At 44.9% G+C, this 71,322-nt stretch overlaps 3 protein-coding genes, 1 long non-coding RNA gene, 1 other non-coding gene and 2 pseudogenes across 5 annotated transcripts in view; 4 read left to right on the top strand and 3 right to left on the bottom strand.

Moving 5' to 3' along the window:
* LOC125524795 (dirigent protein 5-like) overlaps nt 1–1,300 on the top strand; it is a 1,779-nt gene extending 479 nt beyond the window's left edge. The window contains exons 2-3 of the mRNA XM_048689824.1: nt 182–374; nt 1,016–1,300. Of these exons, the coding sequence (XP_048545781.1) occupies nt 182–374; nt 1,016–1,021 (199 nt within the window). The 3' untranslated portion in view covers nt 1,022–1,300. The remainder of the gene's footprint in view (nt 1–181; nt 375–1,015) is intronic.
* A 22,661-nt stretch (nt 1,301–23,961) lies between these two features.
* Nucleotides 23,962–24,033, bottom strand: TRNAP-UGG. Its single transcript has one exon. It is a non-coding gene; the product is annotated as a tRNA-Pro (tRNA).
* Nucleotides 24,034–25,769: 1,736 nt separating this feature from the next.
* LOC125520821 (glutamyl-tRNA reductase 3, chloroplastic) lies at nt 25,770–28,548 on the bottom strand. The gene is made up of 3 exons (XM_048685850.1): nt 28,016–28,548; nt 27,303–27,544; nt 25,770–27,200 (listed from the first exon to the last, which is right to left on the bottom strand). Exons 1-3 carry the CDS (start codon nt 28,242–28,244, stop codon nt 26,061–26,063), a joined length of 1,611 nt encoding a protein of 536 aa, XP_048541807.1. The 5' UTR covers nt 28,245–28,548; the 3' UTR covers nt 25,770–26,060.
* A 4,142-nt stretch (nt 28,549–32,690) lies between these two features.
* LOC125518425 lies at nt 32,691–39,951 on the top strand (annotated as a pseudogene).
* Nucleotides 39,952–39,985: 34 nt separating this feature from the next.
* On the top strand, nt 39,986–40,708 carry LOC125523239. Its single transcript, XR_007290147.1, has 3 exons — nt 39,986–40,242; nt 40,479–40,537; nt 40,624–40,708. It is a non-coding gene; the product is annotated as an uncharacterized LOC125523239 (long non-coding RNA).
* Nucleotides 40,709–43,880: 3,172 nt separating this feature from the next.
* LOC125518424 lies at nt 43,881–49,448 on the top strand (annotated as a pseudogene).
* A 4,985-nt stretch (nt 49,449–54,433) lies between these two features.
* On the bottom strand, nt 54,434–61,873 carry LOC125524038 (protein ACCELERATED CELL DEATH 6-like). Its single transcript, XM_048689115.1, has 4 exons — nt 61,766–61,873; nt 60,224–60,954; nt 59,566–60,107; nt 54,434–55,379 (listed from the first exon to the last, which is right to left on the bottom strand). Exons 2-4 carry the CDS (start codon nt 60,906–60,908, stop codon nt 54,696–54,698), a joined length of 1,911 nt encoding a protein of 636 aa, XP_048545072.1. The 5' UTR covers nt 60,909–60,954; nt 61,766–61,873; the 3' UTR covers nt 54,434–54,695.
* Between the last annotated feature and the right edge of the window lie 9,449 nt (nt 61,874–71,322).

Here is a 71,322-nt window from a genome sequence, read left to right as displayed (position 1 = left end):
GTGTTTCGTGAGTTCTTTCGCCCGCGACATTGAAGTTATGCGCTTGCCTCTATTATATTTGTAGCTAAGAATTTTACACAAGTTACTGGTGTACATACACATATTAATAGATGTGCATTTGTTCAAAGCTGCGTGCACTTCTAACCTGCTGGCGGAACTTGCTATTTTGCACATGAAACAGGTTTGCAGGGTCTACCCTTCAGGTGATTGGCATAACAGCGGGTTTGGAAAGTGGCCAGTGGTCCATTGTTGGTGGGACTGGTCAATTCATTATGGCACAGGGTATAATAAGTTTCACAAATCATCCTGCCTCTACTTGGGAAGATGGTATTAAAGAACTTAATATCCGTGCACGCTACACGAATCCGCAACCTGTAAGAATAATTCTCAAAAGTTTGTATCCAAATTGTAATGTTCTACTTTTTGAAGGGAAACAATAGGACATTAGAGAGCACCCTACTAAAAATGCAATAAATTAAGAAATTTGTGCATATGCAATGCAAATGCATTATGTCACATTCTATTTTCAACAACACTAGATGATACCATGCACTTTGTTGTGGGTATGTTCTGCAATATATATCACTGAGATTTAATATGGGGAGGCTGAATATTTGGGGTAAATAATATGAGAACTAAAACTGAAAATACATATGATTAATTGTGTCTGATTATTGTATATTTGTAAATAATTAAAAAAATAGATCCACCATAATATAATGAAAATTCACATGCATGTTTGCACGTTGAGGTGGGTTTATCCTATGCATGATTGCATGCTAAGGTTGACCTTTTCCATTGTATAATCCATGCTGATGTGACATGCTTGCATGTTGAGAGAAATTTATTGGTTATTCGACGCTAGCTATTTAGATATAGAAGATTAGCCATGTTGAACTAACCCAAATGCATTTTTTACACATTTAATCTGTAGTGGGTTGCATATCAAGTAACAAAGCTTTATGTACGCACAGATGACATGACACAAGCCATGTTTTCACTTATTTTTCTACAGGCTTGAGGCGCAGCTCGTTTGTTGAAAAATAAAGCGGACGTGAGGAACTTGATGCAAACAATGTATTTGCACAGTTTCTTGCGGCGTGATGGATCATTAATGTGGTCCGCTTGTGTCACGAGAGTATGCATTAGCATACCCTCTTTCTATATTTCATTCAAAATAAGATGTGGGTTTATAGCATGGTGGATGTCCAGTCCTTAATCCATGTCAACCCATCTGTTTGTTGGTGTCTATGTAATGTTTTGGATATGCTTTGCAAAATAGTGAAGCTTGTTTGTTTGAGAAACTGTTATCCCCAAAGAATTGTATTATGTGTATAATCATGCCACCGCCATATAAATATATAATATATGAATACATAAAGGGTAATAAATCAAGGGACACAAGACAACTATCATTCATACATTTAACAATGTCTATCCCAGAAGCATTTTACTTCAAGGGCCCTAATAAGCGACCCAATATTTCTGCCAGCAAAGATATCTCCTAGACAGCCATGAGGTCATGCAATCACTTTTATCGTCACTTTTTTGGGCATGAACTAGAAATATGCATCTATATATGCACATAAAACGATAACCATGTTATTTGGTAGCATGAACAGATGCATATACATGCCATGTACTCTTTCCAGGAGTATGCTAAAGCCTCGTGCATCAATGTATTGAAAGGAATAACGGCTGGTATTAAAGAAGTGAGGCCGTTAATCACAAGGATCAGGGCACCACATGGACTTGAACAAGGGAGGGCCGTAGGTATTGACCTGTATTCAGGTGATTACCAATGATTTGATGGGAAAAACGATTATACATACATGGCTACATGCATGTTGTCACTTATGAAACCCACAGTTGAGGCCAGAGCCCAACACAACCTAGTACTACCCCAGGAGGCCGAGCCAGGATTTCTCAGAGCCTAGAGCTAAAACTAAGCAGCTATAACGCCAAATATCAATGGTGAAAAAATACGTTAAAAATGCTTAAGAACACACATCTTGGATTCCTTTTTTCCCTCTCAATGAATAGAAATGAAATAAAGTTGACTAACATAATTTAATTTACCATCAACAACTCATTTATTTCGACTGGTACAAAGGAATTAGGTGAAATGTTAGATTTTTTATACAACAAACAGGAGATTATGCAATTTACCTGTCCAACCAGTTGTTGAGAAAGAGCAGAATGGGAGTAGAAATAGGAGGGGTGGAAGGGTCTGCTCCAACGACCTTAGATGATCCAAGATTTCAAAGTGAGATGATTCGACGAGTGGCGAGTTGTCGAGCAGGAAACGCCTGAGGCGGCTCGGTGTGGGAATGAGCGACCCTAAAGAAAACAGAAACACTAGCGATCGAACTCACCACCGAGCGTTTTGTGAGCCTATTTGGGCTGAGAAGCTATCTGGGCAGACTGGGCTGACGCATGGGGCTGGAGCTGGGTTAGTACGCCTGGGGCTTGGCCTCTGCAAGGCTACAAATCTCACAAAAAATCGTGGGAGCAACTAGTTAACGAGTGCTCCTTTTGAACGCACGGTTTGAGAGATAAAACATTTTGAATAAACGAATCTACGAAGAAAGGAAAAACTCGCTGGTTGTGATATGTGGCACGCTGCATATGCGCCACTTGTCGCAACCAGGGAAATTGGAGTGATCTTTGCAACAAGTACTCCTCAGTTAGTGATTTCGAAAAATCGTATTGGATGGATAGAGCTAGTTGCGCCACGCCTGCGGCTATAGCCCCGGTTACCTCAGGCCCAATTCCGCCCTGACTACCCCCGTTTTGGTTATTTTGATCAGATTTTAACTAATAAAATATAAATTATACATAGCAAAGATAATATTATCGAAAACTATATTCAAATACTAAGGCTGGTCGTAATGGAAAGTATCATATACTAGTATCATGCATATGATACTAGTGTATGATACTATATATGTAGTGCATAGTATCATATGTTAGTATTATAGATGACTTCATTTATTAGCATGCATGACACATAGTAGCACAACATTTAATATGATACGGTATCATGATATGATACTCAACCCTCTTTTTCTTCATTTAATTCTATGACACATCATTAAATTTGCCTAGTTGGCATGCACGATACTACCTATGATACTCCCATTACAACTAGCCTAACCCAACAATATAATTTTTTGTGACATGCATTAATATTTTGCTAGTTAAATCTTTAATTAAAATTTGACACAAAATACGAAGTGGACTAATAAACCAACCTATAACGGTGCTAAAAAAAAGTAACCTACAACGTCACATGCCATCTTTCTCCATTCTGTGCACTTACCAATGCGATGTTTGACGTTTCATTGCCATGAATCCCAGCCAAACCAAGGCGATGTACACGGAAGCGGGAAGGTTGATCCATCTAAATCTCAGCAAATATGTACTGCCCCCAGCTTGTGAGCAAGTATCATATCCCTAAAAGAATAGCGTCGGGAAGCCTACAATAATTTTGAAAAATAAAAACTAAGTCTAGGAGTTGGTTCAACCACAAGGAACCTAGCTCGGTTCGCAAGTGCACTGCAAAATTTGTAACAAACACAACATGCCGACAAACTTGATTAATACTCCGTCCCGAATTACTTGTCTTGAATTTGTCTAGATACAGATGTATCATGTCTAGATACATCTGTATTTAGAAAAATCTAAGACAGGTAATTTATGACATAGGTAATGATACTAGTCGCCCCAACCCCTGCGTCTCTCTCACGGGTGACACCGGGGAGCCCCAGCCGTCGGCCACCGCAAGCCCCCCCCCCCCCCCCCCCCCCCCCCCCCCCCCCCCCCCCCCTCACGGTCGCCGAAGGAGGCGACCGGGCTAAGCCCATGCCGCGGACGGCGGCGGCGGGGCGAGCTCTCTCTCGTGGCGTGGCGTTTTCCCCCTCGGATTCAAGGCTGAGGCGGCGGCCGGCCATGTCGTTGGTGCTTGTCCATGCGTGGATGTGCTCAGGCAGTGCGGTGGTGCGTGGCATGCTCCTCCATGGCGCGCGACGGCACGGCGTTGGCTATGAATCCCAGCAGGGGCGTGGATGTGCTCCTGATGCGGCGCCAGATCCGCGCATCCCTTGGTCGTCGTCTGACCTCCATATGGCAAGCTCGATGGGCGTCCTCGCGTCGAGGTGCAGGTGCCAGCTGATCCCTCCGATCTGATCCAGGATGACGTGGTGGCGTGGGGGCTTTGGACTCGGCCTGAATTAAAGGGGCGGTCCTAGGGTTCCTCGAGTGACAAGACGAAGATCTGCCTGACGCCTGTCCTCCTTGATCTGGTCGGATTGTCGGGTTCCGAAAGGCTCCGCCGGCGAACTCTCATGGGCGTGTTATGCCTGGAGATTGCTGGATCAGGTGGGATTTGTTCGTTCCCATTGGTTCTCCGTTAAGGAGGGAGCGGTGCGAAGTTATGCTATCTGTTGTCATCATGGGATATGTTTAGTTTCATGGTGAAGTCAGAGGCAAAGAGTGTCATGGAAGCCGAGATCGGGGGACTAGTAGTGGTGATTGGAGCCTTTGTGGCGATGAGGAACTTGCTTGGAGTTTCCGATTTTGTAGCAGCGATATGTAAGTGGGGTTGACAACACAGGTGCAATTCAAAGTCTTACCTCTTAAGGTGAAAATCTAAGGACTAGTTGAAGCAGCACAAAGGTTGTGAAGGAGCAACTCCGTCTTGCTGCTACAATGTGTACAGCACAAGTGTTGAAGAAACAGCTTCAACGTGCTGCGCTAGATATCACTCTAGAGGCGAATGTAGGCTGATAGGACAGCAAGAGTTCAATCCAGAACTCCTAGGGCAGAAGATCTACTCCAAGATCTTAGATAAGAACAACAAGTTCTATTATAGGTAGGGGTACATAGTCTGCCTACAAAATAGAGGTGACGACCTCTATTTATAGGGCTTTGGGAAGCCTTCACATACTTCTACTTATAGCTGGAATACTCTAGAAAACATTATGTAAGTTTCACCATTATACTCATAGCTACTCACAACTAGAAGACTCTAGAAAACAGTAGGTAGGATAGAAAAGAAAAGGAAAGAAATACTACACTAGACTGGAAGCATCTAGAAGTAGCCAAACAGATCTGGCATGTGTTTTCTTTCTTCTCATCTAGTGTTCCTCATCATTCTTCCCTGGTTGTTTGGAACTCACCCTCGAGTTATGATACGTCCATTTTGCATCATGCTTTTATATCGATATTTATTGCATTATGGGCTGTTATTACACATTATGTCACAATACTTATGCCTATTCTCTTTTATTTTACAAGGTTTACATAAAGAGGGAGAATGCCGGCAGCTGGGATTCTGGGCTGGAAAAGGAGCAAATATTAAAGACCTATTCTGCACAGCTCCAAAAGTCCTGAAACTTCACGGAAGATGTTTTCAGAATATATAAAAAATACTCAACGGAAGAAATTCACCAGGGGGGCACACCCTGCCCACGAGGGTGGGGGCGCGCCCTACCCCCCTAGGCGCGCCCCCTACCTCGTGGGACCCCTGGTGGCCCTCCGGTGGCCATCTTCTTCTATATGAAGTCTTTCGATGGGAAAAAATGATAAGCCATCTTCTCGAACGAAACTCCGCCGCCATGAGGCGGAACCTTGGCGGATCCAAACTAGGCCTCTGGCGTAGCTGTTCTGCCGGGGAAACTTCCCTCCCGGAGGGGGAAATCATCGCTATCATCATCACCAACGCTCCTCTCATCGGGAGAGGGCAATCTCCATCAACATCTTCATCAGCACCATCTCCTTTCAAAACCCTAGTTCATCTCTTGTATCCAATTCTTGTCTCCAAGTCCGGGATTGGTGCTAGCAGGTTGCTAGTAGTGTTAATTACTCCTTGTAGTTGATGCTAGTTGGTTTAATTGGTGGAAGATCATATGTTCAGATCCTATATTCCCCTCTGATTATGAACATGTTTATTCTTTGTGAGTAGTTACTTTTGTTCCTGGGGACATGGGAGAAGTCTTGCTATTAGTAGTCATGTGAATTTGGTATTCGTTCGATATTTTGATGAGATTTATGTTGTCTCTCCTCTAGTGGTGTTATGTGAACGTCGACTACATGACACTTCACCATTGTTTGGGCCTAGAGGAAGGCATTGGGGAGTAATAAGTAGATGATGGGTTGCTAGAGTGACAGAAGCTTAAACCCTAGTTTATGCATTGCTTCGTAAGGGGCTGATTTGGATCCATATGTTTCATGTTATGGTTAGGTTTACCTTAATACTTTTGTTGTAGTTGCGGATGCTTGCAATAGAAGTTAATCATAAGTGGGATGCTTGTCCAAGTAAGGGCAGTACCCAAGCACCAGTCCACCCACATACCAAATTATCAAAGTACCGAACGCGAATCATATGAGCGTGATGAAAACTAGCTTGACGATATTCCCATGTGTCCTCGGGAGCGCTTTTCTCTATATAAGAGTTTGTCCAGGCTTGTCCTTTGCTACAAAAAGGATTGAGCCACCTTGCTGCACTTTATTTACTTTTGTTACTTGTTGCTCGTTACAAATTATCCTATCACAAAACTATCTGTTACCACTTATTTCAGTACTTGCAGAGAATACCTTGCTGGAAACCGCTTATCATTTCCTTCTGCTCCTCGTTGGGTTCGACACTCTTACTTATCGAAAGGACTACGATAGATCCCCTATACTTGTGGGTCATAAAGACCCCTTTCTGGCGCCGTTGCCGGGGAGTGAAGCGCCTTTGGTAGGTGGAATTTGGTAAGGAAAAAATTTATATAGTGTGCTGAAATTTACTGTCACTTGTTACTATGGAAAGTAATCCTCTGAGGGTCTTGTTCGGGGTATCTTCACTCCGATCAGTAGAGCAAAGAGTTGCTCCTCAACCTACTGAACCTACTGAAAATGAAAATGTCTGCTTTGAAATTCATTCGGGTATGATAGAAAAACTGCTAGCTAATCCTTTTTTAGGAGATGGAACAAAACATCCTGATGAGCATCTAATATATGTGGATGAAGTTTGTGGATTATTTAAGCTTGCATGTGTACCCGGAGATGTTGTTAAGAGGAAGGTCTTCCCTTTATCTTTGAAGGGAGATGCATCGACATGGTATAGGCTATGTGATGATATGGGGTCTTGGAATTACAAACGATTGAAATTGGAATTTCATCAGAAGTTTTATCCTATGCGTCTTGTTCATCGTGATCGCAATTATATATATAATTTTTGGCCTCGCGAAGGAGAAAGCATCGCTCAAGCTTGGGGGAGGCTTAAATCAATGTTATATTCATGCCCCAATCATGAGCTCTCAAGAGAAATGATTATTCAAAAAAATTATACTCAGCTTTCTGATAGCAATCGCACCATGCTTGATACTTCTTGTGCTGGCTCTTTTATGATGAATACTATTGAATTCAAATGGGATTTATTGGAAAGAATTAAATGCAACTCTGAAGATTGGGACCTCGACAAAGGTAAGGAGTCAGGTATGACACCTAGTTTTGATTGTGTTAAATCCTTTACGGATACCGATGTTTTCCGTAAATTTAGCACTAAATATGGACTTGACTCTGAGATAGTAGCTTCTTTCTGTGAATCTTTTGCTACTTATGTTGATCTCCCCAAGGAGAAGTGGTTTAAATATCATCCTCCCATAGAAGTAAAAGTAGCTACACCTATTAAAGTTGAAGAAAAGATTGTCACTTATAATGATCCTATTGTTCCTACTGCTTATGTTGAGAAACCACCTTTCCCTGTTAGGATAAAGCATCATGCTAAAGCTTCCACTGTGGTTCGTAAAAGCAATATTAAAACATATACACCTTCTGAGCAAGTTAAAGTTGAACCTAATATTGCTATTGTTAAAGATCTCTTGTCTGATAATATTGATGGGCATGTTATTTATTTCTGTGATGAAACTGCTAGAATTGCTAAACCTTGTGCTAAAGATAAACCTAGACCTGTGGTAGGCATGCATGTTATTTCTGTTAAAATAGGAGATCATTGTTATCATGGCTTATGTGATATGGGTGCTAGTGCTAGAGCAATACCTCATTCCTTATACAAAGAAAGTATGCATGATATTGCACCTGCTGAAATAGAAGATATTGATGTCACAATTAAACTTGCCAATAGAGAGACTATTTCACCAATGGGAATTGTTAGAGATGTTAAAGTCTTGTGTGGGCAAACTAAATATCCTGCTGATTTTCTTGTTCTTGGTTCCCCACAAGATAGCTTTTATCCCATTATATTTGGTAGACCCTTCTTAAACACTGTTAATGCTACCATAGATTGCAAAAGGGATGTTGTTACTATCGGTTTAGATGATATGACTCAAGAATTTAATTTCCCTAAATTTAGTAGACAACACCGTGAAGAAGAATTACCTAGTAAGGACGAAATTATTGGTCTTGCTTCTATTGCCGTACCTCCTAGTGATCCCTTAGAACATTATTTGCTAGACCATGAAAATGATATGTTTATGAATGAAAGAAGGGAAATAGATGAAGTATTCTTTAAACAGGAACATATTTTGAAAAAACAATTTACCTGTTGAAATCCTAGGGGATCCTCCTCCACCCAAGGGTGATCCCGTGTTTGAGCTTAAACCGTTACCTGATACTCTTAAATATGCTTATCTTGATGAGAAAAAGATATATCCTGTTATTATTAGTGCTAACCTTTCAGAGCATGAGGAAGAGAGATTATTGAAAACTCTGAAGAAGCACCGTGCTGCTATTGGGTATACTCTTGATGATTTTAAGGGCATTAGTCCCACTCTATGTCAACATAAAATAAATTTGGAAGAAGATGCTAAACCAGTTCGTGATCATCAACGACGGCTGAATCCTAAAATGAAAGAAGTGGTAAGAAAGGAAATACTAAAGCTCCTTGAGGCAGGGATAATCTATCCCGTTGCTGATAGTCAGTGGGTAAGTCATGTCCATTGTGTCCCTAAGAAGGGAGGTATTACTGTCGTTCCTAATGATAAAGATGAATTGATTCCTCAAAGAATTATTATAGATTATAGGATGGTAATTGATTTCCGTAAATTAAATAAGGCAACTAAAAAGGATCATTACCCCTTACCTTTTATCGATCAAATGCTAGAAAGATTATCCAAACATACACATTTTTGCTTTCTAGATGGTTATTCTGGTTTCTCTCAAATACTTGTGTCAGCCAAAGGTCAATCAAAGACTACTTTTACTTGCCCTTTTGGTACTTTTGCTTATAGACGTATGCCTTTTGGTCTATGTAATGCACCTGCTACCTTTCAAAGATGCATGATGGCTATATTCTCTGAATTTTGTGAAAAGATTTGTGAGGTTTTCATGGACGATTTCTCCGTCTATGGATCTTCTTTTGATGATTGCTTGAGCAACCTTGATCGAGTTTTGCAGAGATGTGAAGAAACTAATCTTGTCTTGAATTGGGAAAAGTGCCACTTTATGGTTAATGAAGGTATTGTCTTGGGGCACAAAGTTTCTGAAAGAGGTATTGAAGTTGATAAAGCCAAGGTTGATGCTATTGAAAAGATGCCATGTCCCAAGGACATCAAAGGTATAAGAAGTTTCCTTGGTCATGCCGGATTTTATAGGAGGTTCATTAAGGACTTCTCAAAAATTTCTCGGCCTCTGACTAATTTATTACAAAAAGATATACCATTTGTTTTTGATGATGATTGTGTAGAAGCATTTGAAATACTTAAGAAAGCATTGATCTCTACACCTATTGTTCAGCCACCTGATTGGAATTTACCCTTTGAAATTATGTGTGATGCTAGTGATTATGTTGTAGGTGTTGTTCTAGGACAAAGAGTTGATAAGAAATTAAATGTTATTCAATATGCTAGTAAAACCCTAGACAATGCTCAAAGAAATTATGCTACTACTGAAAAAGAATTCTTAGCAGTTGTATTTGCTTGTGATAAGTTCAGACCTTATATTGTTGATTCTAAAGTAACTATTCACACTGATCATGTTGCTATTAAATATCTCATGGAAAAGAAAGATGTTAAACCTAGACTTATTAGATGGGTTCTCTTTCTACAAGAATTTGACTTACATATTGTTGATAGAAAGGGAGCTGAGAACCCCGTTGCAGACAACTTGTCTAGGTTAGAAAATGTTCTTGATGACCCACTACCTATTGATGATAGCTTTCCTGATGAGCAACTAAATGTCATAAATGCTTCTCATACTGCTCCATGGTATGCTGATTATGCTAATTACATTGTTGCTAAGTTTATACCACCTAGTTTCACATACCAGCAAAAGAAAAAGTTCTTCTATGATTTGAGGCATTACTTTTGGGATGACCCACATCTTTATAAAGAAGGAGTAGATGGTGTTATTAGACGTTGTGTACTTGAGCATGAACAGGAACAGATCCTACGCAAGTGTCACTCCGAAGTTTATGGAGGACACCATGCTGGAGATAGAACTGCACATAAGGTATTGCAATCTGGTTTTTATTGGCCTACTCTCTTCAAGGATGCCCGTAAGTTTGTCTTATCTTGTGATGAATGTCAAAGAATTGGTAATATTAGTAGACGTCAAGAAATGCTTATGAACTATTCACTCGTTATTGAACCATTTGATGTTTGGGGCTTTGACTATATGGGACCCTTTCCTTCCTCTAATGGATATACACATATTTTAGTTGCTGCTGATTACGTTACTAAGTGGATAGAAGCTATTCCAACTAGTAGTGCTGATCATAAAACTTCTATTAAAATTCTTAAAGAAGTTATTTTTCCAAGATTTGGAGTCCCTAGATATTAAATGACTGATGGTGGTTCACATTTTATTCATGGTGCTTTCCGTAAAATGCTAGCTAAATATGATGTTAATCATAGAATTGCATCTCCTTATCATCCTCAGTCTAGCGGTCAAGTAGAATTGAGTAATAGAGAGCTCAGATTAATTTTGCAAAAGACTGTTAATAGATCTAGAAAAAATTGGTCCAAGAAACTTGATGATGCATTATGGGCCTATAGAACTGCATATAGAAATCCTATGGGTATGTCTCCGTATAAAATGGTTTATGGAAAAGCATGTCACTTACCTCTCGAACTAGAACACAAAGCATATTGGGCTATTAAAGAACTCAATTATGATTTCAAACTTGCCGGTGAGAAGAGGTTATTTGATATTAGCTCACTTGATGAATGGAGAACCCAAGCCTATGAAAATGCCAAGTTGTTTAAAGAAAAGGTTAAAAGATGGCATGACAAAAGAATACAAAAGCGTGAGTTTAATGTAGGTGATTATGTATTGCTATACAACTCTCGTTTAAGATTTTTTTTTGCAGGAAAACTTCTCTCTAAATGGGAAGGTCCTTACGTTATCGAGGAGGTCTATCATTTCGGTGCCATAAAAATCAACAACTTCGAAGGCACAAATCCGAAGGTGGTGAACGGTCAAAGAATCAAACATTATATCTCAGGTAATCCCATAAATGTTGAAACCAATATTATTGAAACCGTAACCCTGAAGGAATACATAAGGGACACTTTCCGGAACGTTTCAGACTCCGAAAAGGAATAGGAATGTGGTACGGTAAGTAAACCAACTCCAAAACAGTTTTTAAGGCAATATTTCTCCGTTTTGGAATATTTAGAAAAATAGAAAAATAAGTAGCAGTCCGGGAAGGACACGAGGGCTCCATGAGGGTGGAGGGCGCGCCCCCCTACCTCGTGGGCACCTCGTGTGCTCTCCGGACTCCGTTTTCGTATACGACACGTATTTTGGTCGGTAAAAATTTATTATATAATCTCCCGGAGGTTTTGACTCCCGTATCATGCAAATATCTCTTGTCTTTGTTTTGAGCTGTCCTGCTGCAGACAGAGAAACATGTCGTCCCGGGATTCGGAAGGAGAAAGCTATGTGGCTGATTACCTTGCAGATCCTAAGGTCTATGGGGATGTGGAGCATTGCGGTTGGACTACGGAAGAAGAAGAGGACTATGAACCCAAGGGAAAGGAGGAGACGAGCTCAGATGAAGATGGAAGTCCCACTACCTCAACCTGGGGACATGCATGTGGAGTTCAAAAAGTCAAGCCTCCCGGATAGGGTAAAGAAACCTAAGATCGAGTTTATCCCTTTTCGCCTCTTGCAGGAAAACAAGCAGGAACTATGCAATAAGATACTGAGCCTGGAGCAGGAGATCAAGGGCCTAAGGGACCAAAATTCTGTCCTCAAGCGCAAATTAAAGAAGAACCCTACGCCATCAACAAAATCATCACCGTCTCCACCAACAAAGAAGAATTGAGTATCTGGTATGGGCACTCCCCTTGGCAACTGTCAAGCTTGGGGGAGTGCCCCGGTATTGTATCACCATCACTTTATCTTTACCGTTTTTCTTAGTTCGATCCTTTTGGTAATATCTTGATCTAGTAGAATAAAAGTTCTTAGTATGATCTAGTCATGAGTTTTCCTTTATAATTCTTCTATGTAATCGAGTTCGTGAGCTATATAATAAAGATTAGTGTTGAGTCAAGGGCTTGATTATTTTGCCATGATCTTAAGTGAATAAAAGAAAAGAGAAAGAAATAAAAAGAAACAAAGAGATCATGTGAGTCTTATGGAGAGTAATGAGCTCACATAGAAAAAATATGCTGAATAAAAGTTGTTGAGGGTTGACAAACATAGTTTTGGTCATCGTTGCAATTAATAGGAAGTAATAAAGAAAGAGAGGTCTTCACATATAGATATACTATCTTGGACATCTTTTATGATTGTGAGCACTGTTCAAGAATTCACCCGATTAATCAGTTAACGGGCAAGTTAATCGCTACTCATAGCATGGCCGAATCGAATAACACCTATTCGTTGTGTTAACTTGTCAGGCCTCTTAATTGGCCAGTTAGACCGATTAATCAGCTGTCATGTCCATTAATCCCTGCTGGCCCATTAACGGGTGGGCAAACAAAGCCCAAAATTTTGGCCCATAACTCCTTCCGGCCCCATGCCGCTCCTTAATAGATAGGATTAATAATTTTACCTCCTCTCTATGCTTTTCATATGTGTATGGCAGCATATTTTGGTATACTACATAGCTGGGAGCATGAGAGTATGGTATAATGCATTAAAAAATCTAGATATATGTTGGCAAGTTTCTATTCAATCTACCGATTAATGGTCGACCGATTAATCCAGTTAATAGGCTGATTCACCGATTAATCACTACTCCTAAACTGACCGAGCAGCTACCAGTTAACGATTTCTTGAACATTGATTGTGAGCACTCATTAAAATATGACATGCTAAAAGAGTTGACGTTGGACAAGGAAGACAACATAATGGGTTATGTTTTCTTACGTCTGAGATAAATTATATTGTCATGGATCATCCAACATGGTTGAGCTTGCCTTTCCCCCTCGTGCTAGCCAAATTCATCGCACCAAGTAGAGATACTAATTGTGCTTCCAAATACCCTTAAACCAGTTTGCCATGAGAGTCCACTATACCTACCTATGGATTGAGTAAGATCCTCTAAGTAAGTTGTCATCAGTGCAAGCAATAAAAATTGCTCTCTAAATATGTATGACTTATTAGTGTGGGAGAAATAAGCTTTATACGATTGTGTGATATGGAAGAAATAAAAGCGACAGACTGCATAATAAAGGTCCATATTACAAGTGGCAATATAAAGTGACGTTTTTTCGCATTAAGATTTTGTGCATCCAACTATAAAAGCGCATGATAACCTCTGCTTCCCTCTACGAAGGGCTTATCTTTTACTTTTATCTCCTACATTGCATAAGAGTCATGGTGATCTTCAGCGCTCCTTTTTACATTTTATCCTTTGGCAAGCACAGTATGTTGGAAAGATCCTGGTATATATGGCTAATTGGATGTGAGTTTTCATGAAATATTACTGTTGACATTACCCTTGAGGTAAAACGTTGGGAGGCAAAACTATAAGCCCCTATCTTTCTCTGTGTTCGATTAAAACTCCATATCCATAAGTATTGTGTGAGTGTCAGCAATTGTGAAAGACTATATGATAGTTGAGTATGTGGACTTGCTGAAAAGCTCTTATATGTTGACTCTTTCCTATGTTATGATAAATTGCAATTGCTCCAATGACTGAGATTATAGTTTGTTAGTTTTCAATGAAGTTTACGACTCATACTTGAAATTGTGATTGAATTATTACTCTAGCATAAGAAATCATATGACAAGAATTATATAAGTTGATGTTCTAAGAATGATCATGATGCTCTCATGTCCGTATTTTATTTTTATCGACACCTCTATCTCTAATCATATGATGAAGAATGTACTTTTCTATGCCGTAATTTTACACGTGTAATTTTCTCACATTGCCCTAGGGAAGCTAATAGAGTAGCCCATAATATGGCTAGATTTAGTGAGGGGAACCATTCTTGGCGGGAACCTCCAGATTTTATTCGTGTTGTTCTAGTTGATGATGTAACTGTGATTCCAGATCAATAAAAATTGCCATGATGGCTTTCCTCAAAAAAGGGACTGGAGTATTGGATTGCTCAAGGCTTCGGTTTTTCTTTCAGTTATCGGTTTCTTACCGAACCTACTGATTCGTGTTCGGTTATTAAAAGTAGAAACCTATTTTTTTGTACTATCAGCAAAAGCCAAAAATTCGATTTTTTCGGTATTGGTTTGGCATTCGTTGGTCGGTTTTTATGCCCACCCCTATCAGTGTGTACAGATGCAATGAGCAGGCTGGTCTCTCGGGTTTTAAGAGTTAAATGTTGCGGGAATTGCATTAGTAGCACGGAAAAACTTGGAGTTTGTCCTTCACTTGATTTGTAAAACAGAGGATTATGTAAACACATGAACTTTGCGGGATTGAGTGATTGATTTGCAGGAATGGGAAAAACATAAAAATCCCAAAAATTAATCAAATTAAGTTTAATACACATGCAAAGACAATATTAGATTGTTATAATGAAACTTATGGCATTTGCCTTGTTTTTTTACATAGGAATAAATAAGGAGATTAGGGTGGATTGTAAATGCTTTGTTGTTTCTTTGAAACTCAAACCAAAGGGAAAATCCATCAAATTTTTTTCTCTGAAGCATTCATTATCATTAGATCAAATGGATGAATATTGCCACTAAAGTTTTTTTTCCTATTTCTACATTTCCTCCTCCGCTTTGCCTATGAATCAAAGAGGCCATGCCATAGTATCCATGATAATGCACAAAAGCTATTGTAGAGTACAAACATTTTGATGTCTCAACATATTTGGCACCAGCAATGGCAAACGCTAATTAACTATACAATGGACGAACTCGCCAAGGAGGGCCAAGTAAGAGAGGGTTAACAAAATTGGAATTAGAATGTCAGGACAGATTGGGAGTATATGTAGATCTACAGGCAGAAACTAGATCGCTGATCTCAGTTTTGGGTTTTCTATTTCTCCACCTTTGTCTTGATCTTCTGCTCCATGATTGCCTTCTCGGTGTCGAGGCCAAACATCATGTTGAGGGCGTGAATGTTCTCAAGTGTTTCATCAAGGGTGCGGCTGTCAGTGCCGTCACATCTCAGTTGTTGCACTGCTCAATTGTTCTTCTCATCTTCTTGGCGAGAGCATATTCTCTGATCTTGTGCAGGCACCAGTCAAGCTCTGAAGCCGTCACCCTATCAGCGTATGATCTCAGCTTCTTGATTGTTAGAACGGTCTCCACGGAAGTTCATAGCTCTTTTTCGAAAAGGAGAAGTTCATAGCTAGAGACTGAGACCCCCACCCTGGACTGATCACTGGAGCTACGAGAAGGGAGAGGGGGTCATGGAGGGTTTGGGGGAGGAGAGGCTAAAGGCCTCTTTAGTGCAAATAAATTTGAGTATTTTTAGAGAAAGATGTAACATCTCTTGGGTGCCAAAGATCATTGAAACTTTGCAAGATCATCGAAAGTTTGATCATTTGATGTCCCAAAGTTTCAGATTTCATTTGATTTTTTTCTCTTTTTTTGGAATTTACTATTCATAGAGGGTGTAGGGGCACCTGGGTGTTGAAAGTCTTGTCTCATATTTTTACTGCGTACTAACTTGCATGAAAATTTTCCATGGAGACAAACCTGTTGCAAAGATCTGTTTGTTGTCATGAGAAATATGACATGCACACATAATTATTTAAAAATATGTCTTCATTGATGCAACCAAATAATTTCAGTTGCGTTTTCCTGCATTTATAATCCTACTGAACCAAACAAACCCTAAAAATAGGCGACAGTGATGTGGTGAACAAACTCATATATAAGATAAGTTTAGCCGATCTAGATCTGGTATGTTAAGTCAAGTGAGTATGCACAAGCTAGAGGCCGGCCATCGCTAGCATCGCAGTGAATACAATAGTAGTGCTGGCATACCATTTACAGATTTACTTGAGCCAGTTGAATGATAAATGTGGTGTTTTCAGTGTGAACAATCAAGATAGTCGAGTCATTCATTCATGGCCATGAACAACCGTTAATACGAGAATTTGAAAACATGGATTGGATGAATTGTTATTTCATCCACCGTAGAATGTGAGACTTCCATGTATCTCAATATTTTTGGTTTGATTTTGATTTCCCGCAAAAAACAATTGATTTTGATTAACAATTAGACCAAATAAATAGTATGAATTATGTAATACAATGTGGTTTCACTTAATTAAAATTGGAATCCAATGGTATTAAAAAATATGTCACAATACTTATGCCTATTCATGCTTTTGCATCATGCTTTTATATCGATATTTATTGCATTATGGGATGTTATTACACATTATGTCACAATACTTATGCCTGTTCTCTCTTATTTACAAGGTTTACATAAAGAGGGAGAATGCCGGTAGCTGGGATTCTGGGCTGGAAAAGGAGCAAATATTAGAGACCTATTCTGCACAGCTCCAAAAGTCCTGAAACTTCACGGAAGACGTTTTTAGAATATATATAAAAAATACTCAGCAGAAGAAATTCACCAGGGGGGCCACACCCTACCCACGAGGGTGGGGGCGCCCCCCTACCTCGTGGGCCCCCTGGTGGCCCTCCTGTGGCCATCTTCTGCTATATGAAGTCTTTCGATGGGAAAAAATGATAAGCCATCTTCTCGAATGAAACTCCGCCGCCACGAGGCGGAATCTTGGCGGATCCAATCTAGGGCTCTGGCGGAGCTGTTCTGCCGGGGAAACTTCCCTCCCGGAGGGGGAAATCATCGCCATCGTCATCACCAACACTCCTCTCATCGGGAGAGGGCAATCTCCATCAACATCTTCATCAGCACCATCTCCTTTCAAAACCCTAGTTCATCTCTTGTATCCAATTCTTGTCTCCAAGTCCGGGATTGGTGCTAGCAGGTTGCTAGTAGTGTTAATTACTCCTTGTAGTTGATGCTAGTTGGTTTAATTGGTGGAAGATCATATGTTCAGATCCTATATGCATATTAATACCCATCTGATTATGGACATGTTTATGCTTTGTGAGTAGTTACTTTTGTTCCTGAGGACATGGGAGAAATCTTGCTATTAGTAGTCATGTGAATTTGGTATTCGTTCGATATTTTGATGAGATGTATGTTGTCTCTCCTCTAGTGGTGTTATGTGAACGTCGACTACATGACACTTCACCATTGTTTGGGCCTAGAGGAAGGCATTGGGGATTAATAAGTAGATGATGGGTTACTAGAGTGACAGAAGCTTAAACCCTAGTTTATGCGTTGCTTCGTGAGGGGCTGATTTGGATCCATATGTTTCATGCCATGGTTAGGTTTACCTTAATACTTTTGTTGTAGTTGCGGATGCTTGCAATAGAGGTTAATCATAAGTGGGATGCTTATCTAAGTAAGGGCAGTACCCAAGCACCGGTCCACCCACATACCAAATTATCAAAGTACCGAACGCGAATCATATGAGCGTGATGAAAACTAGCTTGACGATATTCCCATGTTTCCTCGGGAGCGCTTTTCTCTATATAAGAGTTTGTCCAGGCTTGTCCTTTGCTACAAAAAGGACTGGGCCACCTTGCTGCACTTTATTTACTTTTGTTACTTGTTGCTCGTTACAAATTATCCTATCACAAAACTATCTGTTACCACTTATTTCAGTACTTGCAGAGAATACCTTGCTGGAAACCGCTTATCATTTCCTTCTGCTCCTCGTTGGGTTCGACACTCTTACTTATCGAAAGGACTACGATGGATCCCCTATGCTTGTGGGTCATCAAGTTATCTTCATAGAGCGCTTCTTCTGGATGGTAGAGAGTCAAGTCCGCAACATTGAAAGCCTTCACATACTTCTATTATTTAAGGTTCACCATTCTACTCATAGCTACTCACAACTAGAAGACTCTAGAAAACAGTAGGTAGGATAAAGAAAATAAAAAGAAATACTAGACCACAACAGAAGTATCTAGAAGTAGCCAAACAGATTTGACATATGATTATATTTTCATGTTCCTCATCATTCTCCCCTGGTTGTTTGAAACTCGCCCTCGAGTTATCTTCATAGAGCGCTTCTTCTGGATGGTAGAGAGTCAAGTCCGCAAAATTGAAAGTGTTGGAGATACCCATATCACTTGGAAGATCTATCACATAAGCATTATCATTTATCTTCCTCACAATAGAGAAGGGTCCATACCTTCGCTGCCTAAGTTTCCCTTTAACACCTAAAGGCAACCTCTCTTTTCGGAGGTAGACCATCACCTTATCACCAGCTTGGAATGATTTTGGCCTCCTTTTGCAATCAGCAAGTTGTTTATATTTCTAAGTTTGTTCTTACAAAGAATCTCTTCAAATAACTTGGTGTAATTATCAGCAAAGGACAATGCTGATTTTGAGTTTCCCCTTGATGGTAGCTTCACCAGGTCCACCACATGTGATGGAACTTTAGTGTAGACAATGGAAAAAATGGCTCCTTCCTGTGGATCTATGCTTGGAGTTATTGTAGGAGAATTCTGCAAGAGATAAAGCCAAATCCACCCTTTCTTTCTCCACAAATGCAACGGATCAGATTACCCAAAAACTTGTTCACCACTTCCGTTTGTCCATCTGTTTGTGGATGAGCAGTGCTAGAAAATTTCAATTCAGTGTTGAATTGCTTCCACAAAGTGAGCCAAAATGCAGCAAGAAACTTGCTATCACGGTCTGAGACAATGGACCTTGTAACTCCATGAAGTCTGACCACTTCTCGAAAGAATAGGTTTGCCACATGATGAGCATCCATTGTCTTGCGGCATGGGATGAAATGAGCCATCTTAGAGAATCTATCCACGACCAAAAATACATCATCACTTCCTCGTCTTGTTCTTGGCAAGCCCAAGACGAAGTCCATAGAAATTTCCTCCCATGGAGCAACAGGAACAGGCAAAGGCATGTATAACCCAGTGTTCTAGACTTGGCCTTTGCAGGTCTGACATACGGGGCACCTTTGAACGAACTTTCCAGCATCTCTCTTTAGTTGTGGCCAAAAGTAGCGAGCTTCCAGGTTAGCGATAGTCTTGTCCCATCCAACATGGCCACTAAGATCACTTGAATGGAGCTCTCTAACCAGCTTGTCACGTAGAAAACTTCTTGGAATGCACAAATGATCATTTTTGAAGAGATATCCATCTTGCATCAAATGGTCATCACCTAATGGTTGGCCCCTTGCATGCTTTACCCAAACATGGCCAAAGTCTTTGTCACCCTCATACAACTCCTTTATTTGATCCATGCCCAGAAGTTCAGCTTCAAAAGAAGTCAAGAGGCATGCACGACGACTCAAAGCATCGGCCACTCTGTTAGTTATTCCAGATTTATGCACGATGAGATTGTTAAACCTCTCCAGATATGCTGCCCATCTTGCTAGCATGCGGTCAACATGCTTTTGATTTCTAAAATGCTTCAAGGATTGATGGTTGCTATAAATAATGAACTCTTTAGGCAGCAAATAGACTTCCCAAGTTTTCAACGCTCTGAAAACGGCGTATAATTCTTGCTGGTAGGTACTCCATTTCTGTGTAGCTTCACTTAACTTCTCACTAAAGAAAGCAATGGGCTTCCTTTCTTGAGATAGGACAGCTCTAATGCCTACTCCTCTTGCATCACACTCCAACTCAAAAGTCTTGTTGAAATCAGGTAGTACCAAGACAGGAGCTTGTGATAGCTTTTGTTTAATCTCATTGGAACTAGCTTCAGTTGCTTCTGTCCATTGGAACTTTCCTTTCTTCAAACACTCGGTAATTGGTGCCATGATAGTGCTGAAATTATTCACAAATCGCCTATAGAAAGTTGTAAGGCCATGAAAGCTTCTTATCTCAGAAATGGTCTTAGGAGTTGGCCATTCTCGGATTGCTTCAACCTTAGAATCATCAACACGAATGTCGTCACATGTTATGACGAATCCTAGGAAAAGAAGTTGTGTTTGTAGGAAAACACATTTCTTCAAGTTGACGTATAGCTCATTTTCCCTTAGTACTTCTAGCACCTTCCGAATGTGATCAAAGTGTTCATCCTCATCCTTGCTATAGATCAAGATGTCATCGAAATAGACCACAATAAAGTGGGATAAGAATGGTCTAAGGACTTGATTCATTAAGTGCATAAAGGTACTTGGTGCATTTGAGAGTCCAAATGGCATGACTAGCCATTCAAACAACCTTTCCTTTGTCTTGAAGGCGATCTTCCATTCATCCCCAGGTCTTATACGGATTTGATGATATCCACTTCTTAAATCTAGCTTTGTGAACACTCTTGCTCCACTAAGCTGATCCAACATATCATCCAGACGGGGAATAGGGAATCTATACCTTACGGTGATCTTGTTAACGGCTCTACTGTCCGTACACATGCGCCAAGATCCATCTTTCTTTGGCGCGAGTAGGGCTGGTACAGCACACATGGGCTAATACTTTCTCGAATGTTCCCCTTTTGCAACAATTCCTCCACTTTCTCCTTCAATATATCATGCTCCTTTGGGCTCATTCGATAGTGTGGAAGATTAGGAAGACTTGCTCCCGGAATTAAGTCAATTCTATGTTGAATTCCTCTCATCGGTGGCAAGCCATGTGGCTCCCCAAGTATGTTCTGAAATTCTGCCAATAAACCACGTACCTTTGCTGGAATTTCAACAGTCAGGTGCTCTTCTCCCTTTACAACAAGTGCAGCACACAAATCTACCTCCTTCAGGTCTTCCATAAACTCGTGAGAGGTATGGGAGATAGTTAACATAGTTTTCCCCTCCCCCTTAGAGGTATTACCTTCGGTTTTGTTTGGTAAGATAATGATCTTTCTCTTGTTCCAAATGAAAGAGTAAGAATTTTCCTTGCCCTTGTGTGTAGTATCCACATCAAATTGCCAAGGCCTCCCAAGAAGAACATGGCTGGCATCCATGTCAACCACATCACACAACACATTTGAGCGATAATGCTTACCCAAAGAAAGTGGCAGGTTTCATTGTTTGACGATCCTCATATTCACTTCTTTCTTGATCCATCCAATAGTGTATGGATTTGGATGATCATGGGTTTCAAGCTTTAAATGGTCCACCAACTTCTGGGAGATAAGATTCTCGCAGCTGCAACTATCAATCACTAGCTTGCATACCTTGCCATTCACCATGCATTTCCTCTCAAATATTTTCTTCTGTTGTGTGTCATCGAGTTGTGGTGTGGAACATAGGAGACGCTTGATCACACGTACCACCTCTTCACCTTCTTCTTGACAAACCTTTTGTTGGTCTACATCTTCAGATTCGTATTCTTCCCCATCGCTTTCACCATCATGGATAGTCGTGTTAACAAATTTCCTTAGTGGGCAACCGCTGGATATGTGTCCCTTTTTACCACATTTATAGCACTTTGGGCCTTCATTTTCCTTACCCTTGCCTCTAGTTTGTTTCGGGATGGGCTGTTTTGTCTTTGGTGGAGTGGCCTTTTCTTCCACTCTATTAGGTTGGCTCCTAGATGAGCCTTCGGTATGAGGATATGGAGGATATGGAGCCTTAGTTGTCTTTCTCATCCTTACAAACCTCTCGGCCTTTAAGGCTAGAGCTTGTGCTTGATCAACGGACCAGATTTGTTGCATCATCAATCGATCTTGAATAGCATCATTGAGACCATTGATGTACCTTGCAACTTGTTGCTCTTCAGTTTCAGCAAGGTTGCACCTCACTTGTAGCCTTAGAAACTCCTTTGTGTAATCTGAAACAGTCCTATTTCCTTGAGCACAATTTTGAAATTGGATAAATAGGATCTGGTCATAATCAGCGGGCAAAAACCTCCCTTTCAAGAGGCCTTTCATTTGTCGCCAAGTTCTAACATGAGGTTCTCCTCTCAACCTGCGCTCCTCTTGAACATGATGCCACCATGCACCGGCTCCTCCTTTCAGCTTGTATGCGACCAAAGGAACTCTACGATCTTCCGAAACCTCCACGACCTCAAAGAAAGTCTCCACTTCATATAACCAATCCAGGCACCCTTCAATGTCAACATTTCCATTAAAACTTGGGATCTCAGCTTTCATCTTGTATGTATCTCTTGCATATGTAGGGTTGGGTGCTCTCTGATATGCATAGAGATTTGGTTCTTTAAGGGCATCATCATATTCTTCACCTTTAGAAGCTTCAACATAAATTGGCCTTCTTGAAGCATGTTGAATAACATGTTGTTGTGGCGGTCTTTCTCCAAGATTACCTCTCCTTCTTCCTTGATGAACATCTTCCTCTTCTTTAGATGAATCTCCTTCATTGGTAGCAGGAGGACACCCTTTCTTATCATCTCAACCAGCTGGTCAAATCTCCTATTAAGATCTTCACGCAGCTCTTTGATTTGTTGTTCAGCAGCATCGATCCTCTCCTCCAATTGCTCCATTGCTTGCTCCAACTTGCTCTCGAAGAGGACGGCAAGAACGATTATGGGTCAACGAGGCTCTGATACCACCTGAAGCAGCACAAAGGTTGTGAAGGAGCAACTCCACCTTGCTGCTACAATGTGTACATCACAAGTGTTGAAGGAACAACTTCAACGTGTTGCGCTAGATATCGCTCTAGAGGCGAATGTAGGCTGATAGGGCAGCAAGAGTTCAATCCAGAACTCCTAGGGCACAAGATCTACTCCAAGATTTTAGATAAGAACAACAAGTTCTATTATAGGTAGGGGTACATAGTCTGCCTACAAAGTAGAGGCGAGAACCTCTATTTATAGGGCTTTGGGAAGCCTTCACATACCTCGACTTATAGCTGGAATACTCTAGAAAACATTATATAAGTTTCACCATTCTACTCATAGCTACTCACAACTAGAAGACTCTAGAAAACAGTAGGTAGGATAGAAAAGAAAAGGAAAGAAATACAACACTAGAGTGGAAGCATCTAGAAGTAGCCAAATAGATCTGGCATGTGTTTTCTTTCTTCTCATCTAGTGTTCCTCGTCACTAGCCTTAATTTGTTTTGCCTGGCAATGGCCTTGTTAAAGGCGTTGTTTTGAGAGTAGGGACTATCTTCAGGGTGAAAATCCAAGATCTACGATCGAGTGACGACAACGCTTGTGCATTGTTTTCTTGTTTGAGGCGTCGCTTTTGGAGAATTGGACTTCAGGTGTTGTTTTGGTGGTGGTAGTACTGTTGTTGCAAGGACTGAAACTCTGTTGGGGGGCTTTTCCTTTTGTTTAGCTTCTTCTTTTTTTGGTTGTGTGCATCCCACTGATGCATCGGTAATGACACTAGGGTATTAGGTTGTTGCAGAGGCTGGATGTAATTGGTATCTTCATAATATTAATATATTCTCTTTATCGTAAAAGGACGGAGGTAATATTAAAGAGAAGAAGAACAAGAGTGCATATAATGTGATTTGTTTCAGTTGCAGAGAAAGAAACTAATTTTGTAACACATACAAGATGCTAGCAAACTTGATTATAATAAATAAATAGGAGAAAAACAAGACTACATATAATGCGATTTGTTTCAGTTCCAGAGAAACTACTTAGCAATTAGAGATGAGAAGTGGAGAAAAAAATGGGGCGTTGCGAGAATCGAACTCGCGACCTCTCGCACCCAAAGCGAGAATCATACCACTAGACCAAACGCCCTTTGTTGCAACTAATTAACAGTTCATCCTAATAATCTTTATTTAGTTGTCCACCTCAAGGAACAGCTGACCGGCCTGCTCGAGGCAGCACAGGAGTACAAAAAAAACGTGAAGCTGGACCACATCGGCACTGACGCTGCAGCGGTGGATGCCAAGGTGGTAGGTCTTGAAGCCGGCTCTTGTTGGTCTCTCGCACAGTTAACTCGTCTTCGTCAGATGGGAACTGTTCCCGAGTTCGCAGAGCAGTTTAATCTTGAATTCAGATACGTACGTAACTTCTGCGTACCACTCAACTTGAGAACACTTGGCCAACAACGTGCTATCTGCCATTTGGTGCATCTGCGCTATGTCAAAGACAAGCCCGAGAGTGCACCTACTCCTGCTCATGCTCAGCCCCCGTTAACTGAATTTGCATCTTCCTTTGAGGAACCCAAAGGACTGCCACCGCAGAGGGATTTCCTCCATCACACAATTCCTCTGGTGCCAAGTGCTCGGCCAGTGAATTTGCCCCTACTCTGCCTCATGTGTTTCTCAAGAAAAGAAAAACCCTGCTCTGTACCTCTCTCTTCCTGCCTTGGCTCTCCAAATTGGGATTTGTAAGGGAGATTTGGTGTTCGAATCAATACATCCGAGAGTAGTCGTGACATAAGCCGAGATAGAGGACATTGTTTTCACAGGCAGTGGCAGAGACAGGGAGGTGCCAGCCAGGGCCCTACCCCCCCCCCCCCCCCCTAACATCTGTGATTTAGGCCTAATATATGAATCGTAGCAGTGATTTTTTTTGCTAAAATGGGTGTTTTTGATGGATTGGCCCACCCCAACAAGGTTGAACAATAATCGGCCCTCCGCATCCTATTTTTCTGGCTCCGCCATAGTTCACAGGCATACTTAGCAGACATCATTTTCCCTTTCACACCTCTGTCTCCGAAGCCACCAGGCACTAAAACGCCATCTGCACTCTGGAATGAAAAATATTCAGACAAGTACAAAACTGTAAACTTGGAAATGTTTTTAAGGGCATAAACTCCTCACCCTCAGTAAACTCCATGTTGTGTGTGTTGTAAGCATCAGGTGCCTGCAAAATATAACCACAGACAGGTAAGGAAATATGATGCAGATTAAAGACTAAGCATACTACTATGAGTTGTTCAAACCTCGGTGGCAGTTGAATCCTCAAGATCAGTGGAAGCAACCCGATCTACAACATTTTTTTACGGCAAGAGACAGAAGCATGCAAAAAGAGCCTCAGAAAAAAAATATTGGACACTAACAAAGAGATTTAACAACAAGACTGAAACAATGACCACACTGTGCAGCAGTGTCTATCCATGAATAATTTCAGTGCGAGACCGTAGGTCTCTCAGGTTTTAAGAGTTGAATACTGCAGGAATTGGATGTAGTGGCATGTAAAAACCGGATGGAGCTTGTCCTTCTTCACTTGGTTTGTAAAACAGAGGATTATGTAAACACAGGAACTTCATGGGATTGAGTGATTGATTCGTAGGAATAGGAAAAACACAAGCACCCTAAAAATTAAACAAAATAAGTATAATACACATGCTAATATAATATTGGATCGCTATTATGCAATTTAGGGCATTTTTTACATAGGAATAGAAATAAAGATTAGAGTGGATTGTAAAAATGCTTTGTTGTTTCTTTGAAACTCGAACCAAAGAAAATCCATCCATTTTTTGTCTGAGTCGTCATTTGAATGACATGGATAAATATTGCCACTAAAGAAAAAACAAATCTATTTCAATGTTTTTTCGTTCACTTTTCCTGTGAATCAAATAGGCCATGCCGCAGCATCCATGATAATGCACAAAAGCTGTTGTCTGTTGTGGAGTACAAACATTTTGCTGTCTCAACATATTTGGCGCCTACAATAGCAGGCGCTAATTAACTATACATTTGATGAATTCACCAAGGAGGGCCCAGTAAGAGAGGGTTAAACAAAATTGGAATTAGAGTCAGGACAGATTGGGAGTACATGTAGATCTACAGGCAGAAACTAGACCGCTGATCTCAGTTTTGGGTTTGCTGTTTCTCCACCTTTGTCTTGATCTTCTGCTCCATGACCGCCTTCTCGGTGTCAAGGCCAAACATCCTGTTGAGGGCGTGCATGTTCTCGAGTGTTTCATCAAGGGTGCGGCTGTCGGTGCCATCGCATCTCAGGTGCTGCAATGGGCCGTGGAGAAGTCTGTTCACTATGCCGGTACTGAGCTGCTCGATGGATTTTCTCATTTTCTTGGTGAGAGCATCTTCTCCGATCTTCTGCAGGCACTTGTCAAGCTCTGAAGCCCTGATCCTGTCGGCGTATGATCTCAGCTTCTTGATGGTTGGAACGGTCTCCATAGAGTCCCTCCAAGCCTCGAACCGCTTCAGTTCTTCTGAAATGATTGTTTGGGCCTCCATTGCTTTCCTGATCCGGTCTTCCTTGTTGGCTTCCACCACCTCTTTCAAGTCATCGACATTGTACACTCGTGCATGGCCAACATCAGACACGCAGGCGCTGACATTCCTCGGCACGGATATGTCGACGAAAAGCCTAACACCGCCAAGGGCACAAGAAACAGGAGGAAGTGCTTCTGCGTGCTCCTTGGTGAACAATGGAGATTCAGATGAGGTGCTCGTGAACACGACATCTGCATCGGCGGCAGCTTCATACATCTCTGTGAGAGGCCTGTACACAATCTCGATGCCTTTCATCTCTTCACGGATGGCATCCACCCTTTCAACCGAGCGGTTCACGATAACGACCTTCTTGCATCCTTTTGCAGCCAAATGCTTGGCCACTAATCTCCCCATTTTGCCAGCACCAATCAAAAGCATCCTAGCTGATAAGCATTCAGACTTTGGAAGCTTCATCAGGGCTAATTCAACCGCAGCTGAGCTAACCGACACGGCGCCACACGATATGTTGGTCTCGCTGCGGACGCGCTTTCCTGCTGTGATTGCATCCTTGAACATCCTATCAATGTTCTTTCCCAAGCCTCCATTGTTTTGCCCACTTCTGACAACCTGCTTAACCTGAGCAAGTATCTGTCCTTCTCCAAGAACCAAAGAGTCGAGCCCAGAAGAAACCTCAAACAGATGGCGTGTCGCATCACTGTCACGCAACATGAAGAGGTGTTCCCTGAGTTCCGAAGCAGGGATCCCGCTTTTCTGCAAAAACAAGCAGTGCAGCATTAAAGCTTCTACCCAAACTGTGTTCTTGAACAACAACAAAAAGACAAGCAAATGATCAGTTGATAAAAGAACCCTTACCTTTGACATCCAATCTACTATCTCTCTAATGCCTCGGTTCCAGGATAAAGCGACCACATAAATTTCCATTCGGTTGCAGGTGCTAAGAACAGCAGCCTCTTCGATATGATTAAGATTGGTTAGTTCTGAAACAGCACGGGGCCATAGCTCTTCTGCGACCGCGAGCTTTTCACGCATCTCCACCGGTGCTGTGTGTACACTGAGGCCTATTACAGCAATGCTGCTCTTTTCTTTCATGTAGCCTGACAGTGAAAACAAAACATTGTCAGATCCCCAGAAGCTTCTAATTTTATAAGATAATAGAACTGAAATCAAACTGCAAGTCATCATAAACTCTTGAAATTTTTGAAGATCCTGATGTATACATGATTGTAATACAGAAATGAAGCATGTTCCAAATGTGTATTATGTTAGTGACAGATTCCAACTGCAGAGTAAAAACGACAAGGGAGACAAGCTTTCCTGTGCTGTATACACTTGGAAAATGTCCGGTTCCCACCTACTGGTCAGTACACCGAAAATGTTGACCAGCCCCCAACTTTCGGAAAAAATGTTGACCAATTCCCAGCGCGACGACGGAGCACCCACGGCAAAGATCCCGCAATTCGCGCACCGCAAAACGAAATTATACATCGCGACATCGCGTGATTACAGGAATCGCATCGACAGCAGCCAATTCGAGGCGGGGAGGAAGAGAGAGGGGAGGAACTCACGGTCGGAGGAGATCTTGAACTGCTCGAGCGCGGCGACGCTGGCGGCCTTGGCCGCCGCCTGGGCCTGGACCCCGGGGCCGGCGTCGCACCGCACGACGCAGGACAGCCGCGGCCGCCCGCCGGCGGGCGCCCTCGGGCAGGCAGCGGAGCCCCGCGGCCTGTTTGCACCGGCGGCGGCGAACGCGCCGGCCACGGCCGTCGCGGAGGCCGTGCTGGTGCTCGCCATCATCAGGCGAGGAATGCAGCAGGCTGCTCCTCTCTCTACGGACCAGATTGATGCAGGCCGATAGCCGTGGATAAATGAGAGAGATGTGTCTCGGAGTTCTTGGGCTCCGCGGGCTGTGGAGAGGAGGGTGGAGGGGACGTGGAATTGGTTTTCGCCTCGGGCTGGTGGGAGGACGAGTGGGAAGGAAGAAAGGCCGGAGCTTTTGGAGCCGGAGGGGGACGGTGGTGGTTGGTGGTGACCCGGTGTGGTGCCGGCGGCGGTATGGCGTGTGCCGCGCACAACGCGACGCGCTTCGGGCTCGGTCTACGGTCCGTCAGTTCTCCCCGTTTTCTATCGGCACTGTTTTATTTCCACGAGGGCCCTCGTGCTCTATTTCTTCTCTAAAAAAAATCTAGATGATGAGAAAAAATAACAAAGTCTTATCTACTCCGTAGCTGCTATACATTTGAATAAACAATTAAAAATCCACACGAATCTTCATGAAAATCAAGTGATGTAGAAATTAGATGTGACTTTAGTTAAATCTCTGAATAAAGGCTGGACACGTCAAAAAATACTACAGAAGTTCTTTTTTTACGGGGAATACTATAGAAGTTCTCACGAACCTTTTTCAAGAGTGGCTGCATATAGCTAATCCGGTCTCTTAAAAGTTGGTGTACGCGTCCGCAGACAATGACCGATCATCCCTTAAATGTCCAATTTTCTACAACCAGGTACCTCATTAGCTAAATGTCAAATCGATACAATCACATGCATCATAAAACTACATTTGTGCAAATCACTCTCAGACCCGGAATAAAATTCTTCAGCCATATTGCCTGCCCAGTATCCTCAAAACATGCCACAAATTTGACCAGCATTGTCAACAATGCAGTGACGGTTTGTTTGGAGCTTTTCCACGATATAGCTCCTTTTGCAAGGGTGAAAACATGACCTGGCATGGATTTCTTAGTATTAACACACACCCCGCAAAATCAGCATCTGAATAACCCATCACTTTGAGGTTATCAGATTTCTTACACGTAAGGATGAGGCCTTTAGTGCCTTGCAAATAACGCAAAACCTTTTTAGCAGACTTGATCTAGCCCCGGATTTGACTGATATCTGCCAAACATCCCGGTCACAAAGGCTAAATCAGGGTGAGTGCATACTTGTGCATACATAATGCTTCCAACAATTAAGGCATAAGGAATTGACTTCATCTCGGCAGATTCATAATCATTTTTTGGGCATTAAAAACTCCAAAATTTATCGCCCTTAACAATAAGAGTTGGCGAGGCCGAGCACTTATGGATATTGTACTTTTTCAATACCTTATCAATATATGCTCTCTGAGATATCCCCAAGATCCCTCTGGATCTATCCTGGTGGATTTCAGTTCCTAAAATATAAGCTGCTTCATCGAGATTCTACACATCCAACTTAGAGGATAAAGACCTCTTAGTCTCCAACAACATATCTCTATCACTGTTGGCTAGAAGTATGTCATCAACATACAGTATCCGAAAGATAAATTTACTCCCCATGAACTTAACATAATCACAATTGTCCGCTTTGTTTCCTTCAAAAGGAATTTCATTATGACTTGATCAAATTTGAGATACCATTCCCTTCACCCTTGCTTCAAGCCATAGATGGATTTCCTTTGAGGTGACATCCTAAATGCTCATTTCCTTCCACAACAAAACCTTCTGGTTGTGCCATGTATACACCTTCACTTAAGTCACCATTTAGAAATGTCGTTTTGACATCCATATGATGCAGCGCCAAATCATAATGAGCCACGAGTGCCATAATTATTCTGAATGATTTTTTAGAAGAGAATTGTGATTTTTTTGGGGGGGGGGGGGTTCATAACCAATCCCTTCTCTTTGAGTGAAACCTTTTTGCCCCAAGCCTTTGCTTTAAACCTTTCGATATTCCCCTTGGAGTCACGTTGAGTCTTAAAGACCCATTTGCATCCAACTGTTTTGGCTCCTTTAGGAATTTGTACTAAGTCCCATACATCATTAGTGCTCATGGACTTCATTTCATATTTCATAGCATGGAGCCATTCAGATGAAAATTCACTTTGTATGGCTTCTCTAAATGAGTGAGATCATTGTCCAACACCGACTCATCCATATCTTCACTCGTGCAAGTGAGATAATCATCGAGAATAGCATGCTTTTCTAGTCCGTTGTGACCTTCTGGGATATTCATTATTTGGCACATCATCGACAAATTGAGGTTTCTAAGTATTTTCAATAGAAACATCATCAGGTGTGACACGTGAAATAGTCACATGAGTCTCAGCAGGTGTTGCATTAACAATCCTGTCAACAGGAGGTGCAATACCAGCAGGCACCGGGAAAACAGGTTCTTGAATTGTTGGCATCGGGACATATTCCCGTTTTTCCTCCAAAAATTTTTCTCGAGGTGTCATGCTTCCCCTCATCATACCATTTTCCAAGAACACAGTGTGTCTTGTTTCAACAAACTTTGTTTCCTGATTTGAACAATAAAACCGACATGCTTTAGATTTGTCAGGATAACCAATAAAATGGCAACTAATTGTCTTGGGGTCTAATTTTCCCATAACTGGATTGAAAATCCTTGCTTCAACAGGACAACCCCATACATTAAAATAATTCAGGGTCGGTTTCCTCTCAGTCCATAATTCATACGGTGTTTAGTGCACCGATTTACTGGGAACCCCGTAAAGAATATGTGTTTTTGTTTTAAGGGCCTCCATCCATAAATTTACCGGCAAAGTGGAGTGGCTTAACATACTCCGCACCATGTCCATAAGCGTGCGGTCCCGCCTTTCAGCCACCCCATTTGCTGAGGTTTGCCCGGTGCTGAATACCATGCCATGATGCCATTTTCCTGTAAGAATTTTGCAAATGGTTTAGGAATTTGGCCATAAGAAGTATGTCTGTCGTAGTACTCGCCACCACGATTAGATCTTACAACTTTAATTCTTTTATTACTTTGATTTTCAACTTCACCTTGAAAATCTTGAACTTGTCTAATGACTCTGCTCTTTCTTTAATAGGATAAATACTCCCTCCGTTCGGAATTACTTGTCGCAGAAATGGATGTATCTAGATGTATTTTAGTTCTAGATACATCCATATTCGAGACAAGTAATTCCGAACGGAGGGAGTATATCCATAACGGGAGAAATCACCGGTGGACGTCATGAAGAATTAAAACCATCCACCAATCTCACATTAAATGGACCACATATATCCGTATGAATTATTTATAAAACTCACGCGCTTCCATTTTCACCTTTTTTTTAATTTTCTTGGCATATTTTCCTCTGATGCAGTCTATACAATGATCAACATATGCATCCTAAAAATTGAGAGAAGGAAGAACTTGATCTTTAATGATACGCCCAATCCCCCCTTGAAATATGGCCTAAACGATAGTGCCATAATTTTGAAGAAGTGTCATTATCATCTCGTTTACGTTTAGTACTGACATTTATATTTGAGGTAGAACCCACATTATCATAGAGGAAAATTACATAGGTGCATACTGGCTCCCCTCACGCTTTGTGTAATGGAACCCTTTATCATCATAAGGCTTTGCAATTAGAGTCATCCCACTTAGCCTTCATAACATCATATTCCTTCTTAAGGGCATCATAATTTTCATTATCTTCTTTAGGTGTCTCAGGAGGATCATTAAGGATAGCATAATCAATATTAAGTAATGCCATCGTAATTTCAAGCTTCTCCTTCCATGTAGCATAATTGTCACCATTAAGTTGCTCTATGCCATTATACATCCTAGTAATATGAGAGACATTAGGTGATCCAAAATAAAATTCAAAGTGCTTTAGTAAGCATCACCATCATCATAATTAAATTTATTGATCACATTCAAATCAGCTTTGGCCAGAAATGAACATGAGCACCAAAAAATTGTGGAAAAAATATTCATAAATTATACTTGGCCAATATTCATCAATTAGCTTTGACAAAGCATAAAACCACACTTCAGTTTGAGGACCCATTTAAACTCTATGTTGTAGAGGAAACTTTATGACATAATGACCATAGTAATATTCAACATCAAAATAAAACGCCATAAAATAAAATTAACTAAACATAATTCAATTGCAGCATAAATAATTTAAACATGGAATACTAAAACATAATAGGGATTACAATACTTAAGGAATTAAAATGCCAAAATAAACATAAAAATTCATGAATAAGCCCTAAAAATGTTCACTTTATTTACTAAAATTCATTAATTTTAAGGAAAAATATTTAGCTTTTTCTAAAAAAATCTTCCCATAACAGAAATGTTTCCCAAAAGCATAAGGTTTTTTTGGGATAACAATTTGCTGCTGGTCCGGGCTACGATGGCCTGCCGGGCTGGCTGCCGCCGCTGGCTCGGCCTAACCCAAGCGCGCAGCCCAGCTCCCCCCGAACCCTACCCACATTTCCCCCGATCTCCTTTCTCCTCCCACGGGCCACGACGCAGCGGCGATGCCAGCTGCAGCGGAGGAAGGTGACGGCGCCGGTGAGCCTCACTCGCTGGGTTTCCGTGCGGCTTTGGCCTGCGCGAGATTCCGTCGAGCGGGGCTTGCTGGCGTCCTGAGCATCGCTCCCACGCGCGTGCAGGCGTCCCTGCAACGGCGACGGCGAGCCACATCAAATCCGGCGCGGTGGCGGGCTTCCAGCGGCGAAAGGCGCACAAGGATGCCCCTGCATCCACCGGTCGGTGCAGCGGACGGCCAGCCCGCTCGAGCGCGAGCCCGAACGAGCCTGCCGGCATAAGGAGGCGGCCATGGCACCACAGCTCCATGATAAGATCCGCTGCCCTTTAATTCATGATCATTAGAGTTAGGGTTCGTCTGATTTGGGGGATTTTTTTTTTTGAAAGATCCAGCATTTGCTGGCCTCATTAGATTGAGCAGAAGCAAGAGGGGTACAAAATCTGATCAAGTGATCATAGTTACAGTTAACAGAGATAAAAAGGAGGAGGACAGCGAGGGGTTAGAAACTTGAACCAGCGAGGGGGAAATTAGGATTAGGGTTTCGGCAATTGGTGATTTTGCTTTGAACTTGCACAGATGCTTCAAATCCCTTTATTTCATCATGAAAAGGAAACCCTTAGTTAACATACAATCTGCTAGGGCTAGAAACTTAAGAGATTTAGGGATCAAAAAGTTCAATGTCAGAGTAATCGACCACGGGTACCCCGAGGACGGCAAGACGATATTTCAAAACATCGGGGCTAGCAAAGCCCCTCAGTCCGACTGTCCGGCCGCTCCTGCCGGCTCCCCGTCCGACTGCTCTGCCCGGCCGGCTGCCGACTGCCGGCTGCCGACTACGCCAACCAGCCGGCTGCCGACTGCAGCCCGACCCAACACCGACAAGACACCGACGAGACGACCGTACCCGACACTATTGATAAATAGTAGCGACGACATCATCTACAGTGTATCCGTCCCTGGGCACTGTCTTATAAAGTGCACCAGGGACAAAGAGGCATGCACATCATGTATGATGCCCCATGCCCACTTGCCCCCCACGCCACTACCTAGCTTAGGTAGTAAGCTACCCCCATGCTATATATAGCTAGCAACCATCCATCCATGGGGCGGCCACAATGTCTCCCTGGACTCTCACGCACACACCCACGGCCAAGTGCCATTCGGCCACTAGAGCTTGCATGCTCATCCGGCCACCCGCATATATACGAGGCCAGATGCCTATGGCACTGACCTCAGATACAGCTCTAGAAGCGACTCTGTACCAGATATATCAGATACACTCAGACATGCAGCAGTAGGAGTATTATCTCTACGGAGAGCTCCGAAGCTGGGTAAACTAGAGCGTGCTACTCGCATACCCGCTCCCGGTCCTATCAGCAGCAGTCTTACCCACACACTAAGCCCTTGTGGCATCTGTCGACTCGCAAAGCCCCCCGTGAGAAATACCACGACATTCAAGCTGTGCTCAATCACGAGGAACAACTTGAATCTAAATTTAGACAGGAAGAACCCTTTGATTTTTAACATAAACTTAATGGATCAAGCATGAACTTGAGCATGTAGGGCTCAAACTTGATGCTATATGGCTCTGGTGCCATTGTTGCATTGCCAGGATCAAAATAGCACAAGTTTGAGCCATAAATAAATCATTAGGGGATGGATTAGCTTGGTCTGATGACCCTCCCATCTCCTCCTCTTAATTCTACACCACCAACAGCTCGATCTGGTGGTTGTGAAGGTCCTTCCCAGTGCTCCAGCTCAGGGCTTGGTCAGTAGCCTTTTCTTGAGTGATTGAAGTGAAAAATAGATAGCTTAGAGCAGCAGCAGTCCAGCAGCCGTAGTTGCTCTTCTCTTCTCTCTTTTCTTTACAACAATTCCACTGCGCACCAGGGGGGCCCACACCCTGAGTTTGCTGATGAGCTGCCCCTGATCGGGGCAGTTCATGGGAGTAGGTAGGCACGCCCTACTGTAGCAGCATTTGGATATTTTCTTCAGTTTCTTAATGAGCCTCGGTTCAGTTTTAGATCATAATATTTATTATTAACTGAACTTTACTCTTTAGATCATAATATCCAACCATTGCTAGCAAGTTGAAACCCCTTTAGCAGCGGTTGCTACGAAAGAGAGCATAGCCTCCTAGCCATGGAGAACCAGCGTGGCCATGTTATTATTATACCTCTATCTGCAATTATATATGCTGTATGCGAATGCATATGGCATGTTAAAGGCTCAAAGCAAGCAATTGCATTGGTGCGGAACTAAACATGCAAGTGAGCCTCATTAAAATAAGAAAGATAAAAGATGCGCGTTTCCCACCCTCCATGCCACCACTCACTTCAGTTTTTTCTTTTGAACACAGAAATTTTCATCAATTTAACAACAACGTTCATGTACAATCTTGCACTGCATGATGCATGAAACTGCAGCTATATCTGCATTTAGGCATGTATCTATGACTGAATTTAAACACCTGTAGCTAAAAGATGCACTCTGAATCTTCAGTGCCAACTTGGCTTGATGATGAGCTCTGAAGTTATAACCTCTGTTGACATGATATATTCTGGAAGCATCACAGGCTGTGGAGGCTGCTGTTTGAGCGAGTTGTGGTCTGATGGACCAATATCCAGGAGCAAGCATCAGGTTCTGCGATGCTGCCGCAATCGCCAACGTCACACAGTCTGTCAAAAAAGGTAGCATGCTGAATCTGAAGTGTTCCTGCAATCTGGGACGCTAACATCAAGCAGAATGCCTCGGCCTGAATGGCAGATGTTGTTGGTGAGGATATGGCCGAGATACACAGCTAAGAGCAACGCCGATCAGCTTCGAACTGTATGAAAATACCTATGCCAGCAACTGTGGATCTGCCATACGGACTTGGAGGCCAAGCTGCATCCAAGTAAATGATGGGGCCTGAAATGGTGGATATATTCGTTGATAGTTCTTCCCGGCCTGGGTGACGTATGTTGGTCGACATTGCCCTGTCTTTGCTGTCCTTGCACAGAAGCGTCATCAAGCTCAAGCATCCTGGAGATTGAAGAGCAGCCTGTATCGTCCATCCGAGGGGAATTTGTACCTCCATACTGGAGCCCTGCATGATCGCCGTTGCTGCAGCATAAACCTGCGAAGGGGCACTTATTTTCCTGCAAAAACGAGCATCGTTTCGAGCTTTCCAAATACACCAGAAGAACATATAGAGGGAACTTATGCTTATTTCGGCTGAAGGGATCCCCATACGTCTAGTTTAGAGTAATTGTGAAAACGGAACATACTAGCCAGAATCTTTCCACCACTAACACTTGGGACCCACTGCAATTAATATCTAGGAATTGCTATATAACATCCTGAGATTAGAAAAGTATTTCCTTAGGAAATTCAACAAGAACCAGATCTTTGTACATCCTTTGCGTGGACATGGAATTTGTGCAGACAAATGCAGTCAGGGACTGCAAACAAGGCATCCTGCGGCCAGAAGTTTTCTTTTATTGTGTGGCCACCCCATGTTATTGTTCGTATAAAGAAGCAGACGTTCAGTGTTGAGATAATATAAATCCAAACGAACGGTAAAAGCAGTGACTCTGCAGGCAAAAGAGTCCTGCTGCACCAACTTTATTCGTTTCTTGGTCCTTTCATCAAAGGAAATCAGAAAAGTGAGCTAGTAATGCAAGTTTAGCATCTCTTCTTTTCCCTTTGCCTCTCTTCGTCTTCCTCTTCGTCAGCTGCATGCAGGTGCCTTCACTTCTCTTTTCACCAACGGCAGCATCCCATTCCTATAGTAGCCTTGGCGAGAAAGCTCCAAACCGGGGAGCCGACGGCGCGTTGGATCTGATCGACTTCGTGTGTTGCTGAGGTGCATTCTCTCCTCCATTCTGGGGTGTGTTTTGTTCTTCTTCGGTTGTTCCTGATCTGCCAGTGCTGAATCTCTCTTCCCTCTTTCATATGCATATGCTGCAGTTTCTTCTTCCTCCGATCTGCAAGGTCATGGCCGAATCACTGCTTCTCCCTGTGGTGGAAGGCCTGGCCGGCAAGGCCGCAGACGCGCTCGTCCAGACCATGACCCGCATGTGTGGCCTGGACGACGACCGCGAAACGCTGGAGCGCCATCTGCTAGCCGTCCAGTGCAAGCTGGCCAACGCGGAGGAAAGGAGCCAGACGAATGCCTACCTCAGGACCTGGATGCAGAAGCTCAAGGACGTCGCCTACAAGGCTGGTGACGTGCTCGACGACTTCCAGTACGAGGCGTTGCGCCGCGAAGCCCAAATCGGCGAGTCCACCTCCGCAAGGTACTCAGCTACGTCACGCGCCGCAGCCCGCTGCTCTTCCGTTTTGCCATGAGCAGAAAGCTCAAAGGAGTTCTCGAGAAGATCAAGGGGCTCGTTGAGGAGATGAACATGTTTGGCCTTGAGAATTCTGTCAATCGGGAGGGGCCGCAACTTCCTTGGCGGCAGACACACTCCAAACTGGACGAGTCTACCAACATCTTTGGAAGAGATGATGACAAGGAGGGGGTGGTGAAGCTGCTGCTAGACCAACAAGATCAGCGGAAGGTGCAGGTGCTGCCCATCTTCGGTATGGGAGGTCTTGGCAAGACGGCACTTGCTAAAATGGTGTACAATGACCAAGAGGTCCAGGAACATTTCCAGTTGAAGATGTGGCACTGCGTGTCAGACAATTTTGATGTTTCTGCCATTGTGAAATCCATCATTGAATTGGCTACAAATGGAAGATGCGACCTGCCTGACCGCATCGAACTATTGCAGAAGAACCTTGACGAAGTCATTGGCCAGAAGAGGTTTTTTCTTGTTCTTGATGATGTATGGAATGAAGAAAAGAAGTTGTGGGAGGATGAACTGAAGCCACTGTTGTGTTCTATTGGTGGACCAGGAAGTGTCATAGTGGTCACATGTCGAAGCAAGCAAGTGGCCTCTATAATGCAAACAGTCGATCCCGTTGAGCTAGCATTTCTGAGTGAAGAAGATTCATGGGAATTGTTTTCAAACAAAGCATTTAGCAATGGTGCAAAGGAGCAAACAGAGTTAGTCACAATCGGAAAACGTATTGTCTACAAATGCGGGGGCCTGCCTCTTGCTCTGAAGATAATGGGTGGTTTGCTGAGTTCAAAGCAACAGGTACATGAATGGAAGACCATTGAAGAAACTAACATTGGGAATAATGTTGGAGGCAAATATGAGGTCATGCCCATACTGAAGTTAAGCTACAAACACCTGTCATCTGAAATGAAGCAATGCTTTGCATTCTGCGCGCTTTTCCCCAAGGATTATGAGATGGAGAAGGATATGTTGATCCAACTATGGATGGCAAATGGCTTTATTCAAGAAGAGGGAACAATGGATTTAGCACAAAAAGGAGAATTCATTTTTCATGAATTGCTTTGGAGGTCCTTCCTACAAGATATGAAAGCTGCAGACAAATCTGATGGCTATGCATATGGGATAATTGTATGTAAAATGCATGACTTAGCCAAAGATGTTAGCAATGAATGTGCCACCATAGAAGAATTGATTGAACAGAAAGCATTGGTAAACAATGTATGCCATCTGCAATTACCAAAATGGGTTGAATTGGAAAATACTTCCAGGTTGTTTGATGGCAAAACATCTCTCCACACTTTGTTAGCTCTTTCATGGGTGCAGCAGGATTTTGACTGCCACATGTATCATTACGAGCATTGCATTGGCAGGGTTCTAGCACCAGTTTGAAAGCCGTAAATGCAAAACATTTACGGTACCTTGACCTCTCATATTGCAGTGTCAATTCTACATTGCTCAATTCAATATGTCTATTGTACAACATGCAAACTTTGAGGCTCAATCATTGCGTGGGGCTACGGCAGTTTCCAGAAGACATGGTGATGAGCCTGAGAAAGCTCATACATATTTATCTTTATGGGTGTTTTAATCTGGAGCGGACGCCTCGAAACATTGGTCAGCTGAACAACCTTTGCACACTAACAAGATTTATTGTGGATACCAGAGATGGTTGTGGTATTGAGGAGCTCAAAGACCTGCGACACCTTAGCAACAGGTTGGAACTGTACAGCTTGAGAAAAATAAAGAGTGTAAATCATACGAAAGAAGCCAATCTCCAGCAGAAGCAGAATCTGAGTGAGTTGTTGTTCTCTTGGGGCCTTTCAAGATATGACAAGCCCCAAAATGAGGCATGTAATGATGAAGAAGTGTTCCAGCATCTAGAACCTCATAGCAAGATCAAAATATTTGAGTTGTATGGATATGGTGGCCCAGAAATACCACGATGGATGAGAGACCCTCAGATGTTTCAGTGCTTAAGAGTACTCACCATTTCCAACTGGACAAGGTGTAAGAATATACCTGTATTATGGCTCTCACCCTCACTGGAGTACTTATACTTGTGCAACATGGGTAAACTGAAGACATTGTGTGATAACCTTTGCATAGGTGGAGGATGCAGTACCCCTCTACAAATTTTCCCGAAGTTGAAGGAGATGGTCTTGGTAGAGCTATGCAGTCTAGAGGGATGGGCAAAAAACAGTGCGGGTGTGGCCATTGATAGCTCAGTAATGTTCCCGGTGCTTGAGAAGCTACAAATCAGCCGCTGCCCTATGCTTGCAAGTTTTCCACTGAGCCCCGTTCTCAAATTCCTGGATTTAGAAGGATATTACTTGGAGGTGGAGTGTTCATGGGAGATTCCAAGGTTGCCTACATCCCTTGAAATTTTGTGGATTCAACACTTCGGAGGTTTGGTGGCGCTGCCGTCAAATCTTGGAGATCTGGCAAAGCTGAGCGTCCTAATGGTGAGTGACTGCAGCAGCCTGAAAGGGTTACCTGATGGGATGGATGGACTCACTTCTCTTCGGAAATTGACGATCTATGATTGTCCAGCGACGGAGGAATTCCCAAATGGTCTCCTTCAGCGGTTGCCAGCCCTTGACGAACTGCGCATATCTAGTTGCCCTGAGTTGCAAAGACGATGCAGAGAAGGTGGGGAGTATTTCCACCACTTGGTCCCTATCCCACATAAAAGCATTCCAGCAGAATCATCAGAGGAATCAAAACCAGAACAGGAAGCAGAATCCAGCGGAAAGAAGTTTCTAAGAAGGCTCCTCCCCTCGTGTGTTAACTCGAAGTCTGACTCTGAGTCTGACAATAACTGAGGTGCATATGCCACAAGTCCCTTCATAATTCTATTATGGTTTAAGTAACTCCCCACTGATTACCTTTTAATTTTGTTTTGTAGGAGCAGCTTACTCCGGTCTGGTTGCAACACTCTTCGCCTATTGTTTTGGACAAGTATCTGCTTCTTTTTTAGGACAAGTGTATCTCGTTGCTTACTGCTCTGTGTTCATCTCAACAATCATCAAAAACAGCATAAAGAGGCGACCCAACCTAGGAGCAGAGCTTGGTCATGAAAAATCTTTTAATTACATCACTCATTTCTCCGACCGACGTTCCTTCTACAAATATATTTTCTCCAAGTGCTCAAGGTGATTGGTCCATTTGGAAGGTACGCTCCATCTTTGTTTAATTTTATTTCGTAAACTGTACTCGAATCAACTCAGCACTGTACTTAATCTAGCTAAACCTCTGTTCTGCTCCATATATCAATGCCAAAATTTCTTGGATGAATATTTAATTAAATATGGCGAGGAAATGCTTTCATAATCTTTATTTGCCTCTAGTTTCTCTGTCATCGTCAGGAAAATTGGTATTCAGACTCTATACTGATATTGTGTCTGTCAGGAAATCAAGTGCCGGATGACAGTCAGCTGCAACACCGTTTCATTCTTAAGCATACGCCGGTAAGCACACAACTACTCATTCATCATGCTCACTAATTGATGGATACCCTTTGGTATAAACTTATCTTGCTTTGGACTCCTGCCAGAATTCAGACACCACTGTGATGACAGCGCAGGAAAAACCCAAGCTGTGAAGCAAATCCGGATGAATGTGTGTCCAGGTAAATCTCTCTGCAAAACGAAATCGGGTCCATCATATGCTGGTAATATTCAGGTACAATGTATATGACTGAAAGCAATCAAAGTACCTGCAGGTTGGAATCTCTGAAAGCACCCACAAAATGAAGGAAGCAATGCTCGTCAAGCTACGTCGGAACTCCATCATCACGGCATGTGATGAGTGTTGTCTGGAAGTAGATGTAATAACCGGAGCTAGATCATGTTGTGACCGTCGTAGCTCTCCCTACATGTGTGCGTCGTCAGTATATGTCTACCTGTAGTTGTCGGTAGGTATTTTTATTTGCCTACCAATTTTTCAAAATGTCCGTTGGCTCTGAAGCCCATGTCGGTGTGCACAGGACACTGTAGTGGTAGTCTGGCATGTGAGTGAGAGCCTGTCTGGCATGTCGTTGTTGGGCATTGGCCCGGATCGATAGGAGGTGTGTAAACCTTGTAAGTGTTTCGTCAGTCAAGGAAAAGGCAAAGTCTGAATTCCCCTGTCTTCTCTGTTCACGCGTAGCATGCAGCTTGAGTGTTACAGGAACTTGTGCTTAATCGAGGAGGAGCAGTGTAACTGGCCCTGATAGCAGTTTGCCTTCATATCTTTGTTATGAATATTACGAAGCATAAAGTCTGAACTAGTACTAGTAATTCAGATTACCACTTCAGTGTCCTGGAATCCAAACATGTCAACCCAAGGGATACCCAAGCTTCTAAGATTTTCTTTTCCGTCTTCTTTGTCTGAATTTTTTTTATTCGGGTTGACATGTTTGGATTCCAGGGTCTCAACGCACTGTGCATAACATAGTAGTACAAATGTACAATTCTAGCGTGCAAGTATGACTGGAATGCCAAAATTAGTGCCCCGGGATATGTGCAGACATTCAAAAATATTTAACTAGGAGTGTATTCTACCAGTAATTCATTTCCCAGCTTGGAGAAAATGAAGGCTTTATTATCATAGCTATGGATGAGCTAAAAGGCTGCCCTTCATGTCCGGACAGGCTTTTCTGGGAGCAACTAACTAACGATTGTCCTCTAGGGGCTCCCGCAAGGGTCATTCTTTTGCCCAAGACCGCGCCAAGTTGTACGCCCAGCCGCTGCCACGTATCGCGTGTTGAGCACTTCCTCCGATTTTGATTTTATTTATGTGTTTCCAGGTTTTAGACAGTTTTTTTTCAGTATTTCATTTTTTGCCTGGCTTTCGCTAGGTTTTGGTGCAATTTTCTTAAGCACATATGTGCTTCTCGAAAGCATGTGCTTCCACGAGAAGTATAGATAGGCTTTTCATGGATGCACATATTTACTTCCGCGAGAAGTACAATCGATGCTTCCATGGGAAGCGCAGTTTGTGCTTCCGCCAGAAGCACAACCTATATTTTCACTAGAAGCATAGCATTTGCTTTCATGAGAAGCACAACTGGGCTTCTCATGGATGCACAGATTTGCTTCTACGAGAAGCACAGTCAATACTTCCATGAGAAGCACTTTCCTGAAAAAAATATGAAAAAAAACACAACTTGTGCTTCTATGAGAAGCAAAACCTATGCTTCCCTCAAAAGAAGAAAAAAGTACAGCTTCTGCTTTCAAAAAGGTGAAAACCACAACCGTTCTTTAAGGCTCCGTTTTTTTTTTGTCTTTTTTTGTGTGTTTTATTTCATTTCCGGTTTCCAATTTTTTCTGCGTTTTTTGTGGAAAAACATTAGGTGAAACCTATTAACATGAGGACCTAGTTTTTGAAATCTCAACGCGAGAAATCCAACGATGAAAACGGTTCGATATTTAGATGCACAGTTCAAGAGATAAAACATTTTGAATAGATGAATCTACGAAAAAAAAGAAACTCCCTAGTTGCGGCAAATGACGCACATACAGTGTGTCACTTGTTAGTGATAGAGAAGATGGGGAGTGACCTTTGCAAAGGGTAACCCTTAACTAGTGTTTTTGAGCTTTTCAGCTTCACGTTCTTACTGTGTTGACTTTGAAAACTGGGCGCAAATTCTGACGAAGAGTTGATCCTCTTTTGGCCCGGTCGAGCTTAGTGCACCGACTGAGGCCCAACTCAAAAACATCTATCGCCACCCCCGAGGCCCTGACTGAGGCCAGACGAGAGGACGCCACTTGCTCTTCATGCCGACGGATCCTATTCTCCATGTAGGTTGGGGAATAGCGATCAATCGCGCACCCCTCCCTCCCCGTTTTGCGAAGGTTAATCTACCCAACCTGTTTTTCTTTTCTTTTTCTGTTTTTTTTCTTTCTGTTTTTTCCTCTTTAATTATTTTTCTATTCTTTTTCAAGTTTTAATTTTTAATTTCCCCTTTTTCTTTTCCTTCTTTCATTTCGTGAACATTTTTTGAAATTGTGAACATATTTTGAATATTTTTTAAATCATCAACATTTTTTTCAATTCAAGAACATTTTGTAAATTCATGAACATTTTTTTCAAATTATTGAATGCTTTTAAATGTGGGAACAGTTTTCAAATTTATGATCTTTCTTGGAAATTCAGGAACATTTTTTAAATTTGAAATATTTTCTAAAATTATTAAAATTGTTTTGAAATTGAGGAAAAAAATTGAAATCCAAGAACATTTTCAAATTCATGAATATTTTTTAAAGCTGAAAACATTTTTTGAAACCTAAGAATGTTTTTCAAATTTATGAGCGATTTTCAAGTTTCAAGAACATTTTTTGAATATATTTTTTTTAAATCCCGAAGATGTTTTTCGGATTTTGGATTCATGGAAAAAATTCAAAGTAAAAAAAAGCAAAAAAAAAAACACAAAGAAACGAATAAAAAACAGGGCGCTCCGCGCCGCACCACGCAAGGAATAGGAGCACTCCCATCCCGCGGCCGCCGCCGCCAACCCCATCCCGCCGTCCTTTCCAGGCCAATCGCCGCCGTCTCCGCCTCAGTCGCCGCCGTCTCTCATCCAGTAGTCAGCCCTCTCATCGCGTCCCTCCTTGCCACAACCAGAACCCCAGGACGCGTCGGACTCGGCTCTGACGGGGGTCGCCGCCGGTACTCGCCACACCTGACGCCGCCGGTCGTGGCTCTCCTTGTTCCTCGTCGAGCGCACCAAGGACGAGTGGGCAAGGCTCCCACCCTTCGCCTCACCTCCATGCCCTCCACCGACCACCAGCGCCGCACTCACCGGCACTCAGCGGTCAATCACACGCACTCATGCAGAGCCGTTCGACGGCGGCGAGCAAGGTGAGCGCACCATCGACCACCCCCCATCTTTTCCCTTTTCCTCTCTGTTGATATATGATCCTGATGTATATAGAGTGGTCCAAAATGCAGTTGCTGTCCAAAATCCAGTTGCTCTGATGTATTGATCGATTGATGATGTCCAAAATTCAGTTGCTCTCATGTATTTGCACTATCGGTCAATTGATGTATTGACATTGTAGTACTGTTGAATTGATCTAATGACATGTAAGTTACATTTTTTTTGATGTCCAAAAGCTACAAGGAAATAAAATGCAACTACAGAACTTCCAGTTGCCATACTTCAGTAACCACAGACTATTCGTTGGTTGAAAACAGGCGGCAAAATAAGCCTTTCACCTCATGAGTTTCTAATTTAGTAAGAAACACTTTTTTGTATAATCAAGGAAGTTAATGAAGAAGTTACAAGTTACAAGTTACAAACTTGCTAGACGGCCCAAAAAGAATTAAATTCTACTCCCAACGCATGATAGAGCTCAGATTAGAGTAATATAAAGTACGTGACTAGTGAATGATGTTTCGCTTGAAGATTTGAACTTACCTCCTCAGTCAGATACACAGGACGACCTTCTGCTGTAGCCTTAACAGGATTAAACAAGCTTCCATTTTCATTGAAAATCTTATCGGCCGACCATTTTGATGAAGATCCTTAGATGCATGAATTACACTAGACTTAATAAATAGAGTTGCAGTACCAGCTAAACATATTTAAATAAAGTATATCAAAAGTTATCTCACAGTAGATAGACTCATGCAAGAGAGCATACAGAGGATTTTGATCAAAACCTAACCACATGTCAAACTGCAGAAAAATATAATGTTTGGTTAGGTTACCTATTAGGAATACTAAAGTGGAAGAAAAACTATGAAATACTTCCCACTAGGAACATGCTAAATTCTAGAGATCAACATTACAGTCGAATCTGGGTAGCATGCACTAGCCATAACTGAATTTGGGTAGTAACAAATGGCTAGTCTGCTGCAAAGGGTCTAAAGTCTAAACATCTACCAACAGGAAGACCTTAATTTTGCTTTGTATGTTTAGTTAACATAAATCTGCTTGGTATTTTTACCTTTCTTCTTTTTATGAGGCTCACACGCATGCTTAGCTCTGCACCAATGCAATGCAATGCGCATACCCCGACGCAGGTTCAGCATATATAGCGGCAGACACACTCCAAACTGGACGAGTCCACCAAGATGTTTGGAAGAGGTGATGACAAGAAGGGAGTGGTGAAGTTGCTGCTAGACCAGCAAGATCAGCAGAAAGTGTAGGTGTTGCCCATCTTTGGTATGGGAGGTATTGGCAAGACAACTCTTGCGAAGATGGTGTACAATGACCAAGAGGTCCAGCAACATTTCTAGTTGAAGATGTGGCACTGCGTGTCAGACAATTTTGATGTTATTGCTATTGTGAAATCCATCATTGAATTGGCTACAAGTGGAAGATGTGACCTGCCCGACAGCATCGAACTATTGCAGAAGAAACTTGATGAAGTCATTGGCCAGAAGAGATTTTTACTTGTTCTCGATGATGTATGGAATGAAGAGAAGAGGATGTGGGAGGATGAACTGAGGCTACTATTGTGTTCTGTTGGCGGACCAGGAAGTGTTATAGTGGTCACATGTCGCAGCAAGCAAGTGGCCTCTATAATGTGCACCATTAAGACCCATGAGCTAACATTTCTTACTGGAGAAGATTCATGGGAACTATTTTTGGACAAAGCATTGGTGTAGAGAAGCAAGCAAGGTTAGTCACCATCGGAAGACGTATTGTCAATAAATGCGGGGGGCTGCCTCTTGCTTTGAAGACATTGGGTGGATTGCTGAGTTCAAAGCAAGAAGTGCTGGAATGGAAGGCCATCGAAGAAAGTAGCATTGGGGATAATGCTTATGAGGTCATACCCATATTAATGTTAAGCTACAAACACCTGTCAGCTGAAATGAAGCAATGCTTTGCATTTTGTGCTGTTTTCCAGAAGGATTATGAGATGGAGAAGGATATGTTGATCCAACTTTGGATGGCAAATGGCTTTATTCAAGAAGAGGGAACAATAAATTTAGAGTGAAATGCGTCACTAGTCCATCAACTCAAACCGATTGCACACTTTAGGTCAACAACTCGAGAAGTGATCGAATTTAGTCCAGAAACTCATTGATTTGATCAAATAAGGCCAAAACCGGCCCAAGAGTTAAAAAACCGGCCGCATGGATGCAATGTCATCATTCCGTTGACTGCTCGTGCGTTCACTATTTTTTACAGGGGTCTATATATAAATTTGATGATTTTTTTCTCACAAATCATAAAAAATAGTAGAAAAACTTGTGTTACCCAAGATTTGAACATGGGCTGTTCAGAATTTGGACTGCGTCACTGACCACGGAACCAACATCTGGTTTGCACACTAGCATGCTGCCCACAGGATATATTTTCACATAGAATCATGACAGAGAAAAAACAAATCAGAAGGTCCCTCCAGATCGTTTTTCAATCAGGCGATCTTTTTCCTTCTGTTTGTCAATCTGCAAAGATAAATAAAGTAGGCTGCCTGTTGGTGCATGAATGAGTTCATGGTGTATCTGTCTGGAAGCTGATTTCTATCCCGACGACCTGGGCTCAAGTCCGACAGAACTTGCGTTAGTAGACAATTGCCCGTGCGTTGCAACGGGAGTATAAACATTCTAATAGATTAGCCCCTGACTGCACGTCTATTATTGTATTATTGTTTTTGAGAATCCACATATATTATTATATTGATACGCTAAAATCTTACCAAATATTTATATACAATTGCCATGATTTATCTGCCATTTTATTGTTAAGCACTTATTTGGTAAGAATTTAATGACTTGCCAATAAAATATGTGTTTATTTTGGTAAGTTAATAAACATGAGACAATTGAATGGATGGTAGAAAAATCAAATATGGGAGGAAGAAATCAAAAAGGATAAGGAAAGAGTGGGACGTATATATGAAAGGTCGTACGAAAGAGAGGTGAAATGAAAACCTTACGTTCTTTTTAAGTAGGGAAGAAATCAAAAAGAATAAGGAAAGAGTGGGACGTATATATGAAAGGTTGGACGAAAGAGAGGTGAAATGGAAACCTTACGTTCTTTTTAAGTAACTTCTGATTCTAAGTGTATACATATATAGACCCTGAGTTGCAGGTTAGTGTGCAAACGTGGTGTTGGTGTGGTGGTCACTAAGGCATGCGAAACTCCAAACGGCCCATGTTCAAGTCCGTCCTGGTCAATGCAATTTTTTAAAATATTTTTTCTCCCTTCCAAACGCCCTTAGCATGGTTGTGAGAAAAAGCTCTCGAATTTACAAACAGACCCTTATAAAACATAGTGAAATCACCAGCGGGCAACGAAGGATGACATGGCATCCATGTGGCCGGGTTTTTACTCTGGGGCCGGTTTTGGCCTTATTTGATCAAATCAACGAGTTTGTAGACTAAATCAGATCACTTCTCGAGTTGTTGGCCTAAAGTGTGCAATCAGTTTGAGTTGTGGACTAGTGGCGCATTTTACTTATAAATTTAGCACAGAAAGGAGAACTCATTTTCCATGAGTTGGTTCAGAGGTCCTTCCTGCAAGATATTAAAGTGGTAGTCAAATCTGATCGCTATTATGGTGGCACAAGATATGAGACAATAGTTTGTAAAATGCATGATTTAATGCATGACTTAGCCAGAGATGTTAGCCATGAATGTGCCACCATGGAAGAATTGATTGAACAAAAAGAAATGGTAAAAAATGTCTGTCACCTGCAAATGTGAGAGGTTGAATTGGAACAGATCAATGGGTTGTTGGAAGGCAAAACATCTCTCCGCACTTTGTTAGCTCCATCAAGGATATGCCTGGACTTTAACCGGCTGCCACATGTATCATTGCGAGCATTGCATTGGCGGAGTGTGTCGGACGCCAGTTTCAAGGCCATAAATGCAAAACATTTACGGTATCTTGACCTCTCTTATGACCCAATGCTAGATTGCTAGGTTCAATATGTTCATTGTATAACCTGCAAACTTTGAGGCTCAATCATTGCGAAGGACTACTACAGTTACCAGAAGACATGATGATGGGCCTGAGAAAGCTCATACATCTTTATCTTTTTGGATGTGATAAGTTGGAGCGGATGCCTCGAAACATTGGTCAGCTTAACAACCTTCACACACTAACAACATTTGTTGTGGATAATAGAGATGGTTGTGGTATTGAGGAGCTCAAAGAGTTGAGACAGCTTCACGGCAGGTTGGAACTATACAGATTGAGAAAAATAAAAAGTGTAAATCATGCAAAAGAAGCCAATCTCCAGCAGAAGAAAAATCTGAGTGAGTTGTTGTTCTCTTGGGGCCGTACAAAATATAACAAGCCCGGAAATGAGGCATGTAATGATGAAGAAGTGTTCCAGCATCTAAAACCTCATAGCAAGATCCATTTTTTGGAGTTATACGGATATGGTGGCATAGCAATACCACAATGGATGAGTGTTCCTCAGATGTTTCGGTGCCTAAGACAACTCGTGATTTCCAACTGGATAAGGTGTAAGAATATACCAGTAGTGTGGTTGTCACCATCACTGGAGTACTTATCCTTAGAAAACATGGGTAAACTGAAGACAGTATGTGATAACCTTTGCATAGAAGGTGGAGGACACAGTACCCCTCTACAGGTTTTCCCAAAGTTGAAGAAGATGGACTTGAAAAAGCTATGTAGTCTAGAGGGATGGGCAGAAAACAATGCGGGAGTGGCTATTGACGGATTAGTGATATTCCCGGTGCTTGAAGAGCTCATAATCAGGGAGTGCCCTAAGCTTGCAAGTTTTCCATTGTGCCCCGTTCTCAAAGACCTGTGTATTCTGGGGGAGGCTTCATCGAACGAGATTGAGACCCTTCCGTTGTCGCAGATGCAACGTCTTCCAAGGTTGTCTACATCCCTTGAAAGTTTAACGATTGAAGACTTCCAATGTTTGGTGGCGTTGCCTTCAAACCTCGGAGATCTGACAAAACTGAGCGTGGTAACGTGCACTGGCCTGAAAGCGTTGCCTGATGGGATGAATGGCCTCACTTCTCTTCAGACATTGGAGATCTTATTTTGTCCAGCAGTAAAGGAATTCCCGGATGGTCTCCTTCAGCGGTTGCCAGCCCTTGACAAGCTAAGCATATATGGCTGCCCTGAGTTGGAAAAACGATGCAAAGAAGGTGGCGACTATTTCAGTATTGTACATAAACTCCCTTCCCCAGTACCAAGAGCCTACTTTAGAGACCGACCACGAGGTCCACCACAAGCACAATTCAACGAAAAGAAGTTTCTAAGAATGCTCCTCCCCTCCTGTGTTCACTCGAAATCTGACTCTGAGTCTGACAATAACTGAGGTGCATATGCCACTAGTCCTTTCCTTGTGCTATTCTGGTTTAGCTATCTTCCCTCGGTACATATAATATAAGTAACTCCCCACTACTGGTTGCCTGTTTTTTCACTTTTTAGGATCCACTGACTCTGAGATCTGTTGATCTTCGGTCTCATTGCCACATCCTTCGCACTTTTTTTTTGGACAAGTATCTGCCTTTTATAGGACAAAATTTTTTTATAGAAAAGGAAGAATAACCTCGGCCTCTGCACCTGGACGATGCATGCAGCCATTTTATTAATTATTCACAAAGACCTTAAAAGCAGTACATTAGGTAGTCTGAAGCCACCATCTTAGCAACAACTGTCGCTACTCCTATCCACCTGATGAAGGTGTGCCCATAGCCCGAGCCTAATACCAAACAGACATCACACAAATGCCTAACACCTAAAGACAGAGGCCCTAACCAAGCCACATACCGGATTTGGGACACAAACTGTTCCGACGCACTCTTTGTATCGTCGCCGCCATCTTCCACCAATCCATCTTCAGAACAGAAACTAATGCATCGACCTTGCCAGGCCTCTTCTGCCATCAATGCCACCATGACGCCAGACAGCATCCTCCTCCTGACCGAGTCCATCTCTGCGCATCGGACTCCGAATCTCCACAGCGCCACGCTGCCGAGATCCGCTGCCATCAATGTATAAGATGAGGTACCGCTCCACCAAAGAAGTCGTCCTCTGTTCCCCGAGCCCATGTGTACCTCCAGGAATGACGCCCCCAAGGGGAAAACGACACTAGAGCGCCGCCGTCATCCTATCAACTGATCTAGGATTTTCCCCGGAGGTAGCAGAAAGTGGTCTTGAACTTCTCCACGACGATACCTTCAAGAAGTGAATGACGCAGACAGCGCCGCCATCGTCGGCCTTTGCAGTAGTCAAAAGCAAGTTTTCACCCAGATATGTTCGAAGAAACTCCATCTCTCGTGCACGGGCCGCCGCGTCCTGCGACGTCCCCGGGAGCGGGATCCCAAGATCCGCCGCCACCGGCGCCGCCACAAGGACCCACCACCCGGCCGTCATCCCTGAAGGGGACGGCGCCACCACCGTGCTCGGATCCGGCATCACGCCAACTCCTTCGCGGCCGCCCCCAATCACATCCGTGAAGGAGGATAGCCAACGCGAGCGCCCGCCACCGCTTAGGACCGCCGGACGGCGCCCGAGCCCGACCACCCGAAGGAGAGCCGATCTGGGGTGGGAAACCCCAGATCCGCCGCCGCCAGCCCCCGCAGCGTCGCCGGGATCCCATCGGGCCGCCGCCCGAGCGCGGCAACTCCGCCTCCATGCTGTACGCCCAGGGACACCGACGCATCTCAGCCAGAGGATCCCCTCATGAAGAAAGGAGGAGGGCCCGCCGTCCGCCGTCCGCCGGGCGAGCTTCGCTCGCCGGCCTCCTTCGGCGGCGGCGGGGAAGAAGGGGAGGAGGGAGGTCGAGGGCGGCGGCGGTTGGGGCGCCTGAGTCGCCCCCCTGGAGGCGACGCGAGCAAGCGCTCCGTTCCTAATGCCCCAAAAAAAGAGAGGATGAGACACTGATCTTTGCCACGGTGCCTATAGGACAAGTATATCTCGTTCCTTACTGCTCTGTTCTCGCTCAAAAATCACCAAAATTAGCATAAAGAGATAAACTTCCAATCCAGTGGCATCTCCAGTTCTTCCTGATAGTGCCTAGTGTTAATCTGTTAGGTGCAATGCTCCAGCTGAAATTCCTAATGATAATTTATCAATCCTTTCAGGCTGGAAAGTTAAAATCCATCAATGCTCTGTATGTTGGCGTAACTGCTGTGATGTGGAGTCCACAAAGGCTTCTTTCATGAGCATGACCGACGCAGTGGCAAATCAGATCACAGCACTCTAATACTGCAAATCCATAGAGCAGCATGAATGACATAGTGTTTCAGGTAAATTTGATGGAGACAAAACTCAACTTTGTACTTTCCTCATGCATGCATATAGCACTCTCAGAATCTATATATTATGGTTGATGTTATTTTATTTTGTAGCCTGGGCGAAACCCCCATTTTTATTAGCTTTTGGTAAACGAAAATAGTATCTCAAGATCTATTATCCTTGATTACTTACCTGCTAATTCCCTTGAGCAGGACAACCAGAAGTATGGTAGCAGCGGCGACTGCTGGTTCCTCTTGAGATCAGGTTACGTCGACCCAACCTACCAGCAGAACTCGGTCATGAAAAATCTTTTAGTTACATTTCTCATTTCTCCGACCAACGCCCCTTCTGCAGATATATTTCCTCCAAGCTTTCAAGGTGATCGGTCCATTTGGAAGGTATGCTCCATCTCTGTTTAATTTCATCCCCAACAATGCTCAAATCAAATGCACAAAGTACTTGATCTAGCCAAACCTCTGTTTTGCTTCACAAATCGATACGTAATTGCTTTGATGGCACTGCTTAATCTGAGGCGGAGAAAAAAAACGCTTCCATCATCTCCCCTCTCTGTATTTGTCAAGGATCACACTAGACACTGATTTCGTGTCTGTCAGGAATCAAGTGCCGGATGACGTCAGCTGCAGCACTGTTTCGTTCTTAAGCAAACGAGAGTAAGCAGATAACTACTCGTTCGGCTGCTCACTAATTTATGGATACCCTCTTGTGTGTATAGAGTACTTGTTTGGTATTCTGAAAATTATCTTGATTTGAACTCCTGTCAGAGTTCAGATACCACTCTTTGATGGGAGCGTCAAGAAAGTCCGAGCTGTTACGCAAATCCGTATGAATGTGTGCCCTGGTAAATCTCCCTACAAATTGGGTGGATGATATGCTGATAATATTCAGCTAAAATGCAACGCTAATGTGATCAATCAACGTAACTGCAGGTTGGGATCTCTGAAAGCATCCACAAAATGAAGGAACCAATGCCATGAACGTCAAGCAAAGTCAGAACTCATCACCACGGCATGTGATGACTGTAGTGTGGAAGTAGATGTAATATGTCAGAACTAGATTATGCTGTGACGACCGTCTCTTTCCCTAGAGATTTTTCTCTACATGTGTTGTGTCAGTGCAGGCAGATTTTTCTCGACACGTAGATGTCAGTAGGAATTTTTATTAGCCCTGCAAATGTGCAGATTGTACCTTGGCTGTGAGAGCGTCTGTGTGTGTTGGCATAGCCTGTCCGTGTGCGTGTCGTTGAGAATGTTTGGAATGGGAGTGTTTCGTCAGTTAAGGAAAACGCAAAGTCTGAATTCCCCTGTCTCCTTCTCTGCCCAGTCCCCTTTCTTCTTCTCTTCACGCATAGCAGGCCGAGTGTTAAAGGAATGAAGCAAAACTTGGGCTTATTTGAGGAGGGATAGTGCAACTGGCTAACACCGAGATACTTTCAAACTCTGGTATACTGAAGCTTGCCCCTAAAAAAATGCAAATCTGTAACGTGGAAGCAGAACTTACAAAATGGTCCTTCACAATTTACTTTGCTGCGATAACAATTCGTCTTCAGATCATGTTATTACGACTCTAAAACATAAACTATCTTTGGTGCGTTGAAAAATTCAGCTCCATCAGAATTCAGATACCCTTTCCTGGGCTTCATTTTTTTTTCTCCCTCTTCATTTGAAGTTCTTTATTCCGGTTGACATGTTTAGATTCCAGGATCTCAACGAACTGTGCATAACGTAGTGCAGTTCTAAGCATGCAAGTATGACTGGAGGTCTGAAGCGCCAAAATTAGTTAGGCGGCATATGTGCAGTGCAGACGTTCAAAATTATTTAACCGCGTGGACGTCGACTCCTCAAAACGGAGAGAAGAAAAGGTACGAGCTATAACCCTGAGGACGCACACGCTCTTGAGGAATCGGCAGTTGTTCTGGCGTGCTTCAAAACTTAGAGCCTTACTGAAGGTTGAAGACATAGTCTTTTTCTAGGGGGTTAGGTCTTCAAGGTAGAAAATGAAACTTGGTTGTGTTCTCGATCTAATTCAAAATATTTTCAAAACAACCCGCTTGGATCAAGAGCTAAGATCTTTACTCATGTGAAAGATCCAATGGACCTACTATAAATAGGGGACCATTGCGATAATTCGATCTGGAACCTGAGCTCAGATGCACCCAGTGAACAGTAAAATAAAAAAAGTAAAAAATCTATTTATTTTTTTTTGTGGTGAAAGATGCATGAGTGTGATGTTTCGTGCCAAATTTCAGAGCATTTGGGCATTTGAGCAGCTCTCAACAAAGAAGACAAAATCAAGTCTAAAGTCTAAACAGTAAACTTTTTTCTTTTTGCTGAGAGCTTATCAGATGTCCAAATGTTCTCAAATTTGGCATGAACATTACACATTCAATCATCTTTCACCACAAAAAAATGATTTTTTTAAATTTGTATAATATTTTAAATGATTTTACTGTTCATGTTGAGCCCGGGAACCAAATCGCTGCTTGTGGACCATTGCCTCTTTCCTTGCCTTCGTATGAGAGCAAAGTTACTAGAAAGAGTAGTTGGTCAAGAGAGGATCCACCCGAGTAAGTGTGTGTACACTCTTGTGTAATTGTTCCCGGTTGTAATAAAATTAAGAGCACTTGAGAAGTGCAAGTCTCGCTGCGTCCTCTTAACTTTTGTTTGTTTGTTTGAGGGAAGCGTCCTCTAACTATTTTTTAGTACACAATTGAGTTGTGGTTCAACTTGAGTGGCTCGGCCGCCCAAAATCACAAGAGACTTGCTCTAACATGAGCGGCCAACCGCCCAGAAGATAGTCTCGCTCTGACGTGAGTGGCTTGGCTGCCCAGAAGCTAATAGTGCATTTAGCAAGTGGAGTTTGTGGGTCCTCATATAGTGGGTTTAGGGTCACCACAAATCTCCACCGTTATCATAAATAAAATCACTAATAACTGGAGTCAGTGTTTATATTCCAATAACCTTATAATTGGAGTCGACATACTGAAATATATAGGTTGCAACCAAACATTTAAGCTAGCCGTCTTTGCTGGAATTCACGTGTATAGATAGACAGCTGCAAGCTTTGCGATTGAAGATAGAACTTTGAAAGAGAAATTGCACGCAGTTACAAACACAATAACTAACAGAAGAATAATTTATTACATATATACCGTCTGCAGCCAAACAGTAAGTCTTATAGAAGAGGAAACAGAAAGGATGACTGTTTGTTTCTTGGCTTGCATCAGCTTTTAATCATACGACACATACAGCTACATAAAAATCCAGTGGTCACAACGCAACTCACAGCCAACTTAGAAAGAGCAGAACCAAATGGACATAAGGAAACGAACATTGTGCAGATGAAGGTGTTGATGAAGTAGGAAACTGGCCAGTTCAGTGATCTTGAGGTACTTGAAGCTTGCCATGCGCGCACGTATGAGTGATGACCCCATCGTCAACTAATTAAAGGAATGATAACCCTATAATAGTCCCGGAGAGTACCAACACAGAAATTATCGTTCGACTAAATAGATATACGCGCGGAAGCACGGTGCGGCACCATTTTCGGGCACCAACCCTTTTGATCAAGGTCCGTACGCTAAGAAACAGCATGGCGGACATTGCGAGGTGCGGTAAAGTGGCTAGAATGGCAAATGCACAGGCAGTGATGGCGAACCTGAAACCAACTGGAGAAGCGACCACATAGACCCCCGACATAAAGACGGCGAGCATACACAGTGCGGCAAGCTCGAGTAACAGCCATCCAACTGCAAGGTGGTTGAAGCGTGTCCTCCTGTCCGCAACAGAAAAGCCTGCCAATGTGCAGCAAGACGTGGCTGCCGCCGAGAAGACAAATGCTAAGGCGTCCGAGACCATGAACGCTTTGTACACGTGCATCCTTGCTCTCCTGAGTGTGCTGCTCGGGTTGCTGGAATCGATATAGATTTTCGACACGTTGAAAGGGGCCGCAAATGCTACGTTCAGGATAAGCACCGCACAGACGGCCATGAGCCCAGCTGACTTGCTAATTGCTTCGGAATTCTTCTCCTTGTCAGCTTCTGTGAAGTTGGTAGAAAAATGATCCCGCCGACCAGTGCCATGTTCAGCCTTAGCAAGTAGAAGGTCATACGCTATCCATCGCCGGGGCTGGAATAAGAGGTGTAGTATAAGTCAGAGAACAGATGAATGTGATTGTAAGAGCATTCCAAAGAAAAAAGATACACGAACGAGTTACAAGAAGAGAGAAAATCCTAGCTACAAGATCATAGCCGTCTACTTCCTAAGGCTGAACGTACAATTAATAGGTGAAATTTCAGTTTTATATATGAAAAAAAATCCAAACTCACAATTATCTGCAGAAACCCCCTCTTGGTAGGGTTTCTACCTCCCACCATAGTTATATTCAGTTTTCTTGTAGTACATGAAAAGTACGTATGAGTATTCTTACGTGCATGACTCTCAAAGAACATTTGAACAGCCATGCAATAAATTAATCTTTTATATGACAAAGTGGCAAACACATCTCAATGGCAAACCAACTAGGAAAAATCTTGACAACACACGCGCGCACACCTTGAAGAAGATAAAACACGGTAGCTGTGCGGCACCAACGATCCACCACCACGGACGTGCCTCGTCCCACGCCGCCCTTGGACAACCAGCTCCCGACATATGGACACAGCGCACAGAGAGCGTGGAGCGCTGCCTTGGCCACTATCGTGTGGACAAGCGCTAGCGCGACCAGATCGCCGCCACCAGAAAGAACCTCCAAAAGAAGAACGGCCTTCCGCCCTTCCGCCGCAGTTTTCACATGGAAGCCCGCCATGCAACCATGTGGGACGCGTCCAATCTCAGGGTTGCTTGATGTCACCAGCGATCTCATGGAGATTCACGTCGTCAAACGTAGGCTTGAATTGATTAATGGAATTCTGTGTGCTTTTAGCGGTGTGTAGCCGTTGTCCACTAGAGGAAATAAAAACCCTAGAGCAGCTGGGGGCAATGTGTGAAGTGAGGGGCAAATGTCTGAATTTTGTGATTGTCTGATGGATTGCAACCTCACCGACTGGACTTTTCGGGTTAGGGCATCTCCAACGCCGGCCCTTAAACCTCCTGCATCCGTCTCGACCGCGCTGTACGGACCGTGAAAACCATCCAATGAAGCCCTGTATAGGTCCGCGACGTGGTCCGGACGTACTTTCTCTCGCAAACTGAAGACAAACGTGTGTGTGTGTGTGGGGGGGGGGGGGGGGGGGGGGTGGAGGGGGGCTTTGCGGGAGTCCGGGTCGCTCCCAAGTTTGACCACACTAGCCCATCAAAAAAAACCACCCGCCCCTCCCGCACTTTCCATCCCACACGCTGCGCCAGATTCAAGCCGGTATTGATGCAGTGGTGATTTGACCGGACGGGAGGGCGGCGCTGACAGACGTGACTTCTCGGGCATCGTCGATTCAATGGGGACACCGCGTCTCGAGGAACCAAATGTGGCCGTTGTGCCGCATTGATGCGGGCTGGTCGTCCATTCGCATGGGCCTTACCGTGGCTATTTAAGCCGTGCGCCGGTGACGCACAGAGACGCACTCCCCCTCCCCCATTTCCATGCCCGAGCCCCTCCTCCTCTCCGACCCCAGCTGAGGCGATGTCAAAGTCGTGGTGCTCCGCGCCGGCAGGCGGAGTAGGTGGAAGCTCCTCCTCGGATGGTTCTTGGCACCGCCACCCTCGCTCTCCAGGCCCGTCGGCGCTCACGGCAGCCGGGTCCTCCATTGATGAGGAGGACCAGGTGCCGCCGCAGCAGCTGCCCCAACTCCTCAAGGAGGCCGCTCTGACGGACGAAGATTTCATCCATCAGATCAAGATAATGACGGAATGGTCGCTCTGTTACATGGGCCTGTCGCCGCCATCGCCGGTGTGCGTGAAGGAGTAGCCGTCGTGCCCGCCGCGCCGTTGCGTGAAGCGCGAGCCGGCATCCCCGCTCCGGCCTATGAAGGAGGAGTCAGCCTCACTCCAGCACAACCGTGGCGTCCAGATTGGACACCGCGTGAAGGAGGACCCGGCCTCGCACCGTGGCATCCAGATCGGACGTTGGGTCAAGGAGCCGGCGTCCCTGCCATGCAACCGGTATGGCCGCATGGACGCACCATCGTCGCCACCGCATCGCCATCAAGGAAGAGTTGCCGCCTGCGATCAAGAAGGCGCGGGGCCGCCTCCTCCACTAACTCGGAGGATGCAGTTACGGCGGTGCCTCGGGCTCGAGGGTCCTTGTCTCCAAGACAAAGCGTGCGGCTCGGAAGCAGGCGAGGTACGACCGGCGCAATGCATGTCGTCGCTCCGCGTTTGCCAAGAGCGACGTGGCGCCGGACTGGGTCTGCAACGACCCTAACATCGCCACCGCGTGGGCGCTCGACCGCTCCGAGACCACCGCGGAGACGGCCGCCAGGCGATGTCGCCGCCTTGACAGCGAGCTTGCCAAGATCGGCGAGGAGTGATCGCTTAACAACTGCTCCGCCAACGCCAGTGCGGCAAGGCCATCGCAAGGGCTCTGAAGGACATGTCGGCAATGGCCACGACGGCACTCCGCACGATGCAAGAGGAGGCGGAGCGGCTCCTCCACGAGCGGTGGGCAGCCGCCGAACAAGGCTACCATGGCCCTCCGGCGCCGTTCAGCCGCTGGAGGGACCACGACGACGACACCATTGGAGACAGCGGTGCGGCAAGGCAGGTTGGTCATCCGATATAGGGTTTTTTTTTGTTTTTTTTTAAACTGTCAAAATATCGACATTTTATGTAAATTATGTCCGAACTCCAATGAAATCCGTCTGGTTCGATCGAATTTCGTCCAATTAGTTCAAACTGTTAGCTAGATGTATGCAGGCAACGTTGGATGACGGCCTCCCGCATTCATGTCCACGGTCCCTCCCTGTCCGCAGACGGATGCGAAAGAAAATTTACGGGTCGCTGTTGGAGATGCCCTTATGACTTCACTTGGAATAACAAGAGAGAAGGTGACATCTGTACAATATAACCAAGGTTGTGAAATCCCTTTGGCTCCTGAGTTGCTCTCCCGGGGCGACTCGTGGGTGACTAAACCCACACCGCCGTCATGCCTCTTCTCTCCCCCACTCCTTCCCTAACCCTCCACTAGTTTATAGAATACGCTTGCCACAACTACATTTTGGCAAGCCGCGCCAAAAATATTCTAAAATTTGAAGAAGAAAAATTCAGTGGCGGGTGTTGTCACCCGCCCGCCACACTTGCCTTCAATAAGATAATTCTTGCGAAATGTAGCAAAACAACCAAAATAGTTTGAAATTTGACCATGGGGCTTCCAATGGTGTACGCTAATCATGGAAAAAGGTTTGAAATTGAATTGATGTATAAAGGTTGACTTCAGTTAGGCAGACGGTGATTTTCGTTCAAAACCTTACACTTCGTCGAGGGTGTTCAGTTTGTATATGAAGTGCATCAAGTTTTACCCTAACGCTCAAAAAATTTCACTACAGCCCACAGGGGTCCTATGAAGGCACCATAGGATCTTCTCCGTGCTTCCCTTGGGGCTGGACGTACACGTCATCACGGTTGGTAGGTGCACAACCGGTGATGTGAGTGGTTGGCGTTGCGACTCGTGCAGTGACGATGGTGCTAGCGTGAAGACCTAGGTCGCGGCTTGTCCTTCTGATGTCGATGGTCTGATTCGTCAATGGGTGCGCCTATACTTGTTTCTCACTGTGACAGAGAAGTTGGAGCTGTGTGCGGCGGGGCCTCGGCGGCAACAATGACTCCATAGGGTGGTTTCATCAGAGGATGTGTTGGACTAGGTTGGTGCGAGGCTTCCAACTTTCTCTAGTGAAGCGCATCAACAAAATCGAAGTTGCCGGTCCTTGACGTCGGTGATCGACGTTTGGCTATGGCTGACGAGGTCCTTTCCTTGGTTCAGAGGGGTCTCGATGGGTCGTCGGTGGCGAAGTCGGAGTCGCTTGCTCGCGGAGAGGTGATGACAATGACATTGCAGACAACCTCGATGGTGTCGTCTCCTCGGTGGTGTGTGTGCTCTTGTGGGTGCCAGGTCGGCCGTAGTGCCCTTTTATGTAGGTGTGTTGTAACGGTATTCACCCGGGTTTCTGTTAATTAACCGGTCAACTTTATCCTATTTTTTTATTGAATCGCGCACTAAGGACAGCGTTTCAAAAAGAATGGCATGGCATTTTGTGGGATTGTTTTTTTAAAAGCGATATGATATCTTATTTCTTTGTCAGAAGTGCATGATGCAATCACACATTGACCATCTCTCCTCTAATAGAAAAAATATATTTAACAGAGAGAGACTATATGCACATACTTGCATAAATGACACGCCAGGTGGGATGCCCAAGGATGCAAGATCTCGAGGCGTGCACTCCTCCTTATTTATGGGACTCAAAAAGATCTGCCTCATCCCCAGTAACACTCGGAAGATGGACACATTTCCTTTCAATACAGCCAAATGAAGAGCCGTATTCCCATCTGCATCTCTGGTGTTAAGAATTCCTAGGAACCTTTGCCCTGAGCATACATACCTTACTACATTGTAATTTTTTTGCTGGACAGCAATGTGGAGGATGGTCTGGCCAAAGTTACTGCATGGCCAATAGCAATCGGGGCAATGCTCTAGCAACAGCTTGATCATGTCAAGACATCCATTAGCAGCTGCGACATGTATGGGCAGTGCTCCCTCGGCATCCCAGAGGTATCCAGCGCTTGCGTCCCTATCCAACAGAAGTTTTGCAGTAGCTGCGTACCTGGTCCTCCAGCGTGATGCCAAAAGGTGAAGTGGCGTGTTCCCATATAGATCAGTCTTCTTTATGAGGTTAGCATTCCACGCCACGAGATGTTCACTGATCTCTGCAATTGAGGAAGAACACACGCATATGCATACAGTGAGAAGAGAGTATGGTGTCGAAAGGAAGATGAGAAGAATTAGCTTATGTTTTGATTGGCGGTCGAGCTAGCACATGCACCTGTGCTGCGGTATCGAAGAAGAACTGCAGCATGCAGAGCTGTCTTCTTTTCAGGCCCAGCACAGGATGCCGCATATCTGTGATCTTGTGGCCTTTCAGTGAGGAGCTGAACCATTTCAAGGTTGCCTAGAGTTGTAGCCAAATATAGAGGAGAAACACCTTCGTTATCCTCTATTTGCACTAGAGCACGGCATCTGCATCTGTCCCTAATGTATTGCACGTTGACATCCGCCGCGATCAATCTACTCGCGACTTGTCTGTTCCCCCGCCGCACTGCGTCGTGCAAACATGTTTCCCCGTTGCACTTTCTTTCACTGAGAAGTTCCATTTGCTTCTCAGGGCTTCCAGACATCGGTATGAGAAGATTGATCATCTCGGGTTCCTCGGTGGCAGCCGCACAGTGCAAGGGAGTCTCCCCTCTCCTGTTCTTCGCTGCTACATCCACTAACATGGCCCATCCATTGGAAATGGCACGCACTAGTTCAACATGCTCTAGTCTTGCTGCAATATGGAGCACTCCGTCCCAATCAGATGTCACTCCTTGGAGAAGCCTGGATGTCCTTGGAGGTGGCTGGTTTTCATCTTGCAAAAGTTCATTAAATCGCTGTACATTGCCTTCTGTTACTGCCCTTCGCAGATTATAGTCCATCATGTGCCTTTCTGACTTGTGCTGAATGTCTTCCATTCTCACGTCACCTTCGCTATTGAACAGAGTGTCTGCGATTCAATTACTGAAGAACTTGTGTTAAAATAGCACTACGAGTAATTACAGTTACAACCATCATGATTCATGGTAGACAAGTAAAAGATAACTCGTTAGGATGTACTACTACAATCTGAGTCAATTGACTTCAAACTACAAAACATACTATTCCTCTAGCTAATTCCCCGTCCTTCCGTAGAGGTATCCAATACTAAGAGCCTGATTCGTCTGTAGCCAACTTTTGCCATGCTAATCTTGAGGCAAGCCAAAGTCAGGGCTCGCCACTATTTCGCAAAAGAAAATCAAGCACAGGCCCAACTAGCTGCTAGCTCTCTGCTAGTTCCTGATCTTGTCTTCGATGTTCAGTGCATAATACTCCTTCTTGGAGCTTGCTTGAAGAGATCAAGGAGGAACACATGGTTCCTGGCCCCTTGTGGCTACGATTTGCTAGTTTTAGATCACTACTTTAGTGATCTAGACGCTCTTATATTCTTTACGGAGGGAGTATATGCTAGGAAGACTTTATTTCGCCATTTCGATGAAACATCGCCACGAAATTTCAAACTAGAAGCAGATCATTACGACCCTACCAGAAACAGCAACAAGATAAATTTTGAGACAAACTCACCGATATATATATATAGAGCTCTCCAATCCTATATCCTAGAATCCATACTGAATAGGAAGGAAGCCTAACATTTTACAAGATGCAAAGCAATAGTACAGGACAATAATATTTTTCTGGTGGCCCTGTTCACAAAGGCAATTGATCTGCATTGAGTATAAAGATAGCACAAATCTTTTGTAAGAAGAGATATTATGAAGTTCAAATAACTTACAAGGCAGCTTTGAGGTAGGAAAGAAGAGCGTCCGAAAGTCATAACAAGCCCGAGCGCGGCACCTCTGTTAAACGTAGCAAGTTGCAAAGGCATGTTAGCAAGTACAAATCTCTTGGCCTTTCAGATCTTAAGTAGAGTCAAGTAGCCAAACAGCAAGGATAACAGTGGACGGACGTTTAAAAAAAGATGCTTAAAGATATTATTATAACTTGATTAGTTTAACCATCTTCAGTACCTAACACCGAGGGCCAAGATGCAAGACAAACGCGCGGTAAACTGTGCACATGTACACATCGTGTGAGAATAATCAAGCATCATTGTTTTAGCTAGGTGATAAGGACGTAGGGTTGTTCCTTAGCTTTTTTTTTTAAAAGGAGGGTTGTTCCTTAGCTAGCTAAGTCAGTTTCCTAATCTGAAGCATCTCAAATTGACGGTGTTTTTAGGACCATTGAGCTAGCCCTGAGATCCAACAACCTATCAAGACAAAATTAAGGGTGGTGATTAGGGCTGAACACGAGCCGAGCAGGTCCAGCCCGAGCAGCTCGTCTTGTGCACAGCTAATGTGTGTGCAAGCCGGTGCTTGCGTGCGTGGGGGCGGCGGACACTTGGCTAGGCACCATACGAGGGACGAACGGCAGCATCGGCGCGTCCGCCGTCAGTGCCGAGAGCGAGCCGTCCAGTGTCGGGCGCGGCGAGGACGACGGCGACATCCGGCGCGACAAGGAGGACGACGGCTACACTCTACACAATCAAGTAGAAGCATTCATCCCTTCATCCTTCTAGCTAGCCCTACATCCATCCATGCATCCATCACATGCGTGCGCAGGCATGCAGGGAGCATGTGTGGTGTCGTCTGCCGTTCGTGCGCCTGCGCAGGGGAGCGCGCGTGAGTGCCGAGCGTACGTGTGTGCGCCGAGTTACTACTAGGGATGGGGAGGAAGGAGAGAGTACCTGCTCGTCAGGCCATCTCCATCGCGACCCTAAAACATCCGGGTCTGTCCGTTTGAGTTTAAACGGACAAATAAAACAGCCTAACGCGCAACCCTTCTGTAAAAAGATGCCCGCTTTTGGTCCGTTTTGCCTCATCCCAAGCCCAAATTTGATTCGGCTTTGCGGTCGAGCGGACATCGAGCAGACGCTTTCTCGTCTGTCCCGTCCGCTCTTGTCCAGGCCTGGACCTATTTATCATCCACTCATCACTCCCACCGGTCTCTCTCTCTCCCTTTTTCTCTGTCTCTCTCTCCTCGTCACAGCAGCTACAGCAGCGGCGGCTCCTCGGCAAAACGCGGCAGGGCCGGTGCTGCTGGGGGCGCGGCACGGGCGCGTTGGCGTGCGTGGCCCCAGCGAGAGAGCGAGGTGCGGGCGAGCACGGGAGGCGGGGGCACGTGCTGGCAGGCGAGGCGGGCGCGCGTGGGGCGAGGCGGCCGACAGGCGAGGCGCGAGTGGGGCGAGGCGACCGGCGGCGAGGCGGGCGCGCGCGGGGCGGCTGGTGGTGAGCAACGCGTCCGCGGCCCCGCCGCGACGGGAACAGCGGAGGAGCGGCTAGGAGTGGGTGCGACGCGACAGGCGGGGCGGGGCGTAGGGCGCGAGGACGGGACCTGCAGCGCGGCTGCGAGTGCGCGGGCGAGGGCGAGCGTGGCGACGACTTTTGCGGCAGCTGCGGGCGCGGCCACGCGAGCCGCTCGCAGGCGCAGGCCGGGCGTGGCGAGCTCGGGCGCGGGAAGGGCCCGGGGCGAGCAGGGGGCGAGGCTAGGGCGTGGTGGACACGGGAGCACGGACGAGTGCGCGAGCGCGGGCGTGGCGTCAGGGCGAGGCAGGGCGGGCGGCGAGCGTGGCAAGGCAACGCAGGGCGAAGCGTGCGAGCCGCGGCCGTGCCAGGCGGTGGGCGAGCTGCGGGCGCGTGCAGCCTTGCTCGGCTGCTGCTGCCCAGCGGGCACGGCGGGCGTGCGCGCTTGCCGCTGCACTTCCACCCACGACGCGGCGCACGCGCTCCAGCTCGTGCAGCGGGGGCGGGGGCGGGGCCGCCGCGGGCGAGGGCAGGGCCACGAGCGGCTGGGTGGCCCCGTGGGGAGTGGTGGTCGGGGGAGCGGGACGGCGCGGGCGGGCGGGCTCAGCGAGCGCGCCGCGGCGACGAGATTCCAGAGGCGGTGGGGCGGACGTTTTGGGTCATTCTGCCGCGGTGGATGCCTCAAACATAAGCCGGACACGCATGCTCGTTCTCGTCCTCTTTACCATTTCAAACGGACGAAATCTAGACAAAACGAACGTCCGTTTGAGGTCCAACTGATTATTATGGTTTAAGTAACTCCCCACTGATTACCTTTTTATTTAGTTTTGTAGGAGCAGCTTACTCCGGTCTGGTTGCAACGCTCTTTGCCTATTTTTTTTGACAAGTATCTGCCTTTTTTAGGACAAGTTTATCTCGTTGCTTGCTGCTTCTGTGCTCATCTCAACAATCATCAAAATCAACATAAAGAGGTGACCCTACGAGCAGAGCTCGGTCATGAAAAATCTTTTAATTACACTACTCATTTCTCCGACCAACGCCCCTTCTACAAATATATTTTCTCCAAATCTTTTAGTTACACTACTCATTTCTCCGACCTACGCTCCATCTCTGTCTAATTTAAGTCCGTAAACTCTACTCAAATCAACTCAGCACAGTACTTAATCTGGCTAAACCTCTGTTCTGCTCCATATATCAATACCAAAATTGCTTTGATGAGTATTTAATTAAAGAGAAAAATATACTTTTCATCCCTTAATTCTTGGCGAAGTCTAGATTTGGTCCCTCAACTTCAAAACCAGACAACTTGCGCCCTTAACTACTGAAACCGGCCAAGATTCATCCCTGGTCACGGTTTTGACCGGTTTTGGTGCTGTCCCAACCCGGTTTTAACCGTGCCGACTCAAATTCGCATACCTTTTCCAAGTCCGTTTAATGTTTTCAAATTCGGGTATTTTTTTCAAATACGTGAACTTTTTAAAAATTTGTGTACTTTTCCAAATCTGCATACTTTTTCCAAGTTCACGTACTTTTTTTAAATCCACGTACTTCTTTAAAGTTCCTGTGGTTTTTTCTAAATTCATGTAATTTTTAAAAATTGACATACTTATTCCTATTCACGTATATTTTTTTGGGTTTGAAAATTTTATGTGAAATTGAAAACGTATGCGGATTTGAATATCTTCGTGAATTAGAAAAAAATGTGTGGATTTGAAAATTTATGTCAACTTGAAACAAGTATGTGAATTTCAAACAAAGTTCATGGATTGGAAAGGAACACGGATTTGAAAAAAATACACGAACTTTAAAAAGTATGCGGATTTGAAACAAGTACGCGAATTTTAAAAACAGATGGATTTGAAAAAAAAATACTTGGATTCGATAAAATTACACGAAGTTGAAAAAATACACTGATTTGAGAAAATTACGCAAATTAAAAAAATCATGGATTTGGAAAAGTACACAAATTTCAAAATAGTTCACAGATTTGAAAAAGGTATGTTTATTTTTGAAAAAATTGCACGACCTTGAAAAACTATGTGGATTCGAAAAGAGTATGTGAATTTTAAAAAGTTCACGGATATGAAAAAATTACGCGAATTTTAGTCGGCACCGGTCAAAACCGGGGTCAGTCAGCACCAAAACTGGTCAAAATCGAGACCAGGGACAAACCTTGTCCGGTTTCGTTAGTTGGGGGTGCAAGTTGTCCGGTTTCGGAGTTGAGGGACTAAATCTAAACTTCACCAAGAGTTGAGGGACGAAAAGCATACTTTTCTCTTAATTAAATATGGTGACAAAATGCTTTCATCATCTTTATTCGCCTCTTTTTTCTCTGTAATCGTCAGGAAAATTGGCATTCAGACTCGATACTGATTTCGTGTCTGTCAGGAAATCAAGTGCCGGATGACATTCAGCAACAACACGGTTTCGTTCTTAAGCATACAGAGTAAGCACACAACTCTCATTCGCCATGCTCGTTAATTGATGGATACCCTCTTGTGTGCTTTGGACTCTCATTCGCCATGTTCACTAATTGATGGACCACTGTGATGACAGCGCAGGAAAATTCCAAGCTCTGATGAACATGTGCCCTGGTAATTCTCCCTGAAAGATTTAGAGAATATTTGCCACACTTGGGCTTTTCCATTACATGTCAATATATAGACATATTTACAATCCTAACCATAAATGGAAGATCACAACAATATCGATACTCCTCAATTTAGGGGATTAGGAGATATGTCACGATACGTGACATATTAGTCTAACACTCCCCCGCAGTCACAACGGGAGGAGAGCGGACGTTGAGACTGGACCGAAAATCCAGAAACAACGGCGACGGGAGGCCCTTCGTCAAGATGTCGGTGAACTGGCGTGACGAGGGAACATGCAGCACACGGACCTGACCCATGGCAACACGATCGCGAACGAAGTGGAGATCGATCTCGATGTGTTTCGTACGCTGATGCTGGACGGGGTTCGTGGATATGTAGACGGCGCTGACGTTGTCGCAGAAGACGATCGTCGCAGGAGGAGATGGTCGATGAAGCTCCTAAAGAAGTTGCCGAAGCCAACTCGCCTCAGCCACGGCGTTAGCCACAGCGCGGTACTCGGCTTCAGCGCTCGAGCGCGAGACCGTGTGTTGTCGCTTGGAGGACCAAGAGACGAGATTATCTCCGAGGTAGACACAGAAGCCTGACGTGGAGCGCCGAGTGTCAGGGCAGCCGGCCCAGTCGGCGTCGGTGTAGGCAATCATGGAGTCTGGCGAAGTCGAGTAGAGCTGAAGGCCATGAGAGATCGTGCCCTTGACGTAGCGCAAGATGCGCTTGATGGCCGCGAGGTGCTGCTCACGCGGGTCGTGCATATGAAGACAAACCTACTGAACGGCGTACGCGATGTTGGGGCGCGTAAAGGTGATGTACTGGAGAGCTCCAGCAAGACTGCGGTACTCCGTGGGATCGGCCACGGAAGAGCCGGCAGTAGCGGTGAGCTTCGGCGAGGTGTCAACCGGTGTCGAGTCCGACTTGCAGGAAGTCTTGCCGGCCCTGTCCAGAATCTCCGCGGCGTACTTAGCTTGCGAAAGATGCATGCCAGAGGAGTCGCGGGTGACCGCGATGCCGAGGAAGTAGTGAAGGCTGCCCATGTCCGTCAGGGCGAACTCTGCTCGGAGAGAGGCCGTGATCCTGTCCAACAAGCGGGTCAAGGAGGCGGTGAGGACGATGTCGTCCACGTAGAGCAGGAGGAAGGCCGTGCCTTCCGCACACCAGAGAACGAACAACGAGGTGTCCGAGCGGGAGCACACGAAGCCGGTCGAAGTGATGAAAGTCGCGAAGCGCTGGTACCACGCACGGAGAGCCTGCTTGAGACCGTATAGAGAACGGTTCAGCCGACAGACGTGCTCGGGGCGAGTGGAGTCGATGAAGCCGGTGTGTTGACGACAGTAGACGACTTCAGCAAGAGTGCCATGTAGAAAGGCGTTCTTGACGTCGAGCTGACGAGTCTCCCAATTAAGAGAGAGCGCGATGGAGAGGATGACACGCACGGTGGCCGGTTTGACAACCGGGCTGAATGTCTTGTCGAGTCGACACTGGGCTCCTGAGAGAAACCCCGAAGCACCCAGCGAGCTTTGTAGCGATCGAGGAGCCATCGGGTTTGAGCTTGTGGCGAAAAACCCACTTGCCGGAGACGATGTTAGCATCCCGAGGAGGGGGCACAAGATCCCAAGTGTTGTTGCTGAGGAGAGCGCGGTACTCCGCAGTCATAGCATCGAGCCAGTTGGGATCCTTGAGAGCTGCACGGGCAGAGGTGGGGACCGGCGAGTACCTGCTGACAGATGAAACATGCAGGTTAAGCCGCTCGCGAGGGCCCTTGTGGATGCCGGAGGTGCTGCGTGTGCGATGAGTGGGTGGGGCGCCTGGTTCGGGAGGGGCGCCCGGTGAGGGAGGGGCGGGTGGTGAGGGTGGTGCGGGTGGTGATGGAGGGGTGGGTGGTGGGGTGGGTGGCGGGGTAGGGGCAGGAGTGGCGATCGGAAGAGGCGGGACAACTATGGATAGTGTGTCATCGTCGGCGAGGAAGTCGTATGTGGCTGCGGTGGTGGGCTGTAGGGAGGCAAATGGAAAGGTCATCTCATCGAAGATGACGTGACGGGAGATGATGATGCGGTGGGTAGTGAGGTCCATGCACCGATATCCCTTATGATGAGAGGAATAGCCCAAAAAAACGCAAGACTCGAACGCGGCGACAGTTTATGTGGCATGGTGGAGGCGGTATTGGGATAGCATAGGCAGCCGAAGACGCGTAGTGATGAGTAATCGGGATGGTTGCCGTGAAGGGCAAAGTATGGAGAGGGAGCCGCAATGGTTTTGGTGGGAAGACGGTTAAGAACGTGAGTGGCGGCGTGAAGTGCTTCGGCCCAAAAACGAGGAGGTAAGCTAGCCTGAAATAAGAGAGAACGCACAATGTCATTGACGGTGCGAATAATGCGTTCAGCTTTACCGTTTTGTTGGGATGTGTATGGGCAAGAAAAACGAATATGAATACCGTGCGTGGCAGCAAGAGAGTGGAGTTTGTTGTTGTCGAACTCACGACCATTGTCACATTGTATGGACACGAGAGCTAAGCCAAACTGAGTATGAGCGAATGCGCGAAAAGCGAAGAGCGAAGCGTAAGCATCAGATTTTTGGCGAAGTGGAACGGTCCATAGAAAATGTGTGAAATCATCAAGAATGACTAAAAAATATTTATTGCCAGAAACACTCAAGATTGGTGAAGTCCAAAGATCACAATGCACTAACTCGAATGGACGAGTGGTACGAGTAGTAGAAGCAGAAAAAGGCAAACGGACATGACGTCCTAGTTGACAAGCATGACATAAAGTGGAGTGATTTATTTGTCTAATACAAGGGAGGGAAATATGCTGCGAGAGGCGACGGTAAGCATCATGGCCGGGATGACCGAGACGACGGTGCCACACGTCGTGAGGGGCGGTGAGCGTGGCGAGGGCGCGAGGAGGCGGAGGGCATGTGAACATGTAGAGCTCCCCCGTACTATTGCACCGAAGGATCTCGCGCCGGGAATGAGGGTCCTTCACAGAGAAACCAAAGGGGTCAAAAGCGACGATGCGATGATTATCAGTAGTGAATTGACGAACGGAAATAAGATTTTTGATAATGCTAGGTGTTACTAGGACATGGCGTAAGTGAAAAGGTCTGTTAGGAAAAAGGGAGGGAAGGGAAGAATGACCGGATGTGGTGACGGGAACGGTGGAACCGTCGCCGACCACCACGTGACGATATATAGGATGAGGAGAAAGGGAGGATAAGATACCGACATCGGAGGAAAGGTGGGCGGTCGCGCCACTGTCCATGACCCACTCGGGAGCGGGCTGCTGCAACGTCATGTTGGTGAAGTGTTGGGCGAGAGCAGCGGTGTCCCATGATGGTGCCGGTGTTGGTGGTGCAGCGTAGGGCAGCGCGGCGCCGTATGGGACGGAGCCGTAACCGCCGTAGTAGGCGCCGGGAGCAGCCGGTGGAGCGGCCATGTAGGCGTGAGCGCAGGGGCCCGGAGCCCGTCCGAGGATGCCGCCGGTGTTGCCGCCAGTGTTGGCGGGGCGGGACTGCATGGGCCACATCTGGATGGCTCCTGTCCAAGGATTGAACGGAGTTGGCATGGGAGGAACGCCACCGCCGGACTTGTACCCCTTGTTCTTTCCCTTCCCCTTGCCATAGCCGGTGGCATGAGGATTGTGGACGGGAGCAGGAGCCCGCCATGGCTGGCCGCCGGCCGAACTGGAAGGAGCACCGCCGCCGCCTCCGGAGGACGAGCCGCCGCCGCTGGGAGGAGCGGGGACGGGTCCTTTGGCGGCATCAAAAGTAGAGGCCGAGGTGTTGTTGGAGCGCCGAGAGGCCTTCATCTCGTGGAGCAGCAGCATGTTGCGAAAGTTGAGGAAGGTAGGGAACGGCGTGAGGAGGGGGGCGATGTCGGCGACGCTGTCGAAGCGCTCATGGAGGCCCTTGATGACGTTGGTGACGAGCTCGGGATCGGAGACGGGCGCACTGACCTCGGCGAGGGCGTCAGCCGCCGTCTTCTGCAGGTGAAGGTACTCGGTGATGGACCGATCCTCCTGCTTGATGTTGTGGAACTCCTCGGCGAGATAAATCTCGCGGCTCTTTTGGTTGTCGTTGAAGAGCGCGACGACGGCGGTCCAGACCTTGTACACCATGGCGGTGGCGGGGTCGGTAGGCATGACGAGGTCGACGATGTCCATGGCCATGGAGCCATAGAGCCAGCGGAGCACAAGGACGTCGAGGCGGAGCCACGTTGGGTCGGTGGAGGGCGTCTCGGAGGTGAGGTGATCCTCGAGGGCATAGGTGGTGACGGCGATGTTGAAGAAGGTCCTCCACTTGGGGAAGACGGCGCTCTTGAACTCGAGGACGATGGGGACGAGAGAGCGGACGTTGGGGATGGCGGTTGCCTGCGCCCAAAGGGCGGCGTTGGGGTGAGGAGCAGCCGGCTCGGAGGGCGCCATGGGAGGGAGGTGGTGGCCGGCAGCGCGGGAGCAGGAGCCGGCAGCGCTAGGGTTGGATGAGCGGAAGCGAGAGGATTCTTAGGCTGATACCATGAAAGATTTAGAGAATATTTGCCACACTTGGGCTTTTCCATTACATGTCAATATATAGACAGATTTACAATCCTAACCATAAATGGGAGATCACAACAATATCGATACTCCTCGATTTAGGGGATTAGGAGATATGTCACGATACGTGACATATTAATCTAACACTCCCTACAAAATGAAATCGGGTTTATCATGTGCTAACAATATTCAGGTACATGTCTGAAAGCTATAAGTGTACCTGCAGGTTGGAATCTGTGAAAGCATCCACAAAATGAAGGAAGCATCCATAAAATGAAGGAAGCGATGCTCGTCAAGCTAAGTCGGAACTCCATCATCACGGCATGTGATGAGTGTCGTCTGAAAGTAGATGTAATAACCGTAACTGGATCATGCTGTGCCCATCGTCGCTTTCCCTATAGATTTTGTCTACATGTGTGCGTTAGTGCTGGCAGATATATGTCTGTTTTGTTCCATTGTCCGTTGGCTCTGAAGCCGATGTCCGTGTGCACAGGATACTGAAGTGGTAGTCTGACATGTGAGTACGTTTGTGCGTGTCGTTGTTGGGCATTGGTGTGGTGTGGTGTGGCTAAGAGGCCTCGATAAGAGGCGCGTGTCTGTGGGTGTCATCAGGTAAGGAAAAAAGCAAAGTCTTCCCCTGTCTCCTTCTCTGTTCGCACTTCGCAGTCCCCTTTCTTCTTCCTCTTCCCGCATAGCATGCAGCTTGAGTATTGTTACAGGAACAAAGCCAATGTCCTCGCGGGCAAAACTTGTGCTTATTTGAGGAGGAACAGTGCAATGGCTTGACACTGAGATACTTTGAAACTCTGGTATACTAAAGCTCCATGGTAAAACTGAAACGTGATTACAGGGGGTCAGAGTGTGGAGTTCACCAATTATCAGTAAGTTATTCGTTACAACTATGGTGATCCA

Source organism: Triticum urartu, chromosome 7, assembly GCF_003073215.2.
Source record: "Triticum urartu cultivar G1812 chromosome 7, Tu2.1, whole genome shotgun sequence".
Lineage (NCBI taxonomy): Eukaryota > Viridiplantae > Streptophyta > Magnoliopsida > Poales > Poaceae > Triticum > Triticum urartu.
The sequence above is the reverse complement of the archived record's forward strand: the minus strand, read 5'-3'. Positions and strand labels throughout refer to the sequence as shown.

What these genes read in the sequence shown, in the direction of transcription:
- LOC125520821 (XM_048685850.1), bottom strand. Translation starts at nt 28,244, where the DNA reads ATGATGGCGAGCACCAGCACGGCCTCCGCGACGGCCGTGGCCGGCGCG. An exon ending in GTTCAAGATCTCCTCCGACC is followed by an intron (nt 27,545 to 28,015) that starts GTGAGTTCCTCC and finishes TTTCACTGTCAG; the next exon opens with GCTACATGAAAGAAAAGAGC. An exon ending in TAGTAGATTGGATGTCAAAG is followed by an intron (nt 27,201 to 27,302) that starts GTAAGGGTTCTT and finishes TTGTTTTTGCAG; the next exon opens with AAAAGCGGGATCCCTGCTTC.
- LOC125524038 (XM_048689115.1), bottom strand. Translation starts at nt 60,908, where the DNA reads ATGGAAGACATTCAGCACAAGTCAGAAAGGCACATGATGGACTATAAT. An exon ending in TCTTCGATACCGCAGCACAG is followed by an intron (nt 60,108 to 60,223) that starts GTGCATGTGCTA and finishes CCTCAATTGCAG; the next exon opens with AGATCAGTGAACATCTCGTG. An exon ending in CTGGCGTGTCATTTATGCAA is followed by an intron (nt 55,380 to 59,565) that starts GTATGTGCATAT and finishes CTCTTATTCCAG; the next exon opens with CCCCGGCGATGGATAGCGTA.